This window comes from Lycium barbarum, chromosome 3 (genome assembly GCF_019175385.1).
Source record: "Lycium barbarum isolate Lr01 chromosome 3, ASM1917538v2, whole genome shotgun sequence".
Taxonomy (NCBI): Eukaryota; Viridiplantae; Streptophyta; class Magnoliopsida; order Solanales; family Solanaceae; genus Lycium; species Lycium barbarum.
In genome coordinates, this window is record NC_083339.1 from 112,686,887 (window position 1) to 112,747,834 (window position 60,948).

Here is a 60,948-nt window from a genome sequence, read left to right on the forward strand (position 1 = left end):
GGGTTCATATTGTTGTATGATATTTTGGCAGCCATGTCAGCTTGTGATGATGGCCACTGTTGTTGACGATTATATAGAGATGTGCCATTATCTTGTGATATATGCCCTTACAGATTATGATACCCATGAGCTGTCTTTGTGGTCCACCTAGAAATTATTATGAGATGTATGTTCAGAGGTGCTTGGTGGGTTAGCTCCTAGTGCCCATCATGGCTCTCTAGTTGGGTCGTGACAGGCGCAACAAGTATATAGATTATCTTCACAATTACAAGCTACCCGATGATGTGAAAGTATCCCAAGCAATACTTACAAAAGAAGCTCGGTATTGTATAGTAAAAGGGCAATTGTATAAGAGGTCTTTCTACGGTCCCTTGGCTAGATGCCTAGGACAAGGTGAAACAGATTATGTGATGAGAGAAGTGTATGAAGGAGTTTATGGAAATCACTCCGGAGCAGACTTACTAGGTAGAAAGCTGATACGAGCCAGATATTATTGGTCTCTGATGGAGGAAGATGTCAAAATATTTGTCCAACAATGTGACAAATTTCAGCGGCACACCCCAATGATTAATTAACCGACAGAGCCTTTGCATCTAATCATATCACCTTAGCCTTTCATGAACAGGGCAATGGACATTGTGGGGCCATTGCTGGAAGCTCTTGGCCAAGTTAAGTTCCTACCAATTATGAAGGATTATTTTTCGAAATGGGTAGAATCCGGGACTTATAAGAAGATAAGGGAAAAGGAGGTCATCGACTTCATCTACGACCATATAATTTTTCGATTTGGAATTCCAAAGGAGATAACATGTGACAATGGTCCGGAGTTCATTAGCATAAAAGTGATAGGAATCTTTGATGGGCTGAAAATGAAGCGGATAATATTAACTCCCTATCATCTGAATGCAAATAGGCAAGCCGAGTCAACAAACAAGACAATTGTGTGTTTCATGAAGCGGTTTGAACTAGCAAAAGAATAATGGAGGGATTTTCTTCCAGAAATATTATGGGCACACCGAACAACTACGATGCTCAGTATAGGTGAAACTTCATTTTTTCTGGTGTACGGGGCTGAAGCCTTGATACCGGTAGAAATAGAGGAGCCATCTCTGAGGTATGCTCACGCAAATGAAGAAGAAAACAATGAAGCTATGCTGGTCAGTTTGGCTCTATTGGAGGAGCACAGAGAAATGGCTTTGATCAGGATCTTGGCTCAGAAGCCAAGGATGGGCAAATATTACAACCGTCAGACCAAACTTCGGTATTTCCAACTGGAGGATCTGGTCCTGCGGAAAGTAACTCTTAATACCAAGGATCAGAATGCAGGAAAGCTCGGACCAAATTAGGAAGGACCCTATTGAGGGCAAGCATAATGGGTAAAGGCTCATACCAGTTGGAAACGGATGATAGAACCAAGATATCCAATAACTGGAACATTAGTCATTTGAAGCGGTATTATTACTGACATCTTTCACACTCAAACACTAGGGAGGATGTATCCCACAATGTTGCGTGATTGGAAGAAAGAATGTAGCATTTATAAGAAGAAGAATGTAATTTCTTAGAAAATAGTGGGGACTGTTACCAAGAGTTAATCCCGGAGGAAAAATGCATAATTCCTGGGGAATACTAGGGAGGATGTATCCCACAATGTTGTGTGGTTGGAAGAAGGAATGTAATATTCATAAGAAAAAGAATGTAATTTCTTAGAAAACATTGGGGACTGTTACCAAGAGTTGATCCTGAAGGAAAAATGCATAATTCCCGGGGGAACCTTGGCAGCCCCTTTTATGATCTTAGTTTCGGTTGTAATTGAAATTGTAAATTGCAATGAAAACTTTTCAAGTCAATAAAAGACTAAAGTTTCGTGAAAAAAGAAAGCTCGATTACAGTTCATTTTTACACAAAAATAAAAATGCCCGAAATGAATGGGTGACGTCCCATTTCATAAGCATAAATACAAGGTCCTTGTTAATAAATATGATTCAGAACAATTTTTTCCCGAATAAAAGTCGGACGCAAATTACGTGGCGCAAAATGCAAACTAGGGGATGAATTTAAAAAATTCTTAGACAGTCAAAGAAAAGTTTTAAACAAAGTCGGAGACCATCATAAAATGGTTAAGTGTAATGACCCGTTCGTTCGTTATTGCATTTTGACCATTTTGCCCCGTTGACCCATCCCCGAGCTTTATTAGTACCATTTTGACCGGCGGGGTTAGGTGGCACGGTTCCCTAGGTATTGGAGTGAGTTTTGATATGTCTTTTAAGTGAAAATCGTTTGACTCATAGTTGACTTTTGGGTAAAGGACCTTTTTTAGATATCCGTCGATTTCGAGAGGTCCGGATAGTCGTTTAGAACTTGTGTGTATATTTGATTCGCTTCCCAATGCACTCGGGTGAATTTTGGGACTTGGCTTGAAAAGCTAGTTTTGAGGTATCGGGGGTTGACTTGGTCAACAAGAACTTCAATGGGAATTCCGAGGCCATGAGTGCGTTCGTAGCGCGATTTTATGTATATCTGCATATTTGGTTTGTGTCCGGGAGGTTTCGAGTGTCGTTCCCAAGTTTGGATGACTTTGGTGTCTGGTGACCGCAAAAGCGGCCGACGGGCAGTTTTCTGATTTAAAAGCCTTTGGAAACCCTTATTCCCTTCCATTCCTTATATTCCATTTCCTTAGCATTTTGAAGGCGATTTGAATAGGGTTTGGTCAGATTTCTCTTGAGGGTAAGTTCTCTAATCTCAATCTCTTTCATTACCTTTCCTAAGTAAGAATTCGTGCTAGTAACTCCATAGAACTTGGAGAATAAGAGAGGGTTTTGGGTTTCTTTCTTGAATAAGTTGTTAATTATAAAACCTTGATTTATTGGTGGATTAAGCTTGATTAAGTATGGAATTGATGAGTAGTAGCCCAAAGATTGTTATCCGGGGTACTAGGGTGAAAGTGGGGCCCAAGGACATCAATAGAGTGTACAAACTTGACAATCATTCTGACGAGCCTTTTGCAGCCAAGGCAGCGGAGCAGGATTCGAGGTGGTTGGCCTCAGTGCTGGTTCATGAGAGTGAGATGAAGTATGCCATTTAGGCTGATGGCAAGGTTAGGATCTCTAGTGATTGCTTCACTGCGGAGGCAAAAAGGTGGTTGAATATCTTTTCCCGCAGGGTTCGACCGTCGAAGAATGTTCGGGACGTGACCTTTCTTCGTGCCTTGGTTGTTGCTTGTGTCTTGGCGGACATTCCAATCAATGTGGGTGCTCAGGTGGTTGCTGAGTGGACGGGGTGCAAGTTTGACGTTTTCTGTCCTTGATCACCTCGCTTTGCAAGAGGTTTAAGGTGCCAAGAGAAAATGCGATGGATGAGTGGGTGCCTAATGATAATTTATTTCACCCACTTGTGGTGAAGGGTTAGGGTACTGCCATGGTTAGTAGGGAGAGCAGGAAGAGGAGGAAGGTTAGTGATGTCCGAGAGGCAGGCAGTGGGGCTGGGGCTGATGATGAGGCCAGTGACGAGGGTGGTCAGGAGACCTGGACTGGGGCCTCTTGCCCTCAGGGTCCCTTTGAGTGCATAGAGATGCGCTTTGATGAGATGGAGGCCATGTTCCGGGCGATGCCCATACCAGATGATGGTTCCAGTTCATTGGGTGATGCTGCCGCATTTGTCACTAGGGATTAGATGAAAGGTTATTTCAATACCCAGAAGACTATGGGAGAGTCGCTTGCGTCCATGCAGACAGTCTATTCCACCTTGGCCACAAACCACAAGAAACTTCGAGAGGATTTCAATGTTGAGGTTGCCAGGAATAGATCCCGGGAGAAAGTGTTCATCTATAACTGGAGAGGGACTAAGGCCATATGGGACACCATGGGCCCTGGCGTGCCGATTCCCGTAGGCGACGATGACGACTCTGACATGTATTCCTTCCTAGAGATGCCCCGTGAGGCTGGTGGTGCAGTTGGGCAGGTGGAGGCAGTTCTGATGATGAAGACGCCATGAGCAAGACGGAGGATTAAAGATCCTTCTCTCCCCCTCCCCTTTTTGTGATGTTATGGTTGACCATGTCGGGTTCTATAGTTTCAGAAAATCTTTCTTTTTCTTTGGTTTATTTTGCTTCCCCTGTTTGGATTTGTTTTTTTTTTTTTGGTTTTTGGGTAGCTTGGCTCATGGCTAATGTTTGTGTAGTTGTTTTGAATGCTAAACTGCTTAGCTTCTTTATTTCAGTAATGGTAATCGTCTCTTGGTAGTGACTGGAATGATTCTTGCCCTTGTCGGGCTTGTTGTGACCAAGCTGTTGTTTTGAATTGCTGATGCTGTTTATCTGGTCTGTTAATTAGCTGAAACAGGGGAAGAAGGCCGAAAACAAGGGAAGAGTTCAGGCTCTGAATCTGGTAGTACCGCTTCGGCGGTGGTTGGGCCGCAAAAGCGGTCGAGGAGGAAATGGAAGGAGCCGCCTCAACGGTGGCCTACCCACTGCAGCGATAACGCTACAGCAGTATGCTGACCGCTGGGCGTCATACATGGCAGCAATATTATACTAACTCGAATCGTTTCACGACTAAAATTTTAACTCGACCAACTCAACACATATCAGACATGATTTCAAACACAACTTGTTTTTCGAGTGTAGATAACAATTAGAATCGTCTAGATACCAATTAGGCTCATTGAAATACCAATTTGACCGAAGTAGCACGAATTGAAAGAATGAAGGGAAATTTTCCTAGATTCCCTATAGCCTCCCGTGGACGGGCGTCTACGTACCATTCCACGAGACTCTACTAGACATTGCTCTTGTACCTAGTAGACCGGAACCTAGGCTCTGATACCAACCCTCTCATTTTTAAAATGTTTCAATCACACGACATTCCATTTAACAGCATTTGATAATTAAGGAATACAACAGAGTTCTATTTATAAATATTCAATAAACACAAGTTTATATACTACAACAACGCCAATTTACATATTCGATACGACTTCCTATGACCTGGTCTAGACTAGTACAAGAGCGACTATTGACTCAGATTACCATTACATTCTATGACGCATCCTCCGTCTCAAATGAAGTGGGAGGAGGCCTTCCAGTTAGGCACCGTGAGTTCCTCTTCACATCAACAAATACCTGAAACAATCTATACCCCAAAAGGGTGTAGCAAGTGCAATATCAGTACAAAACACGCGTACTGGTAAGTATCATAAGCAGACAATGGTTAGTAATACATATTGGTAAAGAATTCACGGATAATGATTATAATCACTAAATCAAAAGACATATCCCAAAACAGTACATCACAATGTCAATATAACTTAAGTCACAACTACTCTTCAATGAATTATAAGTTGGCCAACACCTATCCAGGTTCTCAACATCTTTGTTATTCCCAGGTCGCTCGTGTGTGTTTTAGGAGCGAGCCCATTGTTGTGACACCTTTTTATCCTACCTCGCTTAAACAATTTACTACCATTTTTAGGTTAAATTAACAGAGCACAAGTCAACAATATAGTTCACAATCATAGAGTCCAAATGTTCGTTATTGCCTATGTATAGCATCTAAATCATAATAGGATAGTCTGAGTATATCCGATCCAACCCAATCACCACAACAGAACTATCACTATCCAATCATCACAACAGAATCATCACTATCCAATCATCACAACAACTCAATCAAGTCATAATGCAATGCGGTGCAATAATGATATGAATACGACGCCATGTCATGCAAATGAGGTGTACGCATGTACTCTGGACGGAAATATCGACGTCTCGATAGCACAACGCAACGTGACTCGCGAAGTCTAAGTGCCATTCATCCCAGATCTTTGCCCAATAGATAGACGGGACCCTGGCTAATTGTTCACCGGGGGAGTCTCACCGGCACCACCCTGGGGGACCCGCGGAGTCCATGCAATAACAACGATTCCGGGATAACATCAGAATCGGACATGTAACAACGATGCCCGAATATAACCATCGGACATTGGCCTCCTCACAATCACTCAAAAGAGTCTGTCAAATATCAGTTTCACAAATCAACGATTCCGGCATAGATCTTCGGACATCGGTCTTCTCACAATCACTCAAGTAAAAGAGTTCATCAAATATCAGTTTCATAAAATCAACGATTCGGGAATGGATTAGCCTTTTCATAATCACTCAAGTAAAAGAGTTTGTCAAATCTCAGTTTCGCTCAATCAACGATACCGGATCATCATCAGGTATCGGCCATGCATGATAAATATGAGAAATGCGTGCAATGTATATGTCAATCATCAACAATCAAGTTTAATATCACACAAGTACCTCGACGGGTACGCTAACAACATATCACATCACAATACCAACAGTGGGTATGCCAACATTTATCAATAAGTCAAGTACCAACAACGGTACGCCCGCAATACATCCAAGTACTATTACAACAACGGGTATGTTAATTCTATCCAAATCAAGACGACAACAGAAGTCGATAGCTACCAATTACACATGCCATCAAAACAACATAATCGAACAATCAAAGCACACGTAACGGGATGGCTAGTCTCAACACACATCAGGCAATCAATTGATACATGATATTACCATCTCCCTAAATCAGCATACTTATTTAGGACAAGAATCTCAACCTACACTCGAGTCATTCATCACAATTTAACTAGGGCATCGATAACTACCATAATACATTTTATCTTCCCATATAGCGTTTAGATTCACCACAATATAATCACGTATTAACTGAAGTTTTCATCGATAGGCATAAATAGATTCCGCCCGCTACTCCCAATTACATAAATCCACCGATAATCAACAAAACCGCATCAATACCTAAGGAGTCTACAAGTCACAAGCCCGAACAAATAAGTCACACACAACAATATCATCCTAGAGTTCTATCCCAATCTTCAATTTTCTATGCATGCACTCTCCGTTTCTTCTAACACAACAATATGGAAAATTAATCGGAGTCTACTGAAAGAAAGCCATAAACTACCTCATGGCCGAGCGGGTGCCACGAACATCCATTGACGCTTCAATTAAATCACCTTTGCGTAATCCACACGAAAATCTTGGAGACACCCATGAGACCCGAGAGTAGAATTCACCATTAGGGTCTTTTTCAAGGTCTTCGAAATTGCTATGTCAAGTTGCTATTTTTGGCATATCTTTGAGAAATCCATTTTCAAGATCCATAGTAAAGGCCTATATGTACGTTGATGGTGAAAATGAAGGATTAGGTTGGGAACCACATTGGGATAATGAGCAAAGGAAGACACCCCAAGGACTTTTATATCAAGAAGAATAAAGCTTCATCTTTGTGGAACTTTACAAGAGCCTTTAATGAGAATCAATGCTAGAAGGAATGAATGGAAGAAGTTAGGGGGATATCCTTCTCTAAGGAAGTACCATTTTCGGCTCCCAAATTGCTCCAAAGGCGGTTGGACCCTTTAGGGTTAGGAAAAATGAAGCCAAATCCCGAAATGCCCCTTAAATAGGTGGAACCACTATTCGTGACCGCTAAGGCGGTCTCTCTACTGCTTCAGCGGTATTGCTTCTGCGTCAAAGGTACCGCTAAGGCGGTCAATGAGGATTCTCTGCTATGCCGCTTTTGCGGGTGACAAGCCACTGCTGCGGCACCGCTGGGCGGCCTGGATGGCGCAGAAGCAGCAAAACTGGGCCCGAGGGGTCCGGATCTAATTCTTCACGCGCCACTCATATGATTTCCGGATCAAGTTAACCGGTCCTCAAATTGTAAGGGGAGTTCAAGCATGCCTCCGAGAGCCGGAGTCATGAATATTTCAAAATTCACCGTAACGACTAAACGAGTCGTTACAGTTTATACCAAAAATTGGGGGTTTCATCTAGAATCCGAAATTGAGTAATTTATGAGTCCTTCTAGCTTCTAATTGATGGGAATTGATCACCTCAAGTATGAATTTCTTGTTTAAGCTTAGAATCCCTAAATTCTCCTTTTTAGTTCATAAACCCCAATCCATGGGTTAGGATTTGGGACTTGAATAGAAGTAAGGTTTGAATGATGTTCTTCTTGATTATATTTTTGTGATTCAGATATGTTTAGACTTCCATTATCTCGAGGCTTAAAGGAAGGGAAAGACTAAGATTTGATTGTTAAAGACTTTGTTGCTCGGCTCTCCAGGTAGGTTATAGTTTGCCTTATGGTGAGACTTCGACTAGCGAAGCATATGTTAGATGATATTGTCAGAGAATGCATATAAGCCTTCGGGTATGAAGTTGGGTTGGATATTGTCTTAGGTTGGGCCTTGTTGTATGATTTGGGGGCTAGCCACCCCGTTGTGTTGTGGACTTATCTTTTTCTATTTAGTTGTTGGCTCGTTGCCATGTTGAGACATGGGGTATTTGTGACTAGTGATATATTATGGCTATGATATTGCGGTACTTTACTTGATTGGTATTGAGATGAGAATTGTGAATCCATTGTGACTTATTGTGTGGCCTTATGATTGATATTGAGATGAGATGGTGATTTCATTGTGGCTTATTGTGTAGCCTTATTATTGATATTATTTGTGTGCCCGGTGTGGTAATGTTTGGCATTGAATTGGTTGTTGATATTACATTGCATCATATTCATAATCATTTCCCTGATTCATTGATATTGCATGGTTATGGTACTGATGATGATAGTAAGAGAGTGTAGCCTCTGAGGTTTCTGTCGGACAGCATTAAAGAAAGATGAGAGTCCGATACCCGAGGTATTTGTCGGGATTGTGAGAGTTTCCGATGCCCGAGGTCTTTGTCGGGATCGTGAGAGTGTCTGATGCCTGAATCGTGATAGTGTCCGATGCTAGAGGTCTTTTTTGGGATCGTGAAAGTGTCTGATGCCCAAGGTCTTTGCCGGGATCGTGAGAGTGGTACATGGACTTCGCAGGTCCCCCATAGGTTGTGTTGCCGAGATGTGATATTCCATCGTTGGAGTACATGTGTACGGTGCATATGCAATGCATTCATCATACATACATTGTTGCATTGCATTGTACCTTTGATTCTAATGACTTGTTGTGATACTACTGTGATATTTCCTATGCATGCACTCTCCGTTTCTTCTAACACAACAGTATGGAAAACTAATCGGAGTCTACAGAAATGATGCCCTAACCTACCTCATGGCCGAGCAGGTTCCACTAACATCCATTGGCGCATTAATTAAATCAACTTTGCGTAATCCACATGAAAAGCTTGGAGACACCCATGCGACCCGAGAGTAAAATTCACCATTAGGGTCCTTTTCAAGGTCTTCAAAATTGCTAAGATAGATATGAAAACTTATTCTACCTAAAAATTCACTTTCACAATGCTAGATGATCAATCAACCTTCTTTTAGGACTTCATGATAATATTTCAAGTCGCTAGCTATGTCAAGTTGCCATTTTTGGCTTATCTTTGAGAAATCCATTTTCAAGATCCATAGTAGAGGCCTATATGTACTTTGATGGTGAAAATGAAGGATGAGGTTGGGAACCACGTTAGGATAATGAGCAAAGAAAGATACCCCAAGGACTTTTATATCAAGAATAAAGATTCATCTTTTTGGAACTTAAGAGATTTGAGATACCCATTTGTGATTCTAGACAAGAGCGTTTAATGAGGATCAATGCTATGAGGAATGAATGAAAGAAGTTAGGAGGATATATTTATCCAAGGAAGTATCATTTTTGGCTCCCAAATTGCTCCAAAGGCGGCTGGACCTTTTAGGGTTAGGAAAAATGAAGCTAAATCCCGAAATGCCACTTAAATAGGTGGAACCACTATTTGTGACCACTGGGGCGGTCTCTCCACTACTTCAGTCGTACCGCTTCTGCGTCAAAGGTACCGCTGAGGCGATCAATGAGGATTCTCTGCTATGCCGCTTTTGCGAGTAACAAGCCGCTGCTGCGGCACCGCTGGGGCGGCCTGGATGGCGCAGAAGCGGCAAAACTGGGCCCGAGGGGTCCGGATTTAATTCTTCACGCGCCACTCATATGATTTCTGGATCAAGTTAATAGTTCCTCAAATTGTAAAGGGAGTTCAAGCATGCCTCCGAGAGCCGGAGTCATGAATATTTCGAAATTCACCGTAACGACGGAACGGGTCGTTACAGTTTATATCCAAAATTGGGGGTTTCACCTAGAATCTGAAATTGAGTAATTTATGAGTCCTTCTATCTTCTAATTGATAGTAATTGATCACCTTGAGTATGAATTTATTGTTTAAGCTTAGAATCCCTAAATTCTCCTTTTTAGTTCATAAACCCCAATCCATGACTTAGGATTTGGGACTTGAATATAAGTAAGGTTTGAATGATGTTCTTCTTGATTATAATTTCGTGATTCGGATATGTTTAGACTTCCATTATCTTGAGGCTCAAAGGAAGGGAAAGACTAAGGTTTGATTGTTGGAGACTTTGTTGTTCGGCTCTCCAGGTAGGTTATCGTTTACCTTATGGTGAGACTTCAACTAGCGAAGCGTATGTTAAATGATATTGTCAGAGAATGCATATTAGCCTTCGAGTATGAAGTTGGGTTGGATATTTTCTTAGGTTGGGCCTTGTTGTATGATTTGGGGGCTAGCCACTCCGTTGTATTGTGGACTTATCTTGATATATTTACTTGTTGGCTCATTGCCACGTTGATACATGGGGTATTTATGATTAGTGATATATCATGGCTATGATATTGCGGTACTTTACTTGATTGGTATCGAGATGAGAATTGTGACTCCATTGTGGCTTATTGTGTAGCCTTATGATTTATATTGAGATGAGATAGTGATTTCATTGTGGCTTATTATGCAGCCTTATTATTGATATTACTTGTGTTCCCGGTGTAGTAATGTTTGGTATTGAATTGGTTGTTGATATTACATTGCATCATATTCATACTTATTTCCATGATTCAGTTATATTGAGTGGTTATGGTACTGATGATGATAGTGAGAGAGTGTAGCCTCTGAGGTTTTTGTCGGAGAGCATAAAAGAAAGATGGGAGTCTAATACCCGAAGTCTTTGCAGGGATCGTGAGTGTGTCCGGTACCCGAGGTCTTTGTCGGGATCGTGAGAGTGTCTGATGCCAAGGTCTTTTGCTGGGATCGTGACAGTGTCCGATGCCCGAGGTCTTTCTCGGGATAGTGAGAGTGTCTGACGCCCGAGATCTTTGCCTGGATCGTGAGAGTGGTACATGGACTTCGCGGGTCCCCCATGGGTTGTGCTGCCGAGATGTGATATTCCATTGTTGGAGTACTTGTGTATGGTGCATATGCATTGAATTAATCATACATACATTGTTGCATTGCATTGTACCTTAGATTCTGATGACTTGTTGTAATACTACTGTGATATATTGGTTCAGATTGATTATGCTGAGATTTGGCACAGTTGGGCTTAAATGCTATAACATAGGTGATGGCTTATTATCATAATATTGTGATATACTAGTTCGGGTTGACTATACTGAGACTTCATATAGTAGGGTTTAGATGCTATAACATAGGTTGTCACGACCCAACCGGAGGGCCGCGACGGGCACCCGGTGCTAATCCACCCGGGCACCTCTTATCATACTTTCACATTTACATCTAGGTGAGCCACATAGCTAAATCATACTTTTATCCCTCATTCATACTATTTCCATTGGGCAACAATACATTTATATAATTATCAACAAGTATGCCCACAACAATGTACATAAGCTGACGAGGCTAACAAAATGATATCCCAAACATAGGCCGACAAGGCCAAATACATCTAACCATATACACATGTCTACGAGCCTCTAAGGAGAGTATGTCATATCATATAGGCGGGACAGGACCCCGTTATGCCCATAAATATACACACAAAAGAATAAATACCAAAAGCTGTAGGTCCGAATGAAATGGAGCTCCGCTATGTAGTCCTTGAGTATTAAAGCTATGGATCAAGCCTGTCTCTCTGGCCACCTGCGAACATGACGCAGCGTCCACAAAGAAAAGGACGTCAGTACGAAGAATGTACTGAGTATGTAAAGCATGATCAATATCATTATGAAAGCATAATAGACAATATAAGAAATAGCATAGGATGGGAAATAGTAATATCATCGTCATAAACACTTACTTTCTTTTCATAGGGACTTTCCATTTCTAATGCATGATTTTGTACATACATCCATATCCGTATCCGTATTCACATCCGTACTCATTTACATTCGTATCCATTTTCGTATTCATAGCATATTCGTATTTATACTCATTTTTATATCGTATACATATCCATATCATGTACATAGCATACCTGACCATGAAGGTTCGGTGTTTCGCATACCCGACCATGGTAAGGCTCGGTGAGTATACATACCTGACCCTACCAAGGCTTAGGGTTATCCGTACCCAACTGCAGTGGTGCGCGCGCAATATATATATATATATATAAGCTCGGGGTTTCATAATAGTCATACATAGACACATATACATAAAAGCTCATAAGCATCTTTAGCATCATTACTATCGTCATTCATTGCATCTATCCTTAGAGGATTACTCATCATAGGAGGAATTTAGTACAATCGTAACATATCGAGAATCATGAGCTTAGTAGCTCTTAAAGATAGAATCATTTGGAGGACATCATAGGCTTATAGAAGATTAGATATTTGGCCAAGGAACCATGCCTTATGAAAGAAGGGTTAACCTTACATACCTTTCCGTTCAACTATTCTATCACTTGCACGTTCTCCTTCAATGCTCATGTTTCTACCTTCATTAGAGTTATACTATCATTTGAAAATCGATGGCTTAGCATACATGACTAAAGCTAGAGAAAATTGGACAGCATCTCCTTTATTTATACGACTTCCTCCATATCATATATCAACTCCCAAACATCAATAATAACATTCACAATATCATAACAATACTCTTTATTCACATACATTATCCTTACTTCTCAATTCACTTCCAATCATTCATATCCATGGTCATAGCACACGATTACATTAATTCATATACAATGTCTATCCCATGTTCTTAACATCATTAATAACATAACCATAATCACAACACATCAAGAATCATGACTCAATCCAAGCTATTACTCAAAAATGACACTATTCCCACATTCATGACCCATTTTCTATATCCTTCTACAATCCAAGTGTTTCAACTTCTCAATACCTTAAACAACATGGAAATACCATAAAACTTACCTTATATGGTGTAGTAATGAACCTTGGGTGGAAACACTTCACTTGAGCAAAACTCTAGTTTCACCTTCACTTGGATTCCTTGTCTTGGATGAACTTTGATAGGTTTCTTACACTTGATTCTCTTGGTTTGATGAAGTTGTTCACTAATATCCCTTGAATTCTTGTGGGAGAAGTGTATAGAAATGTTCTATAGAGAAGGGGAGTGAAGGGGAAATGAAATGAAATATACTTGGACCCCTTATTAATAATACAAAATCTGTTGCGCTTGGATTTCACGGACCAACATACGTCCGTATAAATTATACTGACCGTACGTTTGGTCGTACTTTTGGTCCAGTGAGGGGTGCTAATCTGGACTGATTATACGGCCAAACATACGGCCAGTATGCTGGGCCGTAGAATGCCCAGTCCTTCCGAACTCATTCTCGTCGACTCGTTTGATCTCCAATCCCTATGAAACCTTCTTGACACTTGTTTATCACCTCATTAACGATCTAAGGGATGTTATAACTCTTTTCCAAAGCATTATTAAATCATCATTAACTTGTTACTCGTAAATCCTTTCCGATACATATCGTATGCCTTGCCTTCTCTTGGCAAACTTTCTCCCCCTACCTTGAATGTCTTTGAAATCTTAATTAGGGTCATCAAATGTCATTCCTTACTTATTGAAATACCATAAACTTCGTGCTCTTCGTTATTCTATTCACAGTGCATCAACGAAAAAATTTCTAAGGTGTAACATGATGACTTGTACTATGGATACAGATTCGTGTTGACTTGTACTTATTGGTTTATGCATTTATCTTGCTTTATTGTCTTTATATACGTTAGCTAATCTTAGCTGGCCTATGATACCTACCAGTACTTGTTGTTTGTACTGACCTGCACTTGCTGCATTTTTTTATGAATGCAGAGTACCAGGTAGGATCTACTTCTACTCCTCGTGGTTGATATTCAACGATTGCTGATTCGAGTCTTTTAGGGTGAGCATGAAGACGTTCGCTACCCGAAGACTCTTCCTATTATTATGTCTTTATTTTCATTCTAAGACATGATTTTGAGACTATTGATATATTATTGTTCAGACTTATAGCAGTTAGTTAGATGCTCTTATATGAACAGACCAGATACTTGGGTGGATTTCAATTACTTCCGTATTTTCTTTATATCAATATCGCGAGACTTACGTTATTCTATATAATTCCGCTTTATTTATATTATTATGATTGTTAGGATAAGAGTTCGCTTATCGAGGTGGGAAAAGGTAGGTGGCCGCACGACTTAGTGGAAATGGGTGTTGACATTAAGGCTTGATAACAATATAATAAAGTTGTATTAAAAAGGCCATTCAGGCCAAAATACCAGCAGCAAAATAATACTATTGTTTTAACGGTTGTTTAGGCCAAGACAAAAGGGCAAAAGGTTACAAGGTTAAATTTTCAGGGATCTACTCCCCTCGTCAGGATCAATGGAACCGGAAACGATAAATTTTTTTGTGGTGGAGAGAGAGTTAGGCTCGAGTAGCCACTTTCTTCGGCTCCAGCATCTTCATCATTGCTTCCGGTGTCCGCATCCTCACCATCACAATCATCAGATTCAAAGTCCGGAGCTGGGGGTAATGCAGCAAAATCTTTTAGTTCAAGCCTGTAAGCCTCCTCAATTTTCTCATCAAGGTCGTTGATTCCTTGCTTAACTTGTTCAAGGGTAAACCTTCGAGTGTTCCAAGTGGTAAATTCAACATGAAGAACAACCCGACATTCTTGAGCCTTTACTGAGGCACGAGCCTCGTCCCTGTGTTGAAGAGCCTCATTACGCTCATTTAGAAAGATTTTGCTTTTTTCAGCTCGAGCACCACGTTCAGCTTCTAGCTTTTGAATCTCCAGGGTTTGCTGATGGTTATGTTCTTTCCACATAGTGAGGTGTTGATTGTGTTCCTTTTCGATTGCAATTCTTTCGTCATCAACGACCGAGAGCTCAACATTCAATCTCCTGACTTTATCATCTAAGAAGGATTCATTTTGGACACTAAGGTGCAGAGCCTTGTCCTGAGTGTCAAACCCAAATTAAAGCTTGGCAAGGTGTTCTTGGAGTCCGTTGGCCTGTTGACGGAAAGCTTCTTTTTCATCCTTTGGTTGAGCGAGGTCCTGATTTGCTTTACGAAGGGATTCCTTCATCTGTTCAAGCTCAGCTTTCAAGGCTGGGAGGTCACCGGTCAGCTGTGCATCCCTTCTATCGAGCTCAGATTTGTAGAATTCTATCTCGCGATTTTTGTACTCCAGGTCAACGTTTAGTTTGTCAAAATCCTTAATGCTTTAGACCTTCACCAACTAGGACCCAGAATTGCATAAAGAAAAAAGTATAGGGTCAGGAATTTTCATAAAAAAAGAGGATGGTAAAATAGATAAATGAATTGATAAAATCTTACCCGAGAAGAAGCATGTAAACTTTCATTAAACTAACACTTCTAGGACACACCGGTCATTTTGTCCTTGTTCGACTCCAAGATCAAAGACTTCAAATAGCTGGCAACACCAACAGGCCTCGAAAGAAGTTTGGTATCCTCAGGAACAGTTATTGAAATGGTTCTCACTAGGTCTAATTTGGGGCTCGAAGCAGGAAAAATGTCAACCAAATGAGCCTGGGACGAGGCATGATCCCTTGGCTCATGAGTGGCTGCTCTAGGTGATGAAAGCCTTGTGGAGGAGCTAGGTTCCAAAGATCTCGAAGGTTCGACTTGGGGACTCCTTGCAAAAGGGTTTCCACCAATAGAAGCATCAGCCTCAGAGTAGTGATGATTTAAAATTTTCGCAAGTAGCAGATCAGCAGAGTGACCCTCCGGCATAAATCCCGGCCTGACCCTCTTTGCCACTATTTCATCATCCTCGGTTTCTTCATCCTCATCAACAATGACAGTGTTAGAAGCTAAGATGGGTGGTAGAGTCGAGATATTGGCCACGGAGGCGGTTCTTTCCCTAGAATTCCTCTTTCTTTTGAGAGGAGTAGAGGAAGCCGGAGCTGTAACAGTTGTTTTTGATTTTTTAAAAGACCCAGAGGTCTTCTTCTTCTTTGCTTTCTGAATAGAGACGAATCCACAACCACATTATCCCAGGCAATTCTCTGAGCTAAAGTTGTAGGGTTCAAAACAGGGTCTGTTGGAACAACCCTCGGTAAGACGGTTCTTTTGGGAACACCTGAATAAAATTCATGATAACTGTGATGGAATGCACTAAAAAAGAGAAGGAAGTTAAAACGCTTGAATATAAAAAATATATTTTAGAGTTGGGACTCACAGTGATTTTTGGGTTTTCACTGATCGAGTGAAATCTCTTTCACGTCCGGGAATCGTGACTCGAGACATTAAGAAGAGCTTGCACCCATTTAGGAAGTGCAAATCGGTGGGTGGATCACTTTTGTTGTCTTTGCAAGTATAAATAATTAAAAAAAAGGTAAGTACACACAAAAGTGAAATAAGAGTTGAAAAGGATGAACGCTTACGTGTTGGATTCCACACTTCCGGGATGGGCATGTCCGCCTCGTCAACGATCTTCGCTGTGGGAATAACAACCAATCTTTCCATCCATCCTCGATCATTATCATCATCCAAGCTGGTGATTAGTGAGAATCTACCACGTTTGGACACAGTGATAATTCCACCCCTAAAATATTTAGGGGCATAAACTCTAATGAAGTTATTTAAAGTAAAAAGCATATTTGCTCTGTTGGCCAGAAACAGGATACAGGCTGCGGCTCTTTAGATAGATTGACCGATTTGTCCAAGGCAAACATTACAGCGTTTGCACATTTCAATAATCATCGAGTCTATTGCTGGATCTAAACCAAATGTGAATAAATATTTGTACACATTTGAAAACCCTGGTCTGTATTTGGTAATATCATCTCTAGGATTAGGGATGATAACGTTGGAAAGATGTTTCCAGTTACAATCAGAGATAACCATTTTGATAGTGGCAGCAGTGATAGAGGAAGGGTAGTTCTCAACCATTTCACCCCTATCACTTTGAGTATTTACCTTCTTGGGAGAGAAGTCATCAATTGAAATTGAAGGTACCAGGAATAAATGAATAAAAGGACTCTTTGGACGGAATTGGGGGGTTGCAAAGCCGATGAAGCAGAAGCAGCGGATGCAGATGAAGGTCTGGGTTTAGCCATGCTTTTGGATGATTAACGCAAAATTGAAAATTAATAGGATTTAATGCGAGAATAAGAAGTATCTGTGTGATGAATGGAAGGAGTTTAAGAGAGGGGTAAAAGAGATTAAGGTAAGCTTCTTGAGATTTTATCACACGAACCGTAATGATTATGGATCAATTCAAAAAGTCCGAACCGCCCAGTATGGCCAATTCGGGCAGGATATGTGGATAAAAATGGCAGAATTAAAGAGACATACATCATATCAGAAGTCAAAGAGAACACTTTCCCGCCATTAAGTGGTGGTAGGACATGAAAAGTTTCAATTCCACTCCCCGGTATCACTTCCTTACACTGGAGAGTGGGAGAACTATCTGTATACATGGCAAAATATAGCTCAATACATGGCAAAATGGTATTGGAACACGTGGCAGGAGAAGGCGGAACGTTGTATGTTGCCTCATTTAATTCGAGTAGGGAGCCTCCGGTAATACCCGGACCAAATTCGTGAAGGAAATTGTACCGGGTAATTAATAGCTGTATAACGTTACAAGACTGGACTAGATATGAAATAGACGTTACGGTTCAGCATTAAGAGTTCATGTACTTGTACTGGCTGAAGAGTTCATGTACTTGTACCATAAAAGGAGCTTAACAGCCCTGAAAAAAGATCATCGAATAATACTGATTACACACTATTCTTGCAAGCTTAGCTGTTTACATTTATTCTCTTAAATTGCTCTTTTGCTCTGGAATATTATATTTGTTCTTAGAAGACTAAGCATTTAGCTGTTCCACCAGAGGGAACCTATCAAAGAATTAGCTCCTAAGATCAACCAAGCCCAGGCTCAATCTTATTATTATTATTATTATTATTATTATTATTTATTTTAGTCACTCAATTTGTCTATTTTTATTTTAATTTCTATAAGTTAGTTTTATTTCGTTACTTATAACAAATCAAATTACGTATTCTTTAAATCACGAAACAAATTTAACTGTTCTCTTTTTTTAAGGATAAACACAAGGCAGATAACTGTTATATTTTTATTATTATTTTGGTACTAGTATCACATGCATGAAAACGTAATTTTGACAACAAACTTGGTAAAAAGATGAACAATCGATAGTTAAAAGAGCGGGCAAGTACGTAATTTTTATTTATTTATTTTTTGGTAACTGTCGAATTGTATTACCAAAAGTGAAATTGTACAAAATCAAATCAAAAACTGTACAAGCTCAATATTTACCGCTTATGGAACGAAGTAAAAATAAAGTTAACACCCTACAACATACAAGTAAACGACTATTGGCAAGGTTTCACTAGTAGATGTAAGATGGTAAAATATCAACATCACATAGAATTTGGTAAATAGAATTTGGTAAATTCAAACTTTAGGGTTTAATCCCACAGAATTTCGATGAAACCACTGCGACTACCAAATAAACTATAACCACTTTAATCAATTAAACTATTCAAGTGTCGGTACACTGTCTCTTTTTAAAATTCTCGACAAACTCCGAATAATATTCTTGCTCAGAAGAGAAGCTAAGGCCAACCCTAGCAATACTATAGTAGTACTTTCAAATAGTTACTGATGAAACCATATGCTACTTCTTTTGTCTTAATTTGTTTGACAGCATTACCAATTATAGAGATAAAATATTTTTAGTTGCATTTTCTTCTTTATGGTATAAACTATTAAAATTATGAATTATATTACTTTTAAGCAATTCTTGAATCTATTTATTTTATTTTTAAAAGAATTAAAGAATCACGCTGAATTCATACGATTTTCTCTTTGTTTTAATTGTTTAATATTTGAAATTCACTAGTTCAACTAATTCAAATTTGTTCAGTTAATCAAATGAGATATTTGAGCTTGTTTGGCCAAACCGTCTAAAATAGTCTTATATTGAGAAGAACTTATAAGAAGTGTTTTTTGAAAAATTAAAAAAAAGTGCTTTGGAGGCAGCGATTTTCCATTTGGCTAATATAATTTATTTGGCCAAAGCTTTTAGGAAGTCAAAAACACTTTTCTTTTCCCCAGAAATATCACCTTTTCGAAGATTTGAGATATCCAAAATCCAAAAGTGTTTTTGAGTAGCAACAAAACCAGTTTTTCTGTTATTGGAGAGAAGCTAAATTCAAATTTTGGGTTCTTCCAAAAAGTAGCAAATTAATTTTTCAAAGGCAAAACCCTTACATAAAAAATTATATTTACCAAATTATCTGTCATTTATCTCATATATCTCCCAAATATCATCTTTTCCCTCTATTGCTTTAATCTATTTATATTAATTAAAAACAAGAATACCATTTTATTTTTAGCTAAATAAATATAAAACTTAAATAAAGTCTTTCAAGAAAGTATTTAAATTCTTTTTCCATCTAAATAATATTAGTAGCAATAAATCTTAATATTATCTTTTTTGATGACACTCAAAAATGCTTTTCAAAAGATCTGTTAAACACAAGTTGTTTAAAAAATTACTCTCAGTTGAATTGGCAACACACAAACTGTTTCTCTCCAAAAGTACTTCTGTGATAAGCTATTTTGATAAAAGAATTCTCGAAATAAGCAATTTTTAAAAGTTCGGCCAAACATAAATTATTTGAGAAGCCCTTTTGTTACTAGTTTGTGTTTTGTTGATATTTTCAAAAATAAATTTATTTTAAGTGTTAAATGCAAATTCTTTTACTAATTAATTTAGTAAATATGAATTTTTGATATGGATAATCTAGTGTCCTAAAAAAGTCAAAAGCATATAATTTAGATTTTTTTTTAAAAAAACATTCTGCTACTACCGAAAAGTGTTTATTTTTCACCAAAAAATTAATCAAATACCTTCATCTTCAAAATAAGTATATTTTTTTAAAATAAATACTTTTAACCTTTCAAAAGTTTCTTCAAATAAATTATAAATACGTACACAATACAAGATATCTCCATTTTCAGACTTGGAACATAGAGCTTCTAGTTAAGGCAGGGGATACCTTAATGAGTACTTCATACGAAAAAAGTTACGTAAATGTATTAACACTTTAACACTAGAAACATCAGTAATCTTTTTGAGATGGAAGCTATTAATTACTCCAATAAAATACTCCATAATAACACTTTCAATAAATATAAATTAGTCAACAGACAAAGCAACCAACGACCGCCCCTCTTCATTGACCTTGTTATTATTCACACAAACAAGTGGGTCGTACCGTCCCCATCGGACCACGGTAAATAACAGAGAAAAATGGTCACCAATAAAGGACGACGTGGGTATCACATCAACGGCCAAGGAACTGCCACGTGGAAATGATAACAAAAGCTGCGTTCATCCAGCGGTTCCAAAAGTGTCGGTGGAGATTTGGCATGGCTTCTAAGAGAGGAAAGGTTAAAGACACAGTCACGGTCGACTGCGGGTCGGGTTTTGATGGTCCAAATAATTGACACGTGTAATGAAAACACTGTGACGTAGGTGTTACTTTTTGTATGGTTGGCAATTGTACGTTGACGTAGGACTTTAATTAGGAGTATAATTTTTTTCTCCAAATGTATGCACCTGTAGAATAAGAAATTTTACAATATAAATATAATTTAACCTATTACTATTTATAATAGATGTTTCTTTTTATTTTTGTATAGTTAGTTTCACCTATTATAATTTATAAGCCATTACTGTAATTATTTTTAAGTAATCTTTAAATATAGGAATTTGTTCACAGTGGTAACTAATACAGTAGTATATAAAAGTCCGAATGACAATTGGGTCCCTGGAACAGTAACTTTTTGAGACTAGACACGAAGGCTGCTGATTGCTGAATACATGAAATAGAAATTTTGTTGATTAAAAGACAAAATCATTACCTCATTTAGAGTACTTTTTTATTTTTTAGGTAAATTGCTCTTTTGTTATTGTACTTGATATACTTTTTTTATTTTTTTAGGTAAAATTTCTCTTTTGTTATTGTCTTGAAATATCTTAAATATTGTACTGTATTTAAATAAAACAATTGGAAGGAATTTGATTGTACTTCGTGTGTTTCAATTTGTTTGAACTTTTTAATTCGTGTCAAAATGAATGACTTCTTTCCTAATTTGAAAATAAATTCACTTTATAAATGATTTACAGCCACACAAATTTTCAAGACTTATTTTGAACCACAAGTTTCAAAAGTCTTTCCTCTTTTTTAAATGTCGTGCCCAGTCAAATGAGTTCATATAAATTGAAACGGAGGAAGTAGTATATATTTGAAGAAAAGTCTCCCTCACACATGGACATATTGACAAAGTATATACTGTGCGCCAAAGCTGGATGCTATGTTAGTGCTTTTTATGGTCAAATTCAAAGCTCTTTAAATAATGCATTTAATTAATATTTAGTAAAGGAATAAAACTGTAGTAGACCAGGTTAAATTGAAATAAGGCAGTACTATTAAATAACGGCGAAAATGCCCTAGTGAAAAATCTTGCCACAAAAAAAAAAAAAAAAAACAGTTGTTTCTCTTTGAGGAGTGAAAATAGAAAGTGTATAAATACTTTGGTCAAATACCCGCAAGGGTGGCTCAATTGGTTGAGCATGAAACTTTCATAACAGAGGTTTGAGGTTCGAAACCCTCTACTTACGACAGCAGGGGATTTGTCTTCTGAGTCGAGCTAGTCGCACATGGCTTGCCTAGTCGGGTTACCTCTCTTGTATGGTTTGGGGCTATTACACAGAAACAGAATTTACCTTATACACACATAAAGGATATCAGCTGCGAGTTCCTTGTCATAAAAAAAAAAAAAAAAAAAAAAACACACACACACTTTAGTCAAATTGGTTCAATGAAGTTGACCAACCAGTTCAGCTTCTCCGCATTTACCTTAAGTTAAAGTGTAAAACAAAAAAACACAACAACCGTGAAGTAAAAGAATAAAAAATTGGTAACGTCCAAACATAATTTACTGTCGGATAAGAGACACAAAGACGACGCCTGAACTAAACCTCAAAAAACCTCTGTTAGTGAAAGGGATTCTCCAACTGTTTAAAATTGCATTTTGACAAAATTTCCTTGTTTTTTTTGTGTTGTATTAATGTATATATCGAAACTTAAATTTGACTGAACCATATATATACTGATGTAGACACCTAAGATATGAGAATATTTTTCTAGATTGGTTTCATACTAAACTTGGTAATTTTCTCTTAGATTAATTTCTCCATGCAGTTTCCATTTTATTCCAATAAACTTTAAGCACAAGGCTTTGGCGGCTCTTTTATTCCAATGTTAGTTCGTCTTGACTTACTCTAGAAATATATATTTACAAACTGATGCCCTACCAATAATTAAATAGACCACCTAAGTTCAATTTTTTTTTTTAATTATAATAATTTAAATGTGTCGCAGAGTTCTTAGCTCCTTTCTTCTGTTAGCTGTCCATTCTTTTATTTATACATTTTTGTAGTATCGTATTTTTTCCATCTCTCAAACTCGGTTTCTCTCTCTGTCCCCCATCTTCTTCCAGCCTTCTAAACCAGAAAAAAAAAAAAACAACCAATTGTGTTTGATTATTTGTCCTAGTTTCTGATCTATTTCAACTTTGATATTGAAACCTATCCTTACCATTTTTTTCGATCAGACAAATCGGCTTATTTTGGATTTGGCCCGACAATTTAGCTATTTTTGGCAAATTTGGCGTTACCCATTTGAGATCTACAATTTGTTCTTAATTATACTAAATTCTTATCTTTGCCGTCGATAAGACTTTTCTTGATTCTCCGGGTAGGCATTTCTTTTTTTTTTTCCTTATCTTTATTGGTACAGATTCTTTCCTTAAAGCGGGTAAATACACAAAGTGTTAGCTGGAAAGTTGGACGGTGCGTGTATTCATTTCCTTTGCAAATCTCTCTCTCTCTCTTCACGCGTGGCACTGACTATTGGACTCGTGTTATTGCTAAACTTCAGACAATATATTACAACTGTTTCTAACTGGCTTTTAGATTTTTGAGGTTATCTAAAAAAATGGTTATGTACTGTAAAATTTTAGTTTAGCTTGTGAAGTCAATGGTTTGATCTGATTCCTCAAGAATTCAACGCCAACATACTCAAATAAATTTCTTTTTATTTTTTCTGTTACCATCCCACTCAATTACCAAAAAATGATGCGTATGAAGACCAAAAGTAGTGTTGTGCCACCGATGATGAACGGGACTTCCACCGGTAGAGACGGTGCTGCTGAGAATGAATGGGAGGTCCGACCCGGTGGAATGTTGGTCCAGAAGCGTAACCCGGATTCAGAAAACCGGCCTCCTCCACCACCTATTCGGGTTCGGGTCAAGTATGGCTCAATTTACCACGAAATCAATATCAGTCCTCAAGCAACCTTTGGTAAGTGAAAAATAAGTCTCCTTTTCTCATATCTCAGTTTACTATTCCCTCCGTCACAATTGCCTAATATAGTTTGATTAGGCACGTAATTTAAGAATAAATAGGAATGACTTTTCTCATATCTTAATTTACTACTCCCTCCGTCACAATTGCCTAATATAATTTGATTAGACACGTAATTTTAATTTCGAATTTCATGAGTCAAAATTGTTTACTTTGACCGTAAATTCGGACATACAATTTTTAAATTTTTTGAGAAATAATTTACATATTTAGAAATTATATAAAAAATACTATAAGTCACGATGATTAACAATTTAAAATATTTAAAGGTAGACGAATAAATCACAGTCAAAGGTTTTATTATTTGACTCTCAATCCAAACTCAATTATCACATAAATTAGAGTTTTTTCCTTTTTTTTTTTCTTTTTTTACATTATTTGTGAATTGCGATTATTGAATTGAAGGGGAATTGAAGAAGATGTTAACTGGTCCAACGGGGCTGCACCATCAAGATCAAAAGTTGTTGTACAAAGACAAAGATAGGGACAACAATGCGTTCCTTGATATTTCTGGTGTTAAGGACAAGTCAAAAATAGTTGTAGTTGAAGATCCACTTAGCCAAGAGAAACGGTACCTTGAGATGAGAAAGAATGCTAAGATGGAGAAGGCTGCTAAAGCTATATCAGACATCAGTTTTGAAGTCGATAGGCTTGCTGGACAGGTAACAACTCCGTCTTCTCCCTTTGTATTACCATTAGTAATGTGCATAGAGATCAGTTATTTTAACTTGTATATACTAATAGCTTAAATGAATTTTATCAGGTTTCCAAAAAAATAACTGCAGATAACGTTTCATAATAAGTGAAATTTATAATCTGAAAAATAAGACCGATTATGTGTCATAACATATTAAAATTCTTACTGGCTTAGCTTCGAGATAGAGAACATATTTGTGTTGGTTTAGCAAGCTTATATTTATGTTGGTTTAGCAAGCTTATATTTATGTTGGCAGAATACCTAAAGACCCCTTAAACTTGACACGAGTTATTAGTTGCTCACCTAAACTATCAGTAATCTTAATTACCCTTGAATTTGGTTATTTGATAGCCTTTACCCTGTAGACGTTGATGTGGCTATACTCTCTTTTAGGTTCGAGGGGATGCAAAAAAAAAAAAAAAAAATGAAAAATAACTGATCTAAGTAGGCTATTTTCAACTGTTAATTGTCACACTCTTTTTTAGTCGTGCAACTAATAATCCGTGCCAAGTTCAGGTTACCTAAAAAATTACTACATGTAATGTTCATAATAAATGAAATTAGTAATCTGGAAAATAAAGCAGATTATCTCTTATAGCATACATTAAATTGTTATTGGCTTAGGCTTCGAGATAGCTAAGATATTTGTGTTGGTTTAGCAAGCTTATATTTATGTTTGGATTGCTTAGGTGTCTGCGTTCGAATCAATAATTTCCAAGGGTGCAAAAGTTGCAGAAAAGGATTTGGTTAATGTGATTGAGTTGTTGATGAATCAACTGCTTAAATTGGATGGTATTGTAGCTGAAGGTGATGTTAAATTGCAAAGGAAAATGCAGGTAATTAGCTTAAATTCTGCACAGCAAGCGACTTTATTGCTTTAGGAATGAACTAAAACTTGATATCTGTTTTTGCACAGGTGAAAAGAGTGCAAAAATATGTTGAAACACTAGATGTGTTGAAGATTAAAAATTCAGCGCCATCAAGCAATGGGGATCACATTCCGAAACAGGAGTCCTCCCCGTCTCAACAGCATCATCACCAGCGCAGGTATTCCAACGAGCAAGCATCATCGCCCGTTCAAAACCAGAACGGCAGGCAAACAAAACATCAGCAGCCACCAAGGCACTCGCCCTCGGGTTCCGTTGTCATAACTACACAGTGGGAAACATTTGATCCCGCGCCAGGGTCACTACTGGATCATTACCCAACCACGGCGCCAAGCAACAATAATAATCATGCTTCTGCTCAACCTCGGTTCAATTGGGATTTGCTGTGAGAGTAAGTCTTAGTAGAAAAGTTATCTTTGCTTATTAGTTTGAGGGATTGTGTGGGTGTGAAATTTCCAATTCTTTTTTGTATGTAGAGTCCTGTTATATTCCCCTGTTTCATATAATCTTCCACTTGAGCAATAATTGGGAGTCACTGCATAAGGTTCCATCATGCGTATCACCAAATTCCAGATTGTAATGTTTGTCTTTGTTGATAGGCCATGATATACTCATTCATATGTAGAATATTGATACTTTGAATATTGGCAAAAAAAAAAAAAAAAAACCAATTCAATCAACAACAGTTGCAAACTGTGAATCTTCTAGTCACTTAGATTTTGAATTAAAAATATGCTATGGGGAAAAAATGATTGATCTTTATTCCTTGCGTGCTGTTAAGGGTGCAAAATGACAAAAGGGAACATGAACTAGTTGGATTTCTTGTAATCGATTAACTAACCCATCCAAATGATAGAAGGTAAGTGGGGGTTCTGAAAAAGGCAAATGATGACCGTGTGTTTAGTTTTATCATTTTCAAAAACAAGTTCTTGATATCTAGATCTAATGATTAGTTTATAAGGTGGTTCTTTATCCTGTTACTTTCCGGTCCTTCCACCATTCTGTTCTCCTTTCAAGAATTGACTTTGGTTCACACCTTTAAGTTTCATTTTTCAACTAGGTTAGTTTCAATACCCCCCACCCCCTCATTCTGCCGCCACCACAAACCCTCCCTCAAGGGGGGGGGGGGGGGGGAAGGAGGTAGCATGAAGCATCCCGCGTTTATGCAGGATCAGAGAAGGGCTGCAGCCCTAAGGGTGTGATGTTGGCAGCATACTGTGATAAAAGCATAAGTGATTATTTCACGGTTCAAACTCGTTATCTATAGTTATCAGATGAATATAACTTTACCATTGCTCCAAAACTTTCTTTCCTTCTCTCGTCCAAAAACTAGAAAGAATTTTTTGCAGAGAGATGTAGGTCTAGGACAGAGTCAACTCTCATGCTAAAAAACTTACTGTCCTCAAGAAACCACTCCCGCAGCTTAATGGGAACAGTCACATGGGAAATGCACAATGCAACCGTGTGATTTAGTTGTTAATGAAGTGAGCAGAAATTATCGAAAATTAGAGTTTAACAATAGAAAAATGTTAGGGGATATTTTCTCATCTATCTAAATTTTGATAGGCGGAGCTACTTGATGTATGTGCTGATAAAAGATACAATAGACATTGGATGGAATAGGGGAGGCGCACGTAAACCGGCTAGACAATATCGCTATTAAAAAAAAAATCGAAAATGCGCATGGTCAATGATTATTGGTTTATTTGATTTCTTTGTATAATGACTAGAAAACAAGGCATCACTTGCATTCTCTTTCCCACATGATATTTAGGTAATTCAAATTATTTTTGTCTTCAACTACTTTCGCTTAATGGCCTGACAACTCATGATACATCAAGCATCCTCATTCTTCTCTTGAGTAGTCCAAGCAACTATGATGTATAGAAGTTCCACCTTTGAAGCACCTCACATGGCATGCTGGATGTACACTTAGGTGAGCAAGCAGGGACCTGACATGGAAATATCATTATTATTAAACATAAAACTGCTTGGAGACTAATTCATTTTAAAATAATTCTCGTTATAAAATAAAGACTATAAAGTAAATACACTAGAGACAAGTGTATATATAGAGACTAATATATTATTCAATTTTGAACTGATGTAAAATGAATTGAAGTAACTTCATATTTATAGAGGAAACAAAAGTTGTTGCCAGGCTTTTCAGCAAGCTGTTGCGAGACTTTTAGAAGCTGCTGGCAAGCTGTCTGCTTGAGCTACTTGCAAGCTATCTGATTGGTCCATTTGCAAGTTGTCTGCTTGATTGCAAGTCTGAGAAAGCTGCTGCAAGGCTTTTTAGGAAGCTGCCTGCTTGACCTACTTGTAAGCTATCTGCTTGAGCTGCTTGCAAACTGCCTGCTTGAATGTAAGCTTATCCAGATGACTGTGTATTTGAATGAACATCCACAATATGAGGTATTTATAACACTCCCCCTTGGATGTTCATTAAGGGATTGGTGCCTCATTAAAATCTTACTAGAAAAAATCCAAGTGAAGGAAAAAGAGTATACATCTAATAATACGCATTATAAGCTGCCTTATTAAAAACCTTACCAAAAAAAACCCAATGAGACAAAACCTTGGTTACGGGAAAAAGAGTACAATGCGTATTTTACTCCCCTTAATGAAGACCAAAATTCGGATGTCGAAGTCTTCGCATATCTCAGGAGTTGAAGTTGGCAAAGATTTGGTGAACAAAATCTGCAGGATTATCACTTGAATGGATTTGTTGCACATCAATATCACCATTCTTCTGGAGATCATGCGTGAAGGATAACTTTGGTGAAATATGTTTCGTTCTATCTCCTTTTATAAAGCCTCCTTTTAATTGAGCTATGCATGTAACATTGTCTTCATATAATATTGTGGGTATTTTTGTATCACATATCAACCCATATCTTTCTCTGATGAAATGTATCACTGATTTCAACCACACACATTCTCTACTTGCTTCATGAATAGCTATTATCTTAGCATGATTCGAAGAAGTAGTAACAATGGACTGCTTTGTAGATCGTCATGATATAGCAGTACCTCTGAATGTAAGCAGATAGCCTGGTTGAGATAGAGTTGTATGTGGATCATATAAATAACCTGCATCTGCATAACTAATAAGATCTGCACTATCATTGTTAGCATAAAATAGGCCCATATCGATAGTTCCCTTCAGATATCGTAGTATACATTTAATTCTTTTCCAATGTCTCCATGTAGGAGAAGAGTTATATCTTTCCAGCAAATTAACAGAAAATGCTATATCAAGTTGTAGCGTTAGCAAGATACATAAGTACACCAATGGCACTAAGATATGGTACTTCAGGACCAAGTAGCTCTTCATTCTCTTCAAGAGGTCGGAATGGATCTTTACTCACTTCAAGTGAGCGAAAAATCATAGGAGTACTCCATGGATGTGCATTGTCCATGTAAAATCGTTTTAAAACTTTCTCAGTATAGGCAGATTGATGGATAAAGACTTCGTCTGCTAAATGTTCAATTTGCAGACCAAGACAAAGTTTTGTCTTCCGAGATTTTCATCTCAAATTCTTTCTTTAAATATTCAATTGCCTTTCGGAGCTCTTTTGGAGTTCCAATGAGATTTATGTCATCAACATAAACAGCAAGTCTAACAAACCTGATTTTGTTTTTTTAATAAAAGGACATGGACAAATAACATCATTTATATAACCTTCATTTATTAAGTACTCACTAAGGCAATTGTACCATATGTGCCCTGATTGTTTTAAACCATATAATGATCTTTGCAATCTGATTGAATACATCTCCCAAGACTTTGAACTAAATGCTTCAGGCATTTTAAATCCTTCTGGAATTGTCATATAAATTTCATTATCAAATAAGCATAAAGGTAAGCTGTAACCACATCCATCAGATATATTTCAAGGTTTTTATGTACAACTAAACTGATGAAATATCGAAATCTTATGGCATCCATAACAGGTGAATGTGGTTCTTCATAGTCGATACCGGATCTTTGAGAGAATTCTTGTGCAACAAAGCGTGCCTTGTATCTCACAATTTCATTTCTTTTTTCATATAAAGATCCATTTATGGCCAACTGATTTTACACCATTAGGAATTTGAACCAGCAGTCCAAAAACCTCACGTTTAGCAAGTGAATTCAATTCTGATTGAATTGCCTCTTGGCATTTTGGCCAATCAAATCTTTGACGACATTCTTCGGCAGATTGAGGTTCCTGATCCTCACTGTCTTTCATAATATTCAGTGCAACATTATATGCAAAAACATTATCCACCATAATTTTCGATCGATTCAAATCTATCCCATCACCAGTAGAACCTAATGATAGTTCTTCACTCACTTGGATCTCGAGTTCACTGAAATCTTCAGGAATATCAGGATAAATCAGATCTTGAATCTCTTCATAATATCCTTTCATAGTGCCATTTTGATCATTTTTTGTGCTTCTTTTTCTAGGATTTTTAACCTTGGGACCCAATGGACTAGCGCGATTCAAACATGTATGGGATTCAGAAGTTATGGCATTTGGCATATTCTCTGAAGGGATATATGACTTGGTTATTCTTTTCAAATCAGTAAATGCATCTGGCATTTGATTTGCTATTTTCTACAAGTGGATGATCTTCTGGATCTCCTGTTCGCATATAGGGGCACGTGGATCAAAATGAGATAGTGATGAAGCTTTCCAAGCAATTTTTTTTATTTCTTTTCTCTCTCCCCTAATTATGGGAAATTTGTTTCATCAAATCAACAATTTGCAAATCGAGCAGTAAATAGATCTCCCGTTAATGGTTCAAGGTAGCGAATAATAGAGGGTGATTCAAGCTCAACATATATTCCTAACCTTCTTTGAGGGTCCATCTTAGTGTGTTGTGGTGATGCTACCGGCACATATACAACACAATCAAATATTCAGAGATGAGCAATATTTGGTTCATGACCAAATCCTAATTGAGATGGGGAGTATTTATTATAATGAGTCGGTCTGAGACGAATAAGAGATGCTACATGTAAGATAGAATGACCCAAAACGGTAGTGGGGAACTGTGTTTCATAAGCAGTGGTCTTGGTATCAATTGTAGGCATTTAATAAATGACTTAGTAAGGTCATTCTGGGTATGCACATAAGCTACAAGATGTTCAACTGTTATCCCAACTAATAAACAATAATCATCAAAAGCTTGGGATGTAAATTCTCAGGCATTATTAAGGCGTATAACCTTAATGGGATAATCTGGGAACTATGCCCTTAAGCGTATTATTTGTGCCAATAATTTCGTAAATGCTAGGTTGGGAGACGATAGGAGGCACACATGAGACTATCTTGAAGATGCATCAATTAGGACCATAAAATATCTGAATGATGCACAAGGTGGGTGAATAGTGTAACGGTTCGATTTTTCGCGCGGGTTTAGGGCGCAAGAAGGCTACTACGAATTCGTTGACTCTCTTTCGGACTTATTTTGAAAAAGAGTCGCCACCTAATTTTTAGGAAATTAGGAAAACTGGTTCAAAGGGTTTATTCAAATGCAGTGAAAAAACCTTCGTAATCCAGAGTTCTAGGTAAGGGTTCTGATAATCCCCTAGGGAAGGTGTTAGGCGCCCCAGTATTAAGGATCCGTACTATACGGTTGACCTTCAAATTCCAGTGTATAAGTATTTGTTTAAACTGCTTATTTTGTGTTTACTTTCCCTCAAAAAAGAACTATCATGCATATCGTTTTTTTTTTTTGGAAATTTTTTGAATATATTCCCCTTATATATGGGGTATCGTAGTTCCGGATTTATAACATCCGTGTATAAATAGTCTCCTTTATGTATAAGGAGTATATGTGTTTATAAAAGGTAGTGTAAAAATGAGTCTCGGTTTATAAATTAAGTTTTTATTATACTCATACACTTAGTTCAGGTTAGTCCATGTCGATACGTTCAGCCTTATCTGGAATTATGTATTACGAATTGGATTTTATACGCTATAAGGGCGTTTTTCATATTTAAAAATGAGTATATCTCGTCTGAAAATACTCTTTTATTTGGGCCTGCTATGGGCCAAAACAACATCATATTTTAGGAGTCCTTGTTTAATCTTATACAAAAATGGATTTTGCAATTCTTGGTGAAAAATTGTATAAGTTGGGGGGCATTGGACCCATTTATTGTAAGCTAAGTTGGAAAAAAATCCCTTGATTGTGATCAAAACTGGTTGAGTTAGTAATTCAGTTTTGAAAAAACAACTCTTGCTATAAAACATAACGACCATTTAAGACTTTAGGAAAAATCAGTTGTTGGTTCATGCTTGTTGAGGAAAAACAGTTTTACTAAGTTCCAATTTTATACTCATTCATATAAACGTTATGTTAAGTCCTTGATTTTTGAAAACGCGAACGGGGACCCCAAGTCGACTAAACGACATAAGAAGTGTTTTCCTAAGACGTATAATTCCAACCATAAGTTTTTTCCACTATAATATGGGTTTGCATACACATCTTTACAAATACATCAAATTGAAAATAAATTTACAACAAATGTAAGGAGACAGGGTTAGACTAGGGACGTACCAAGCCCCTAGTTGGTCATTTTCACCCATGACTGGGCCTTGTGCGCGCCTCGCTATCTTCCTTTTGTCTTCCTGGACTCTATTTTGAAGTAGTATTCCTACTTCGGCCTTAAGCCCAAGAGGGTGGTTTTATGCATTTTTTGACCCGAGTGGTCGCGTGATAGAAAAAGGGGGAGGGGGCAGAAAAGAAAGAAAGCACCGGTTAGTTTATAATCGCTGAACTTATCACCAAGGTAAATAACCAAAATTAAATACGCACGCATGGATGATGTATGTATATATATATATATATATATATATATATATATATATATATATATATATATATATATATATATATATATATATATATATAAAAGGCAGCCTATACTTATTCTACACTTGCCCCTTTTGCCTACTCTAAACAAAGCTCAAGTTATCCTAAAACTTAGACATGGCATGGGGACTAGGTCTGGATCCCGTATATCTGATGTGGCACAAGTTCCAAGAGGTTTCAAGGAACCCTAGGCATGGCTAACACCGGGAGATTAAGACAACCCCGAATTACCATGCTTGGCTTTAGATTTATTTAGGCCTTATTGAGAGTGGACAGAGAGAGAGTGTAGAATCAAAGGCTATGGATACTCAAATAATCTACTAATAGCTTAAAGAGAGTCATGAACACTGTACAGGCATATACATTGAGACAATTCTCCTAGAGAAAATTAGACATCATAGCACAACACTTGACCAAATCAAATACAACTTCTTTTAAAAGGGGAAAAGCAAGCAGCCAACAGTTGTGACAAAGATACAGAGGAAGGAGACAAGCAATTTGCAAAGGGTAAATGCAACAGACCAAAATACTTATGTGGACCTAAATAACCTAGCCAAGTGACAACCCACCTCAAAATATACTTTTGTAAGCATCTCATACCTAACAAGTGATTAATAACCTCAGCCAACTAGACCTCAACAAGACTGAACTTTGGCTGGCATATCCAGTAGGCATCTCAAAATGGAGGGATGAGTACATGATCGAGTGTAGGCAACAATGTTGCAAAGAATGGAGTATTCACACATAAGCATACATACAAAGTTGTTTCAAAAAAAAAAAAGGAACAGAAGGGAGAGAAACAAGCAAAAAGCAAACAACAATGTCTTGTAAAACACATAGGGAACCAATGGCACAAAGTGGTGTGGGAGACAACCCATGACAATAGAGATGAAAGAGGGCAGAAACAAGGCCACAGGGGAAGTTAACAGGCATACGACAAATACAGGTCTTGGGGCCAGGAATCACACACACTAATGTAGCAGCTAAAAAAAAACAATCAAAACATGATAAAGAGAGTTTTCACTCTACATATGTACAACAGGAAAGTTTGAATATCAGTGTCACATAGTTATAGGAGTAGTAGGACACAATGATAGAGATATGCTAGTAACTTATGACAACTTGGTTTTAATTCAATGCAAGGGGAGGGGCCAAGACAAGATACAACCATGGACAAGTGGAGGTTCAGACAATACTTTAGACCAGTTTCAAATCAAAACAAAGCTCAGGAACCCCCTAGACCCTGCAGACCAAAGGTCTTTAAGCCAGAAAAGCGCAAAAGGGATCACATAGCACCAACCTGAATAACATTTGCAGTAGAATTCAATTCTGGGCCATTTTCCTTCCCTTTAAGGAATAGTCAAACCATTCTCCTCTACCTGAAATCTCTGTGAGTCCCAAGATCATGAGGGGAAGGCCCAAGAAAATGGAAGTAAGAGTTTCAGGCCCCTGAAAGGGAAACAGGATAGGGTGGGGTCATCACCTCCCCATCTCTTTTCCTAGGTCTCCTTTCAGCAAAAAGGGATCCTGGGCCCCACTGGTCACTACCTCCATCTCATGCCCAGGCATACCTTTTCCTCTCCTAAAACCCTCCCCCCCCCCCAATCTTAATGTACTCACCCTAATCATCTAGTGACAACACTAGGGGCCTTTAGGCAAGCTTACACACATTTAACCTAGTCACACCTCCCCACTTAAACAAACTTAGTGGTCCAGGTCTATAGGATCCTGATGATTGAAGTTAGTGGTAAACGCTTGGGACAGGCTTCTCAGAGGCACAACATCAAGCAAGGGTAAACTAGCTAGTTCATGAGGAGTAGGTTCAGATTTCAGAGACTTTTGACATCAAATCCAAATGCTAGCACAGCGCACAAGCAATTTTATAGACACACACTAGGTGGGAACAAACTAATCAATCTTAACATTTCTAAACTAAACCAAGAAGAGGCATAGGGAGAGGCTCTTGTTTCTAATCACAAAAGAATTTAGAAGAAAGGACCCACCCTTTATTTTATCAGAATCAGGCCACACCAGTAAGACAGAATTTGACACCAGATGAGCATGGAGGCTACAAGGCAACTTGAAAAGGATTTTGAAAGAAAAGAAGTCAAACAAAGAAAAAGGAAACTCCTAGTTTGAAGTATGTAAATCCATGTAGCACAAGGGCAATTTGCAGAATAAAAAAAAAACAAGCAAAGTGGGAGAAAAGCACAGGTCAAAACACAGTTTATTTCCAGGAAGTGTAAGTATTTACACACCCTTTTCTGAGGCCAAATAGCATTCATGCCTAAAATGCACACACAAACACATCTATGAGACTTCACCAAATTCCAAACAAGGTAATTCATCAGGAAACCTCAGCCTGATTGGCTAGTTGTTTACAGCAGTGAGGTCAAACATGTGCAAAGAAAGAACACTAAACTTCATGACACAAACCAAACTTGAACCAAATCACAAGCTGCAAAACTTGCAGGTTTCAGAGAAAAGGAGAAACTCATAGCCTATGCTAAGCCTATAACAGTGAGGACTTACTTATTTTTATCAAAACTTATCTAAAAAAGGGAAGTCTGAAGTAAAACAGTTTCATAACTCAAGATTAATCTATATGTAGGTTCAAAGAACACAAATATCACAAGAAGGTTTGTTAACCAAACAAGTTTAAAGAGACAACTTCTTTTTTGAAAGTTCAGTAACATAGCAAATACCTAAAAAAACTGTTTCTTGTAATTTTCAAACTTGATCAACATTTTGACTTAAACAGCCTGATTATGTTGTGAAGGCAGACTAGATGAAAGGACACAAAAGGGGAGGACAAGAATAGACAATGAAACAGTTAAGGCACAAAACCAATTCTCCTAACTTCCAGTATTAGCTAGATGATCACAACAAAAGAAACCAAACAAAATGACACAAAATCTTACTTAATTTCTAAGTCACTCACAGATTTGCAGTACTAGGTGGTTGTATTCAATGAGAGAGACTTTATCACATTCAAACAGACTAGGGGAATACAAGCAAGACACTATTGAAACTGTAGTCCATACCACACATAACTTGATCCTTTTAAAGAAAATTGTCTATCTTAAGTGATCGCAGCACACATGAATAAAGACCCTTCTCTTTTAAAGTCCATTATCACTTTACACTACTGTTTTACTCAAATGAAAAGACCATGTACCAAACTTGTGCTCACTTTGTCAAAACTCCTCAACACTTAGTTAAAAATTCAAGAACATGTTTGACTCTTCACCCTTTGTCTAAGAAGAGTGATTCAATCGAATAAGTAAAACAAAAGCCAACTAGAGTGCTATCTACATCTCAGACCATCTTCCTCAGTTTTCCCTTTACTCTATGTCTAGGTGGAGCAAGTTTATATGGAAAGCATCATTCTTATAAGTAAAAACACTCTAGACCACTCAGAAGAATCCGAACAAGTCATGAATGAATCATATACATTTAAGCAAACTTTAATTAAGCTATTTCAGAAAGAAAAAGGTAGCAGTTATCAGACAAACAAAGACAATAAGAGATTTGGTTAATTAGAAACACACCCAACCAGTTCCAGTTACATGTTTAGATCAAGTAAGTTCCCCAAACCCACTCAACATGATCAAACAGATTCAAGAGAAAAGGACCAGAACCCCATCTTGAACAGACAAAACTCAAAGGAAAAAGGAAGCAAGCAAGTGTAAACACAGTTTTGAAAGAGAGGAAAGAAAAATGGACCACACCTATACCAAGCACTCCCAATTTCAACCTAGATCACATGATATACCAAACTGAACAAGGAACTCAATAGCATCACAGACGACCAATCAAATGGACCAAGTTTGACACACATGAACTCAAGCCAGGCTAATCCACAAAAGAACCAATTCCCAGGGGTCAACTATCAGCTAAGCTAGACTATAACCATAACTACCCTAGCCATGGACCATTAGTTTGCAAAACTAGAAGTAAGGACTATGGATATTTCAAGTTAAGACATAAACCTGTCTCTAATGTGAGCCTCGGTCAAGTGGAACCAGAAGACTAGACAGATATCATAAAAAGGAACCTCATAAACCTACTATTTTAACTAAGCCCAAACATAAGTCTCATGCTCACTAATTCAAGAAGAAAGGCAAATACTGAAGCAGATTCACTTCCTCATCAAAGCCCATTTTTATCTATAAAAGAGAACCAATGACAAACCCAAGAAATATAGTGGTCCAAGTTCACTCAAGCTCTGCCAATGTCTATGTCAAACTAAACTATGACTAATTTGCAAGGATACAAGCAGAAATCAACCAACAATATCACCAACGATTAACACCAAGTTCTCAGCCTAGATAAACTACCGTTATAATCCTCATTAGCGAGCAAAGACCATAATAACTCTAAGACATAACTAAGCAAGTATTTAAAGGCTGAAATTTAAATAAAGGAAATAACAAGAGCAAGTGTTACCTTTTGTGGGCACGACCTTAACCAAAAGTGAATTTGGACAGCACCTCTTCCAAGACTCAAGCCCAGAATGCCAAGAAAAGGTAAAAAAACAACAAGTTTCAGAACTAGGGTTTCGAGCAAATCGTAAAAACCCTTAAAAGACTATGAACAAAATTCAACTTTCTAAGGACTAGTATCTCAAATCCTTAGTGTTTTCTTAATTTTCCGACCTCTTTCTTTCGTAAATAGAAAACCCAAAACGTTTGAAACTGTTGAATACTCGATGTGGGATTTGCAAGTTTTGTGCAAGTCTCACACATAAACCCAAATCAATGGCTCAGATCTAGCGTACAAACGAAATCAAAGGTTCAAACAACTCAAATCTACATATACATAAAATAAAAGGGGAAGGTATACCTCTAGGGTCTGTTTGGCCTGCATTTAGGGAGAGAAGGACAAAGCATTGAATGCTTTGCCTCCTCCCCGCTTCGTATTTGATGGGACACGACGTTGAACAGTGGCGGGTAGGTGGTGGAAGACAGGAGCAACACTGGGGTTTCACCCTAGCCGTCCCCTTTTCCTCTTATTTGCACCGAGCACCCCTAGGGCAAAGAAAATAAAATGAGCGGGGGTGAGGAGTATAAGACTCCCCCCTTGCTTTTAATTTCTAAGTGGGCCGGGTCGCAGTCTTTTTGGACTGGACCTGGTCCATCTATTTTAAAAAGTGGCCTGGTCCCATATATATATATATATATATATATATATATATATATATGCGCATATGCACCATGTATATTGATATATACACGATGTATATACATACATATATAGAGGGTAGGAAAAAAAACTAATGCGTAGATAAATAATAATTAAAAAAAACCATTGTTAGTCCATTAGGACTTAAACAATTTAAAAGAACAACCCTTAAAATAAAAGTAAAGATCATTTTGCAGATACCGGTCTTTAAGTTAAGAAAATAAATTGATCCGTAAACGTGCGCAGAATCCGGATTTAAATGGTAAAATGGTCATTCCTTTTAATTACTCAAAATGTCTTAGACAATAAAACTGGAATAAAATTGCTCATTAATCTAATTTTCCTGATTTAATTTAATTAAACGAATAATTATCCAAAAAGGGTTTTCTTGCCCCTTTGAGTGATTACCATAAAACTTTCTTCAAAAAAATGAATTTCCACAAAAATTTGAAAACTTCAAATGTTTCTTTATCAACTCAAAAGGGTGACATGTTGTCCCAAATAATTTCATAAAATTACCTAGACCCTTGTTTAGGTGCACAGCTGATTTTATTTATTGTCGAATGACTCCGAGCATTTAAAATAGACTTCGGGAAGTCAAAAATTAGGTTTCAACAATTGGTCCTTCGGTGTTCGAGGATGGCAGGACCATCCGTGGGCATCTAAATTTGACTAACCCCAATTTTTGACAGACCCAACGCATCTTACCTTTAAATTTCAAGTAATTGACACATGTGTGGTCGGACCCTGGCTTCTGGGTTTCCTACATATCTCGGGTTATATCAGAATTCAGGCCACTTGTAGTTCGACTTTACTAAAGATTTCACGTGCATAGCTGAAAGGTCCTGAGATCACCGGTGTTGTGAGGTTTTCTCAAAGACTTGTGGGAAGGCGACCGAATCTCTGGTCTTAAGTTTGCCTACATATCCCTGATTTTACGGAATCAGGCCACATGTAGTTCAAATCGCTGGAGAAGGGTATGTCCTTTATGTGGGAATACCTTCGGGCTTCCCGGTGTGTACCTGACCGGTTGCATTTTTGTTTTTAGTAAAAGGAATCATAAGCAGACAAACTTGGCTGAGTCCGGGAGTAGGTCCTCCAATTCCTGGCCGGAGAGCTTGACTCTCATAGGCGTCCTTTTTTGGTCGGCCGCGTAAGAAAAGTTCCACATTTGCTCTGCAATTTGTTCGAATCCAGTTCAGTAGGTTGGCTCTCTCTCAGAGATTATGCACCCGCTCCCAAAATCTAAACATATTGCAGATGTCTTCGTGATATTTGTATGAATGATCCTTTCTGCAACAAAAGCAAACATGTGATGAGCAAACATGTGATGACAATATGTAATGAAATGAATGAATGTCCCTCTCGGCAGTATGAATGAATGTATGAATGGCCCTCTCGGTAGTATGAATGAATGCATGAATGGCCCTCTCGGTAGTATGAAATAAATGCATGAATGGCCCTCTCGGCAGTATGAAATGAATGTATGAATGACCCTCTTGGCAACAGAAAATAAACGTGCAATGGCCCTCTCAGCATGGCCCTCTCGGTAGCAAAAAATAAACGTGCAATGGCCCTCTTGGCATAGCCCTCTCGGCAGCCGAAAATAAACATGCAATGACCCTCTTGGCAACATGAAAGTAAAGAACTGAAAGGAACTTTAAAGAATGGAAGAATTGAAAGGAATTAAAGGATACAGATATGGCCCCTGCAGCCGGATGATTTTCTCTCTTGTTTGTAATATGGGTCGTGACCTTCGGGGTCGGATATGCCCCTTTGTTTTTGTCCTGACCTTTTTGGCCGAATGTACATTTACGCTTCTTTATTATGACCCCTTTTTTGGTCTGACATGTCTTTATCGTTCATTCCTTCGTCATTTATCCCTCTTGGGCCCCTTTAGTTGTTGTGGCATATGTTATTTGTCCCTCTCAGGACTCTCTTGGCCAGATCTTTGCTCTAAATACCGCGTCTTTCCTCCATCTGCTGAGCCTCTTAGTTGGGCATTTCTCTTATTCTTTCCACGTGCGATCCGTCTCTTGGGCAGATGTATTATCTTTCATCTATCCGCTTTGTAACTCATATGCTAGTCTAACAAGTTATTCTTGCTGGCTTTGACCTTAGCAGTTTCGTCGTTTTCCTGTTAAGACCTCATCCATAGAAAAATTGTGAGTTTCCTAAAAGGTCGATTAGTGTTGTCGTCCTCCCGTCTGACGGCTTCTCTGGTCGTTCTTCTGAACCCTCTTGGCCTCGGTATTCGTTGTTGTTGTTGTTGTATATATATATATTTGGAAAATATTTTTTCATGACTTGTGACTGCGAGCGCGGTCTTCCGGATCCTCCGGGAGGTATGACTGCTGGTTCCGATATGGAAAGTAATTGAGTTTTGATTTTCTAATAAGGCGACCGGGTCCGATATGGACTGCCTAAATATCCCACCGTAGGGAAGTCAGGTCATTGCATAGTTCATTACATATACAATTTTTTTCTCCTATTCTAGTACAAGTACAAGCAAAAGGTACAATTACGAGGAAATAACAATGTGATTACAAGCAACTGGAATCCTAAATGTAGTATCTCTTGAGCGCATCTACGTTGATAGCATTGGGCCACTCCTGCCCGTCCATCTCGGCTAGGACTACGGCTCCTCCCGAGAGTACTTTTATGACCATCTACAGCCCTTGACAGTTTGGCGCGAATTTTCCCTTATATTCTTTTTGGTGGGGAAATACTTGCTTGAGCATGAGTTGCCCGATCTGGAAGAGTCGGGTTCTAACCCACTTGTTGAAGGTTCGAGACATCCTTTGCCTGTATAGCTGTCCGTGACACACTGCCACCATTCTCTTCTCTTGTATCATAGCTAGCTGCTTGTAATGATTCTTAAACCACTCTGCATCTTACAGCTCTGCCTCTTGGATGATCCGGAGCGAGGGGATCATCCAAGCTGCATCTTGCAGCTCTACCTCTTGGATGATCCGGAGCAAGGGGATAATCCAAGCTGCTCATTACGAGCCTCTTCTAGCTGCTAGTTACGAGCCTCTTCCAACTGCTCGTAACAATTTTTAAACCACTCTACATTTTGCAACTCTTCCTCTTGGCTGATCCGGAGTGATGGGATCTCCACTTCTGCGAGTATGACTGCTTTTGTACCGTAGACAAGGAGGTAGGGAGTTTCCTCGGTGGAAGTGTTGGTCGTCATGCGGTACCCCAACAGGGCATAAGGCAGCTACTCGTGCCAATCCCGGTAGTTTTCGATCATCTTTCTCAGGATTCTCTCAATGTTCTTGTTGGCAGCCTCTACAGCTCCATTCATCTATGGTCGGTATGCGGTAGAGTTTTTGTGTATTATCTGGAGTCGTTAGCAAATGTCCTTCATCAAATGACTGTTTAAATTGGCACCATTGTTCGTGATGATGGATTTCAGTACACCAAAGCGACATATTAGATTGCTCTTGATAAAATCGGCCATGTCTTTCTTGGTTGCTGACTTGTGGGAAATGGCTTCCACCTATTTCGTGAAGTAGTCAATGGCGAAGTAGTCAATAGCGACTAAAATGAAACGGTGTCCATTGGAGGCCGGGGGTTCAATGGGTCCTATGACATCCATCCCCCATGCTACGAAGGGCCACAGTGAGCTCATCGTGTGTAACTCAGTAGGAGGAACCTTGATTAATCCCCGTGTATCTGGCATTGATGGCATCTCTGCACAAATTTGCGCGAGTCATGGTCCATGGTCATCCAATAGTACCCTGTCCTTAGGATTTTCTTTGCAAGGACGAACCCATTCATGTGAGGGCTGCATACCCGCGTGCACTTCCTTCCGCAATTTTGTGGCTTCTTCGGCATCCACACACCTGAGTAAACCAAGGTCGGGAATTATTTTGTACAACATCTCTTTGTTTAGGAAGAAATCATTGGCCAGCCTTCTTCTGATTTGTCGAACTCTCCGGGGGGCACTCTCCCTTCTCCAAGTATGCCTTGATGTCGGCGTACTACGGTTTGCCGTCTGGCTGGTCCTCGACGTGGGTGCAGTGAGCCTGTTCTTCCCTTATTGTGATCTCCAAAGGGTCGATGTGAGTGCTTTCGGGGTGCTGCATCATGGAGGATGTCGTAGCCAACGCGTCTACAAACTCATTTTGGGCCCTCGGGGTATGCCTGAAGTCGATGTTTTGAACCTCCCACATAGTCTCTGCACCAGATTCACGTACGGGAGTATCTTGTCGTTTTTGGTCGCCCAGCTCCCTTTTACCTGATTTAGGAGTAAATCGGAGTCCCCGATTACCAACAGCTCCAGTATGTTCATGTCCAATGTTATCCTGAAGCCGAGGACACATGCTTTGTACTCTGTCCTATTATTAGTACACCTAAAGTTGAGCTTTGCGACTATCGGATAGTGTTGTCCTGTTCCTGATATCAACACTGCTCTGATGCCTGATCCTTTGTAATTGACCGCCCATTCAAACGACATTTTCCATCCCTTGTATGGTTCTGTTAATTCTTCTTCCATAGCTAGTACCTCCTCATCTGGGAAGACAGTCCGTAAAGGCCCAAGTTCGTCTTCGACGGGGCTTTCAGCCAGCCGATCGGCCATAGCTTGTCCTTTGATTGCCTTTTGTGCTATGTATACGATGTCGAATTCATTTTTTAAAAAAAAATTCTATTTAGCCAACTTTCCCCCGGGCATTGGTTGCCGGAAGATGTATCTTGAAGGATCCATTCGGGATATGAGGTGAGTGGTGAACACCGATAAGTAGTGTCTCATCTTCTGAACGATCCAAGTTAGAGCGCAACATGTCTTTTCTACGAGCGTGTACCGAGCTTCGCAGGATGTGAACTTCTTGCTCAGATAGTAGATGGCATGCTCCTTTTTGCCTTCTTCGTCATGCTGGGCCAGCATACAACCGAAAACATTCTCTGATACTGACAGGTACAGTAAGAGAGGACTCCCTTGCCGGGGCGGCACCAGAATGAGGGGATTGGAGAGAAATATCTTGATTTTTTTGAATGCCTCTTAGCATTCCTCCGTCCAGTTTGTGGGAGCGTCTTGCTTGAGTAATTTGAGGATTGGCTCCATGATCATGGTGGATTGGGCTATGAACAACCCAATGTAGTTCAACCACCCCAAGAAACTCATGACCTCCTTTTTAGTTTGGGGCCGCGACAATTCTTGAATCGCTTTGATTTTGGTAGGATCCAATTCGATGCCCCTGCGGCTGACTATGAACCCCAAAAACTTTTCGGCGGGCACTCCGAATGCACACTTAGAAGGGTTTAGCTTCAGGTTAAATTTGCAAAGCCTGTCAAAGAACTTGCACAAATGTGTGGCGTGCTCCAAGCTTTCTTTTGACTTTATGATGACATCGTCTACATAGACCTCAATCTCTCGATGTATCATATCATGGAACAAGGTGGTCATAGCACTCATGTACGTGGCGCCAGCGTTTTTTAGGCCTAACGGCATTACCCTATAATGATAGACTCTCCAACGGGTGATGAAGGATGTCTTTTCGGCGTCTTCCTCGCTCATGAGTATTTGGTGGTACCCAGCAAAACAATCTACAAACGATTGTAGCTCATGCTTGGCGCAGTTATTTATCAGGATGTGGATGTTTATGAGAGGGAAGTATCTTTCGGACTTTATCCTGATACTCATATCTGGTTTGAATATTCGCGTTTTCTGTTTGACTGGGCAAATCCCTCCTTAATGGGCAATATATGGGCCACTTCAGTAAATTTACGAGCTCTCCCCTTTGCGGAGCTCCAAAGTGAGCGCTGATTCGCGTCTCCTTGACATCTCTTCCGTCACCGAGGTCGATTACTTCAGTTTCGTACATATTTGGCTTCTCCTTTTCTTCCAATTCTTCCACCAGCCCTTCTGGCATAATCGTTGATTCGTCATACTCTTGCTGGTCACCTTCTTCCCTCGTTTGGTGACATGTCATGACATTTTTGGTCGTTTTATTATGATTATTACTAAAAAAGCGAGGGGTAGTAAATTAGGCTTATTATCGGTTGTCGTTACTTAGTTAGCGAGAAAAGCAGTTATTATTAATAATAAAACAGTGATTTACGAGGCTTTCATTAATTCAAAAGGCAACTGATTGCAACTGTGGTCCTGATCCGGAACAACATCGAACCATTCTCATTTAAAAACAGTGCAATAATAGCTTTTGTTTTAGGAAAAAGGGTCGATCGTTCGGGCCTCGACCGACGTCGCCGTTTCTTAGCAAAAGATTTTATTTTAAGAAAAGTCCATCTCTCTACCGAGAAGCCAAGAGGGGGTGGACGGGCAATTGTTCAAGTGTTCTTCTAGCCTCAAACTGTGTATGCTGGGTGTCTCCTGACTTTCTTCAGCTTCTTGAAACAACGATTCGAGACTTTCACCAGCTTCCTCTTCATTCAGCATCGGCATCTTTCTGGGAATGACTGGTACAAACCCGAGATTGGATGGGGTAGTTTCCCCTTTCTGGCTCTCTTTTGATTGCCCTTGTGAGCTCGTCTTCGTTAGGGGCATACCCCAGGCCTAAATGGTAGTTTTCTTTTAGAGTTGGCACAGGCTCCGTTATCCTTCCGAGGGTTTTTCCTAGGCCTTTTCCCGTTTCAAAGTTGTTTCTCAGCATGGTAGAGGCGATCATTTTGTAGACTGTCGGTATAGGCCTGCCGATCTCTTCTTTTGCATGGGTGGCTCCCACGCACTCTACTGTGTGAAAGTTGGAGAAATGAGAACTCCCCTCAGTCACGGTAACGGTATTGTAGGAGGCTTTTAAATGTCCTTCTCAACTGTTACTACGATTTCCCATCCTTGCCACTTAAATTTTATGGCCTTGTGCAGACTCGACGGTACCGCACCGACGGAGTGGATCCAGGGTCTCTCTAAGAGCACGTTGTAATTGGTAGTGATTGCCATGACTTGGCAATCATGTTGTGAAGAAGGCAGGCCCGACCCGGATCTGTAGGTCGACTTCTCCCAAAGAGTCACTTAAGGCTCCGTCGAATCTCCTGACGTTTGTCGCGCTCTGACGGATCTTTCCCACGACGTATCCAAGTTATGTCAGGGTGGTAGTGGCGCAGATGTTGAGTCATGACCCGTTGTCCACCAATACCCTTCCTACGGCCTTGTCACGGACTTCCAGTATGATATGGAGGGCTTTGTTGTGAGATGTTCCTTCAATGGGAAACTCTTCCTTAGAGAAGAAAATTTGTGCTCCCCAATGATATGGGCCACTAGGCCGGCCAAATCCTCACTACTTTTTCTTGTCGGTACGTGTGCATCATCCAACACTTTCATGAGGGCATGCCTATGAGACAGCAAGCTAGCCAATAGTGACAGCACCGAGATTTGCGCCGGTGTCTTCTTCAAATGCTCGACAATGGAATAGTGTTTGGGCTGCGTACGTCGCCAGAAATCTTCGGCCCCGCCTTCAGTTATCGCCCTTTTCTGAGCATTCTCCTTCTAGCACCTCCCTGCATGGGTCATGCCTTGGGTCATTGCGGTCTGCACGGTGACCATCTTTTTGGGGTCCGACAAAATCTGTTATACTATCTGGGTCACCATAGGTGCTGGGATCAAGATTCTGAACACGGCCTTGGGAACTTTCGGACTGGCGATTAAGACTTTGAATTTGGGACGTTCTTGGAGTGTGAGGGAAGCCACTGTCTGTTCCAGAGGCTGGGTGATTCCGAGGGATAGTGTTCCACAAACTTCTTAGTCTTCGTCCCTTTCTATCATGTACACCCCGCCATTTCCATGGTTTGGCAGCAGGTTCGTGTTCACGTTAGGGGCAACTGTTTCTAAGACAATTTCCTTTTTGTCGATCAGATCCTGGATTTTGTGCTTGAGATTTATGCAGTGCTCAGTGTTGTGCCTGACTCCTCCAGAGTGGTAGGCACAAGTTTGATCGGTTTTGTAGAACCGACTCCCGGATTGTACTAATTTTGGCGAACCTTTCTGAATTAGCCTGGCAGCCAGTAGCCTTTCCAATAGTTTAGCCCTTGGCTTGAAGAGCGTCGTGAATTCCCTCATAAGCCTCTTCTCGAAAGTTGGACGTGGCGCATTATATGCAGGGGTGGCAGCTGATTTTGGTAGTTCTGGGTTTGATAGGCCTGCAGGGGGTTATTTTACGGTGGACGATAGATTTGCTGGGGTGGTAATTGGTATATTTGTTGTGGCGGTGGTTAGTATGTTTGTTGTGGTGGTGGTTAGTATGCTTTTTGTGGTGGTGGTTGGTAAGCAGAGGCGGATACACGGACACCGGGCGGAGCTGTGTATGCTGACACAGTAGTGGTAAATGCTGATTGTGTGTAATACACGGGTGCTGGGATGTACAGAGAGGTAGGGTAATTCAAAAGGGGTGAGGCGTGGTGGGAAAGTGAGGGTTCTTTTGGGTTTTGTTTGGAAATGTGGGATATGCTTGCCACGTCCTCTTTCTTTTTACGGAAGATCCCTGCAGTAGCATGTCCAGACGCTTTGTTGAAGATGCTGACGATCTTCCCAGATTTGAGGTTGTCTTGTATGGCCTCTCCTATTTTCACCAATTTAGAGAACGGCCTTCCAGCCATTGACAACATCCTATCATAGAAATATGGCTCTTGTGACCTGATGAGTACGGAAACGAGCTCTCCCTCACCCATTGGTGGTTGTACGCGGGCTGCCTCGTCCCTTCCATCTGCTGGTGAATTCTCTGTAATTTTTCGTTGATTTTTGCTTGACCTTCTCAAGGTAGTAGCGGTCTGGTACAGTCTCGATGCTGAACCGAAACCTTTCCATGAAGAATTCTGCCATATCGTTCCAGCGGAGCAGCTAGCGCAGGTCCTGTGTGGCGAACCATTTCGCGGCCTCACCTGTCAGGCTAGGACTGAACAATCGCATGATCAGGGGTTCATTCTTCTTTACTCCGACTAACTGGTCACAGTATGAACGAAGGTGTGCCTTGGGGTTCCTTGTCCTGTTGAACATTTCAAACTTTGGGGTTTTAAACCCTTCTGATAGGTCTAGAGCCGGGTGCATGCACAGGTCGTCATATCTTAGGCCTGTCGCCTTCCTTGTAGACCTTGTGGACTTTTCCAGCAACTCCTCCATTTTTTTCTCCATGTCTTTCTCTCGCTTATCTTGTTCAGCTCTCCAAATCCTTTCCATCTCTTCGTAGTGATCTAGTTCATTGTGTCCTAGGGAGGACTCATTTGGCATGTTGGGAGTGAACAAGAACACTTGGGGGATGACATGGTTAAACGGGGTAATGGTGTTTTGTCCCGCAGGTGGGGTTGGTGCATGTGTTTGGCTTGTTTCATTGAAGAATACCGGCTGAGGGGCTTGGTACGCGGGGCCCGAGTGAGCGGTCCCTGGGGCTTAAGCCTTTTTAACCGACGGTGGAGTACAGTAAGAGGGGCCAGTATCGTTTGGGTTGGCAATGCTTAGTGGCGGGGGCATGGTTCCCAGCGGCTAGAGGGGAAAATGGCCGGCCACTGTGGAACTTAATGAAGGAAAGAGAGGAAGGGCCTTTTTTCCTTCGGTGGTGTTCTTCTCTGGGTCGGCTGCCTCCCTCCTGGCTACTTTCTCTGAGAGAGTAGCGACGGTAGTCAACAACATCCTGATCACATCCTCTTGGGAGGCGGCCTCTTGTGAGTCCTGGGTGTCCCCGTTGCAGAGAGCAAGCTCATTTCTTGTTTCCTCAGGAGTACCAGTCATTTTGTCCTTTCCTTTGTCGGAGAGAGATGCTAACGTGGCTTTGGATCCTGTGAAATATGCCAATTTTCAATATCACACTAATCGGCCCCGTTTCTATAAGATAAGAATAACTCAACGGTAAAGATAGTTAGTTTCCACACATCAATTATAAAAACAAAATATCAAATATGGATATGTAACATACAAGTGGCACATACGATCGTATATTGAAGCTTAAGTACTCTTGATCCGATGTTCTAAAGTCCTGGACATTGTGGGCCTTTACGTTGGGGTGGGTCTTGGTTTGGTGGCCCTGCGGTTGACTTAGAACGGCAAACCCTCGATTCATCACTTAAGCGAAACGGGAATTTCAAATTTGAAACAGAAAGGGACCAAGTCTTGCATAGACTGCCTACGTATTCCACCGTGGGAAATTAGGCCCTACGTAGTTCGATTACAAATCAGGATATACATTTCTCCTAAATATCCTTTGACTAATCCTAGCTACAAACATCCTCGGACCAGGCCCGACTTGGGCTTCCCTCGTATCCCTCCATTGGGACGCCAGGTCGGCGCGGTTCCTTTACATTTTTTATGAAGGTGGGGGTAACACTTGTGGAAAAGACGGGACACCTGGTATCTACCCAAAAGTATAATTCTTGCAAGCCGTTGCCCTTATGGACTCGCTTTCTCTGTCGAATTTCCCTTTGCTCAGAATCATGGTGGGAGTAGGACCAAAAGTTTCCCGGTCCTGATCATATTTTCAAGTTCGAGCTTGAAAGCAATGCATCATTTAATATCATGTCCCCTAGCCCCAATATGGTACAGGAAGAACTTGTTTTGGTTGGGCCCTAACGGTGCGGGGTCATAGGCAGGTTCCACAGGCCTGATTCTGTTCAATGAGGCCAAAGTCGAGAAGAGGCAAGCATACGATTCATCAAAGATAGTGAAATCATGCCGCCATGCCTGGTTTTCGGGGGTAACTGCCTCTCTTGGGGTGATGGGGTCATGGACAAGCAAAGTATGCGGCCCTCATAGAGTTCAAATTATTTTTTCGTCTATGAGACTAACAATTCTCCTTCTTAATCATGCCGCCATGCCTGATTCCCCACCTTGTTCAGCAATCCATCTACCTCCTCAATCTTTCTCCCTATTTCTTGGAGATGTTTTTCCATCTGCAGCACTTTTCCCCGTAGCATCTCAGCCGTCTCTCCCAGAGTCTGTGTCTCTTGTCCTTCTTGGTTTGCCATTGCAAGTCAACCTTTAGTGGAGATAAATTTGGGTAAGTTTTTAACCACATGGTTTTTCTTTCGGGTATGTGGTTTAGATTATTGGACCAATGATACTCATGCTCAATACACGATCGTACATATAGTAGGTAAGCATGCGAAGCACGTAGCAGATAAGCACGTAATTTGCAGTTATTTATACTACTCGCGTTCCTAAGGCCTCTTGAGCCAAGGCTCTCCTAGTCATTTGAAACATGTAAGTGCCATTTGTGAAAATGAACCATTGCCCCAAAAAAGCCATCATAATTTATAATAATAATATCCTTTCCCATAGGGATTACAAAACGGATGACAAAAGCCGACAAGGGGCTTACAAACATAAAAAGAAAATCAGCAATCAAGGAGGTCCTCCAGCGGCTGATGTCGAGGCTTGGTTCGTCCTGGCCTTCTTGACCCTTCGAAGGGTAGTCTGGATATGAAGGCGTGCCTGATAGAGCTCCATTCTGACAATTATCGGGTCTGTTTCGTCCAGGATTCTAGCCAAATTCTCATCTGTCTCTCTATCCATTCTTTCATGTGTTCCTCTTCTTGGGCTTCTTGAGGAAGTGCGGGCTCTAGCGCCGATGTGAGAGCCAAGTGTCCTTGTAGCCACACACGATACCCGGGGTCGCATCCCGCTTCGAACCTGTCAGGAGCCAGAGTTTCTAGGCCCGAACTCACTCGGCCATTCTATTCCTTGAGGATCACCCCAGCGTGCCTAATTTTCTGCTCGGTGTGTTCAATGATAAAACTTTTGGGGTTTCCCACCTGAGGGATCACTTGTCTCCTGCCGAACTGTCTCAAAACCCTACACAGATAATAAGGACGGGTTCCCCGAATTCTGACTAGCGGCGTGAATGGATAATTCTTTTCTCGGACTACCATAGTCTCGGATGTAAAGTCGGGGAACATCCGACGTATCCGATCTTCAGTCAAGTTGGTGAAGAACTCAGCCCAGGAATTTTTGGACATGCACTCGAGATTTGGGCAGTAATTCACGAGGCGGTCTACCCGGTTCTGTCGGCTCCAACCCTAAACCTCTTTGGCCATGTTAAGGTGTTTGTCCATCCACCATTGCAGCATCATGTTGCACCCTTGGAAGTATCAAAAGCGATTGTGGCATTTGTCGAGAGCTCGGAAGATATCAACCAATATGATGGGTGCCAAGTCAAAATACCTCGTCACTTGATCCTTGGTTATCCCGTGGAAGATTGCATGGGCCAGGTATATCACCTTAGTGTCTATGGACAACGACTCATCCTGTGGAAATACCATAATGCCTAACAAGGCTAAAGGCCTAGCAGCCTCCCACTCTTTTCGGCTCCTGAATTCTCTTTGATATACGGTGTATCCGGTGACGTCTCCGAATCTATGGTATAGATTCCTGAAAGCCACCGTGGGCCCTTGCACCCAGGACACTTCGATCAGCGAAGGAAATCTCATAATCTGGCTGACGGTCGACCTATGTGGGAACAACAAATTGTGGTTCGGCTTGTGTCGTCTCCTTAGACAGGTTCCATTGCTGTCTATAGCGTCTCTGATATTTTCTAGGGTAGGAGTCATTTCAATATCACCGAAACGGAACAACATTTCTTTGTCATCCCAAAATTCCGCCAATAACTCTATCAGCTCCGGGCGACCTTTCATTGTCATAAGAGACAGTAGGTGTCCTAAGGTGCAGTTAATTGTCCTTTGGTAAGTATCCCCCAACCATTCATACCAGACCCTCAGTAATTCTAGAGTCTCAGTGACGATGTCAAAACAGATTCTTTGTTCCATCTACAAAACAAAACACGGTTAAGATTCCCCCCGTCCCCATAGGATGAATGGTTCATCACACAGGCACAAACATGTTTCCACATAACACATAGATGAGATGCAGTGTTTTACGGGTCATAGACCGTCCGACCACGGGGTAGTCATTCTTAATGAGCCTGAGGTAGGTCTGAGATACCCAAGGCCCGTCTAGGTATAAATGCTCTAGTCCAATAGGGATTTGGCTTAGCTCTATCCGAGTTTTTATAGAGTGGTTTTTCACGAATGATCAGGAACCCGAGTGGACAACTGGGACTGAACCGTTAGGGTTGTTGGACGACCGCGTACCAACCCCGCCTCATAACGGCTACAAGAGAAACTTTTGGTTTTATAGTAAAGGAACGACCGCGTGTTTCGCGAAGTCGCCTTTGGAACAAAGTGTAAAATAAATGCCAGGAGTGGCAGAGTTATGATATGCATGCAATGACAGTTAATAATTGCAGGGAAAGTAAACACATAAGCAGTTTATAATAGATATACTCATATTATACTGGAATCCTTATGGTTAGAACCTTTAAGTCCCTAGCAGAATCGCCATTTGTAACAGTTCGCTTTTTTGTGCGGGATTAGGGCGCAAGAAGGCTACTATGAATTCATTGACGCTCTTTCAGACTTGTTTTGAAAAAGAGTCACCACCTAATTTTTATGAAATTAGGAAAACCGGTTTCCAAGGGTTTATTCAAATGCAGTGAAAAAACCTTCATAATCCAGAGTTCTAGGTAAAGGTTCTGATGATCCCCTGGGGAAGGTGTTAGGCACCCCAGTATTAAGGATCCGTACGATACAGTTGACCTTCGAATTTCAGTGTATGATTATTTGTTTAAACTGCTTATTTTGTGTTTACTTTCTCTCAAAAAAGAACTATCATGAATATCATATGTTGTTTTTTCTAGAAAAACTCTGAATATATTCCCCTTATATATAGGGTATCGTAGTTCCGGATTTATAACATCCGTGTATTAATAGTTTCCTTTATGTATAAGGAGTATATGTGTTTATAAAAGGCAGTGTAAAAATGAGTCTCGGTTTATAAATTAAGTCTTTATTATACTCATACACTTGGTTCAGGTTAGTCCGTGTCGATATGTTCAGCCTTATCTGGAATTATGTATTACGAATTGACTTTTATATGTTATAAGGGCGGTTTTCATATTTAAAAATGAGTATAGCTCATCTGAAAATACTCATTTATTTGGGCCGGCTATGGGCCAAAATAGCATCATATTTTAGGAGTCCTTGTTTAGTCTTATACAAAAACGGATTTTGCAATTCTTGTAAAAGAAAGTTGGTTTTAAATTCAAAAAGGATCCAATCTTTGCTAAAAATTTACCATTTTGTTTTTGGTGAAAAAATGTATAAGTTGTGGGGCATTGGACCCGTTTATTGAAAGCTACGTTGGAAAAAATCCCTTGATTGTGATAAAAACTGGTTGAGTTAGTAATTCAGTTTTGAAAAAACAACTCTTGCTAAGAGGATCTTTAATAGTTAGATATTCTAGTTTCAAGCCCTCGTCAAGGTGATAGAGAAGCAATATAATTTCCTTAACACGGTCTTGATTTAATGCCTGATTTTTATTTTTGATGGTGTCTGTCAGACCCATCGCATCAAGATGAATTTCGGCATCAAGCATCCAAGACAGGTAGCTTTTGCCGGATATACCCAAAGCCACAAATTCAAGTTTAGAAGGACTTGCCATTAATTAAGAAAAATAAAGTCAATACCTTCAAGGCTTTCAGAGTATTTGGTTGTCATCGGAGGCAGACCCACGTGGTAAGGAGGAAGGGCACATGCACTTGGTAACTCCGGAAAACTTTTTGTATATGTATGTATATATATATATATATATCTGTGTGTGTGTGTGTGTGTGTGCGCGCGCGTGTGATATACCTCTAAAAGGTAAATATATATACATAATTATGCAATCCTATAAACATAAGAGCACTTCGTTCACTAGCTGAAGACTTTGCTTTACACAGCATGTACCGGGATATAGTAAGCACAAATGAGATACCCAGGATCGATCATGCAACCATTCATATGGTTTTCACAACTTTGACCACTCATCTACCACTGTAAGTTGGTCCAACAATGTTAACGTCTACGTATTAAAGTACAACCAGTATTTGACCTATATACTTGTATTTTCGTCATTGCTCACGCAATCAGTTACCGGTCCATCACGACCATTATATCTCAGTCATTATTGGTAGTTTAGCTAGCATCTATGTTAAGAAAATGGTGCCCCCACAGTCTTTAATCCTGGGTCCACCTCTGCTCGTGATGGCAGAGTCTCATGCTGATAACGTGTTATAAAATAAAGACTATAAAGTAAATAAACTAGAGATAAATATATAGAGAGATACTAATATATTATTCAACTTTGAACTAATGTACAAATAAACTGAGCTAACTTCCTATTTATAGAGGCAAAGAAGCTATTGCGGGGCTTTTCCGGAAGCTGCTGCGAGGCTTTTAAGAAGTTCCTGGCCAGCTGCCTGATTAAGCTACTTGCAAGCTCTATCTGCTTGACCTATTTGCAAGTTGTCTGCTTGATTGCAAGCCTGAGGAAACTGCTGCAAGGCATTTCAGGAAGTTTCCAGCAACCTGCCTGCTTGAGATACTTGTAGCTATCTGCTTGAGCTGCTTGCAAGCTGCCTACTTAAATGTAAGTGTCACGACCCAAATCTGACACTCAGGCTGTGACAGGGCACCTAATGAGCTTCTACCCATAAGGCGAACCCTCTAAACTAATCATGCGAAGATTAATGAATAAAATGAATAATATCCAATGTCTCATAATATAAAGAAAAGGTGCGGAAGCGAAATACAAATACTAAGTCTGCTTATAAACCCCATGAAATGTCTAAGTCATGGAACTACTAGTCTGAATACAAAAGCATGAGACGTAGCTCGGAATACTACTAAGTCAACTAAAGAAGAAGAGGCCGCCATGATCTAATAGCGGCTCACCTCGACTGAACTGGACTGAAGTAAGCTGGAATGATCAAGTATCAGCTACTTGGTTGCTATTATCAACACCTGCACACATACAAACATCAACAAGCGTAAGTCTAAAAGACCCAGCAAGATCATCGACACACTCTTAGCTTACCCCTGGGGCAAGTCTTAGAAATTCCTGATAATGCACAAAAGCAATTAAACAGTACAAGTATATTAAATGTATATATACTAACACTGAAGTTGAAGCTGAAATCATGAAGCATAAACAAGCAACACATGAGATACACTAAGTCTGAATCTGTGCTCACGGGACACGATACATATTTGTCCATGTCTTACCCCGTCTTCCGGAGTGGGGATTATTTACCCACATCTTACTTGAGTCACTTATATGAAATACATTGAATCTAAATCTATTCTCACTGGACACGGTACATATTTGTCCATGTCTTACCCCGTCTTCCGGAGTGGGCATTATTTACCCACATCTTACCCAACTTTTTTATATATACTACAAATTGATCCATCAACATTTAAATTAATCTACTATCTCATACAACATATCCTATAAATAATATTCTATATATATAAATACATATTATATGAAAGTAATCAATACCCCCTTTGATATGCAACTCATTAAAATTAGTAAGACATAATTAAGGAAGTAACTCTAAAATTCATTTGAAAAATATCGAGTCGTTACATTCTCCCTCCCTTAAAATAACGTTCTTCCTCGAACGTAATAAAAGCTCCAAACCTGGTCAAAGAGAGACGTATTGGCAAACCTTAACCGTCTTACCAACTCCCTTAGATCGACCAAAATTTCAACAGAGTTTCCCCTGTAATTAGGACTAATGCCATTTATATACCTTTCTCAAAACCCCCAAAAAAATACCCAACTATCATAGTTTATAAATCAAAATATACTAGGGAGTTCCGAGGGACTCCATACCATAAATCACATGCAAAATGGGGTACCAGGCGACCCCGTACCATCATGCAATAATTACAAACAACAAATATAAACACTAATGTATCACGAACAAGTCGACATAAAAATATGAATATGCAAATCCATGATCCTTTGGTTCAAAGTTCTCGTGAGAAGATAGAGAATACACATGTAACCAATGCACTTTTGGTCACAATATGATCCGTTAAAGGATCCAAGATTCACTAAAGTGTCTAATCTTCTTAGTAGAATGCCTTGTGAATGTTTTCATGCCTAGGCGCAAAGGTGACAGGGAAACTTTTAATATTTGCAAAAAGTAAACTGTCTATTTTAACAAATGTTTGATAAGTCGCGAATTCCTTTCTGGTTAAATTCTTCTCTCGAGTAGTAACTTTCTCTTGAAACCAATAGTGCTCGTTTAGATATTTGCAGTATTTCTAATTCTTAAGCCCATAGAATATGGATAGAAAACCATGACTAGGCTAACTAATGACAAAAATGCAGATAGCCAATATTCATTGTCCACAAAATTACTCTACACCAAGTAATAGATGAATCACAAATTAGCAATTTCACCTACCAATAAAATATTACTCCTAAAAATTTCTCTTCAAATCAACAGTAGCTCATTTAAATGATAAAACCACAGTTACCCAAGTGATAAACCATTTCACCTACTAATAAATGATTACTTACGTAGAAAACCAAGCTAGGATTCACTTCATACAGATACATTCTTGTAACAGTACTCCACCTTATCATTTCAAATCTAAAACGACAACACGTGAAAAGAAGAATTAATTATGTATGTACAAACTCGACAAATATCAGGTCTTCCAATCTAATCCATGAACAAACAGTGGGAAACTGTTAATATTTGCATAAAGTAAATTACACATAGGTTGCATTCCTTTCTGTTTAGATTGATATCAACTTAAAATCCAGGTGCTTTAGTATGTGATAATGTAATACTTGGTTTTCCCAGTACTTGTAACCTGATAACATTTTATGTAGAAATATTTACAATAGAAATCATTCCACTATCTTGCTTAACAACCTCAACTGCTAGAGACCAAATAGGACCTCATGAAATACCTCTCCTAGGCTCTTAAGATATTATGTCAAAATCCCGATAAGCCTTGATACATAATTTTTAAAGCCACCATACTCCATCATCTATGACAGAAGGTGTATCATCCTGCACTTTACATGAATTAGTTGTTGTCCTGACTATTACAGGCTGCAAGTAAACCTTTATTATTGCCCGAAAAAATCTACCAATTGTGAAATTGATACTCCTATCACCAATCGTAAGATGCTTACGGGACACGAGATATCAGCTCACATGTCTTACCCCATTTTCAGAGCTTTATTTCATGGCTACCCACTTGTCGTGGTCCACAATGTTTAACTTACCTAACAACACTGCTAAACATAATCTACTATTGATAAATAACTGCTTACGGGAAATGGGTTATCTGATCCACATGTCTTACCCCATATTTGGTGCATTGACCCCTGCCTAACCCTCCTTGCGCGGTGCATCGATAACATGTCTTACTCGGATAAGAACAAAATGTTGCCAATGAGCATACTAAGTCGTCGAGTGCAGAACATAAATCTCATATATCATACTTTTGCTAAAAATATCATAAAGATATGGTAAGAACATCGTGTATCAACCTGGATCTTTGTTGTTATATCTGAGATGACCCTTTTATCCTAAGGACCTACTATAAACTATTGGGATCAATATAGATCTTGCATAACTTCTTAGTACAAATAGGTATGTCATAACTTCATATACCAAATTGCCGTGGTCAATTACAAAATCTGGGTGTTGTAGTTCTTCTCATGCTTCTTCATCGATTTAAAAGTTTATGCTACTCCTTTGCCTCTCTGTACCTGAAGGCAAGCCATATACTGCCATTGCTTTGATTATAGTCTTAAACATCTAAAATCCAAACTCATCTCCTCATTAAAACTGAACTATGTTGCAGTTCACTTTTTACGTGGGTTTAGGGCATAAAAGGCTACTACAAACTCGTTGGTGCTCTTTAGGACTTTGTTTTAAAAGAGCCGCCACCTAATTTTTTGAAAATTAGGAAAATAGATTTTGAAGGGTTTATTCAAATCGTGAAAAAACATTCGTAATCTAGAGTTCTAGGTAAGGGTTTTGATGATCCCCTGGGGAAGGTGTTAGGTGCCCCAGTATTAAGGATCTGTACTATACAGTTGACTTTCGAATTCCAAAGTATGAGTATTTTCCTAAACTGTCTATTTTGTGTTTATTTCCCGCATTTAGAAAAGACTGTCATTTTGTAAGTTTTCATATCATTTGAAAAGATTTGAGTATATCCGCTTTACTTACAGGATATCGTATCGGATTTATGATATTCGGTTATAAATAGTCCCCCTTTTTAGTAAAAGGAGTATATTTTAGTTTATAAATGAAATGTAAGAAGAGCGTTTTGAATTTAAAACTCATTGCATACCCATACTTCGGTTCAGATTAACCCGTTTTGGTACGTTTCAGCCTTGTCCGAAGCTCTTTATATTATGATGGTTTTTTGTATGTTTGTGCAAAGGCATTTTATATATTTAAACAAAATATATCCCGTCTGAAAATATGCATTAGTTTGGGCCTGCGTTAGGCCGAGACAATGATGAGTGTTTATAATTTGTAAAAAATCAGGTTTTTTTTATCCCATTTTTAAGATAGAGTCCAGATTTGTCAAAAAAAGCTTATCATTTTATCTAAAACTGATTTGAAAATTTTGTTTATATTGAGTTGATCAAAACTTAGTTCTTGTGAAATTCTTTTGCCATTATGATTATACCTTTTAACTTAGAAAATCCGTTATAGGTTTGTATTTTTGAAAATGGTTTGAATCATCCCATTTGCATACTTAGTCTTAGAAAGTTTGAGTTTTAAGTCCGTGGTTTTGAAAATCGTGTACGGGGACCTAATGTCGACTGAACGGCATAAGAACCGTTGTCCTAAGACGTCTAGTTCCAATCACAAGTTTCCAGTATATACATAAGTTTTGAATACAAGTTTCAAATACAAATGCAACAATAAATATAATTACTTTAAAGGAGCTAAGTTAGTCTAGGGGCGTACCAAGCCCCTAGTTGGCCATTTTCACCCATGGCTGGGCCTTCTGCGCACCTCGCTATCTTCTTTGCCTTCTTGGACTCTATTTAAAGTAATATTCCTATTTAGTCCTTAGGCATAATGGGTGGTTTTATTTGACCCGAACGGCCACGTGAGAGGAGGAGGGTAGGAAAGAAAAGAAAATACCGATCAGTTTATATACACTGAACTTATCACTAAGATAAACTACTAAAAGGTGTAAAAACACACGCATATATATACACATGTAGGACAATCAATACTTAATCCATACTTACTCCTCTACCTTTTCAAATGACTGTTTGAATTAATCCAAGACTTAGGATGGTATGGGGACTAGGTCCTAACCCTGTATTTCCGATGTCGCATAAGTTCCAAGGGCCCTCGAAGAACCCCAGGCATGGCTAACACCGGGGAGATTAGAACAACCCTGAATTACCATAATTGGCCTCGAATTAATAAACACCATTTGAGAAGGAACAAAGAGAGCACAAAGTATATAAGATCACAGCAAATACAAATGGAATAGGTAGCACTGAAATGAACACAGATAAAGCATGTGAGCATAGAAGCAGTACACTAATGGAAGTATGGCTGAGATAAGCCATGGTGAACCATATAGCAGGCAGCAGTTATAGAAGTGTCAAGGCACGTATATCACAAACATGGATGTGTTCAACTTATGTCTTAGGCAAACAATAAAGCAACTTCAAGGTTCATATAAGGTGTGGCAGGTCTCACTTCAGCATGTAAAGGGTGCATTGGACAGTAAGGCCAATGTGAGTAGCAGCAGGGACAAACAACTCAATGTTGGTCACAAATATCAGTTTAATCAAGCCATATGGTGTTCATAGTGTGAAAAAACAAGATTCAACGGGCAACCCAAGCAACAGACATGGACAGTACAGAGATGAAAGAAGAAGATCCAAATCCTAGGTGATGCAAGATGAATCAGGTGAGCTAGGGCATATGTAAAAGCAGATGGTGCAGCACATTGATATCGGGCTACACGTACCGTAGCACTTTCATTTGCATAGCACTGGATCGGGCTACACGTACCGTAGCACTTGCATTGCACTAGATCGGGTTACACGTACCGTAGCACTTACATTTGCATAGCGCTGGATCAGGCTACACGTACCGTAGCACTTGCACTTGCATTGCACTGGATCGAGCTACACGTACCGTAGCACTTGTATTGCATATCACTAGATCGGGTCGTACGTTCCTCGGAAATATTATATGGGATATGGATCGAGTCGTACGTTCCTCGGAACTATGACCTATACATGTCATACGCCCTCAGAGGCAATTTTAGTAAGCAAAAATGAATAGATATGTTCAGATAATCAGACATATAGATGCATTCAGTCAGTCAGTTTAGCTTATGAGTTCCAGATTTCCTTCATGACTATAAGGATTATACGAAGGGTACAGATATGAGCACCGATAAGTTGGGTAGTTAGTACTAGGATGATAAGTAGATCAGAACCACAGTGTTGTACACAGATATAGTTAAGCATACGAGGGTATCGAGAGACATGTATTATATATGGAACGGGTTCCACGCCGCAACATATGTTCGGATAATATTTTGGTAATAGGTTGTCACGACCCGACCCGAGGGCCATGACGGGCACCCGGTGTTAACCCACCCGGGTGCCTCTTATCGTACATTCGTATTCACATCTAGGTGGACCACATAGCTTACTCATGAATGCTATACATCAATAATGCTAAACTCATTGGGCAACAACACATTTATACCATCATTAACAACTATGCCCACATCAATATACATAAGCCGACGAGGCCATCAGAATGATATACAAAATATAAGCCGACAAGGCTTCAAGACAACTAATCATATACGACTGTCTGCGAGCCTCTAAGAAGAGTAGGTAACATAATATAGGCGGGACAGGACCCCGCCGTGCCCATGTATGTTCACAAAAGAATAATACCAAAAGTTGTAGCTCCGGATGAAATGGAGCTCCTCTAAGTAGTCCCTGAATAAGAAAGCTATGGATCAAGCCTGTCTCCCTGGCCATCTGCGGGCATGACGCAGCGTCCACAAATAAAAGGACTTCAGTACGAATATTGTACTGAGTATGTAAAGCATAATCAACATCATAATAGGAGCATAAGAGATAGCATAAGATGGAAGAATCGGGAAATAGTAAAGCCATCATCACCATTACTTACTTACTTGCCTTTCATAGGAACCCTCCACTTCTAAAGCGTGCTCGTGTACATACATACATATACATTCGTGTTCGTATTCAGATTCATATTCATATTTGTATCCATACCATACCCGACCATGAAGGTTCGGTGTTTCGCATACCCGGCCATGACAAGGCTCGGTGATTATACATACCTGGCCCTACCAAGGCTCAGTGGTATCCGTACTTAACTGCAGTGATGTGCGCACAACAGATATCATACCCGGCCATATAAGCTCGGGGTTACATAATAGTCATACATACTTAGACACGTGTACTTAAGAGTCCATAAGCATCATCAACATCATTACCATTATCGGTTTTGTTACGTCTATCCTTGGAGGATCAACTATCATATAAAGGATGCAATGGAATCGAGCAAGTATCGAGGATCATGAGCTTTAGTAGCTTTGGAGATAGAATCATTTGGAGGACATTATAGAACTCATGAAAGGATATATATAGCCAAGGAACCATGCCTTACTGAAAGAAGGTTTAGCCTTACATACCTCTTTGTCTTCTTAGCTATCTAACGTTCACCGTTAAAGCTTGAATAATCTACATTTAGAAGGATTCATGCCATTAGAAGGATTCATGCCATGGTTAAGCCTTAATGATACTTTTAAATTCTAACTAGAATAATTCATAGTCTAATGAAAATTAGGCAGCATTTTCCCTATTTCGTCAACTTCCACCATATCACAAAACAACTCCCACCAACCACAATAACATCCATAATACACTCATAATATCCAATCAAGCAATCACATTACACTAAGCCTTCAATACTCACCCCCATGTTCAACTCATACTAGCAACTTCATAACCATTTTAGCACATTTACATATGATGCTTCTTCATTACAATTATTACCTTCCATAACAAGATTATATCCATATTATACTAGTAATCATGACTCAAGTTAGCTCACTACTTAAAAACATCACCAAAGTTACATTTAGACTTCATTTTCTACTTTCTTCTTCTACCCAAGTCTTTCAACCTCTCCATAGTCCAAATAACATGAAATGATCATAAAACTTACCTTAGATTGAGTAGGGATAACCTTTGGATGGAAATACTCCACTTGAAGAAAAACCCTAGCTTCAATCCATAAAATTTTCTTGACTCTAGCAACCCCTAAGAGCTTCCTTATACGTGATTCCCTTGGATTAATGATATGAGCCTTTGATTTCCCTTGGATTCTTGTATATGAAATGTGTGGAATGTTCTAGACACTTGGAGAGAAGTGGAGAAGTGTAAAAAATGAAAATAATAAAGTGGGATCACATTTATATACTTGAAAATAACTCAGCCCGTCGGGTGTTATACGGACACTTATACGGTCCGTAACATTGTACGGTCCGTATAAGTGGCCGTGGTTCACCATCATGAAAAACATCTTCCTGTTAGGGGTTATACGGACCGTATAAGTGGTCGTACAACTCCACTTCCCTGAAATGGTTTCCGTCATTTCGTTTGATCTCCAATCCTCATGGAACCT

General features: G+C 39.5%; 2 protein-coding genes across 2 annotated transcripts; one reads left to right on the forward strand and one right to left on the reverse strand.

The window, feature by feature from the left end:
- The first annotated feature begins 22,730 nt into the window (after nucleotides 1-22,730).
- Nucleotides 22,731-25,911, forward strand: LOC132631850 (BAG family molecular chaperone regulator 1). Its single transcript, XM_060347558.1, has 4 exons — nucleotides 22,731-23,716; nucleotides 24,185-24,441; nucleotides 25,166-25,312; nucleotides 25,393-25,911. Exons 1-4 carry the CDS (start codon nucleotides 23,488-23,490, stop codon nucleotides 25,750-25,752), a joined length of 993 nt encoding a protein of 330 aa, XP_060203541.1. The 5' UTR covers nucleotides 22,731-23,487; the 3' UTR covers nucleotides 25,753-25,911.
- An 18,930-nt stretch (nucleotides 25,912-44,841) lies between these two features.
- Nucleotides 44,842-46,556, reverse strand: LOC132631144 (uncharacterized). The gene is made up of 3 exons (XM_060346743.1): nucleotides 46,262-46,556; nucleotides 45,856-46,179; nucleotides 44,842-45,089 (listed from the first exon to the last, which is right to left on the reverse strand). The coding sequence occupies exons 1-3, from the start codon at nucleotides 46,554-46,556 to the stop codon at nucleotides 44,842-44,844; spliced, it is 867 nt and encodes a 288-aa protein (XP_060202726.1).
- Between the last annotated feature and the right edge of the window lie 14,392 nt (nucleotides 46,557-60,948).

Coding starts and splice junctions, on each gene's coding strand:
- LOC132631144 (XM_060346743.1), bottom strand. CDS start 46,556: ATGGAAAGGATTTGGAGAGCTGAACAAGATAAGCGAGAGAAAGACATG. Junction 46,180..46,261: donor GTTCAGTCCTAGCCTGACAG/GTGAGGCCGCGA, acceptor CTTCATGGAAAG/GTTTCGGTTCAGCATCGAGA. Junction 45,090..45,855: donor TGCTACTGCAGGGATCTTCC/GTAAAAAGAAAG, acceptor GGAATCACCCAG/CCTCTGGAACAGACAGTGGC.
- LOC132631850 (XM_060347558.1), top strand. CDS start 23,488: ATGATGCGTATGAAGACCAAAAGTAGTGTTGTGCCACCGATGATGAAC. Junction 23,717..24,184: donor CAGTCCTCAAGCAACCTTTG/GTAAGTGAAAAA, acceptor ATTGAATTGAAG/GGGAATTGAAGAAGATGTTA. Junction 25,313..25,392: donor AATTGCAAAGGAAAATGCAG/GTAATTAGCTTA, acceptor GTTTTTGCACAG/GTGAAAAGAGTGCAAAAATA.